This window comes from Rattus rattus, chromosome 2, assembly GCF_011064425.1.
Source record: "Rattus rattus isolate New Zealand chromosome 2, Rrattus_CSIRO_v1, whole genome shotgun sequence".
Classification (NCBI taxonomy): Eukaryota; Metazoa; Chordata; class Mammalia; order Rodentia; family Muridae; genus Rattus; species Rattus rattus.
Window position 1 is genome coordinate 10,847,877 of NC_046155.1, and position 72,089 is coordinate 10,919,965.

The 72,089-nt window shown below is 38.8% G+C and overlaps 2 protein-coding genes and 1 pseudogene across 2 annotated transcripts in view; 2 read left to right on the plus strand and 1 right to left on the minus strand.

Moving 5' to 3' along the window:
* Window positions 1-9,346: 9,346 nt before the first annotated feature.
* Window positions 9,347-28,810, plus strand: LOC116893646 (membrane-spanning 4-domains subfamily A member 4A-like). Its single transcript, XM_032895364.1, has 7 exons — window positions 9,347-9,541; window positions 16,882-17,040; window positions 19,504-19,632; window positions 22,356-22,412; window positions 24,200-24,358; window positions 26,096-26,197; window positions 28,470-28,810. Exons 2-7 carry the CDS (start codon window positions 16,897-16,899, stop codon window positions 28,587-28,589), a joined length of 711 nt encoding a protein of 236 aa, XP_032751255.1. The 5' UTR covers window positions 9,347-9,541; window positions 16,882-16,896; the 3' UTR covers window positions 28,590-28,810.
* A 3,890-nt stretch (window positions 28,811-32,700) lies between these two features.
* Window positions 32,701-32,993, minus strand: LOC116893647 (annotated as a pseudogene).
* A 28,397-nt stretch (window positions 32,994-61,390) lies between these two features.
* LOC116893648 (membrane-spanning 4-domains subfamily A member 4D-like) overlaps window positions 61,391-72,089 on the plus strand; it is an 11,393-nt gene continuing 694 nt past the window's right edge. The window contains exons 1-5 of the mRNA XM_032895365.1: window positions 61,391-61,525; window positions 63,300-63,419; window positions 66,858-66,914; window positions 68,226-68,351; window positions 70,141-70,242. Of these exons, the coding sequence (XP_032751256.1) occupies window positions 61,391-61,525; window positions 63,300-63,419; window positions 66,858-66,914; window positions 68,226-68,351; window positions 70,141-70,242 (540 nt within the window). The remainder of the gene's footprint in view (window positions 61,526-63,299; window positions 63,420-66,857; window positions 66,915-68,225; window positions 68,352-70,140; window positions 70,243-72,089) is intronic.

Consider the following 72,089-nt stretch of genomic DNA (forward strand, 5'->3'; position numbering starts at 1 on the left):
AAATGCTGGCGAGGATGCGGAGAAAGAGGAACACTCCTCCATTGTTGGTGGGGTTGCAGACAGGTACAACCATTCTGGAAATCAGGCTGGAGGTTTCTCAGAAAATTGGACATTGAACTGCCTGAGGATCCAGCTATACCTCTCTTGGGCATATACCCAAAAGATGCCCCAACATATAAAAAATTTGCTCCACTCGCAGCCTTATTTATAATAAGAAGCTGGAAAGAACCCAGATGCCCTTCAACAGAGGAATGGATTGGTACATTACACAATGGAATATTTCAGCTATCAAAAACAACGACTTTATGAAATTCGTAGGCAAATGGTTGGAACTGGAAAATATCATCCTGAGTGAGGTAATCCAATCACAGAAAGACATACATGGTATGCACTCATTGATAAGTGGCTATTAGCCCAAATGCTTGAATTACCCTAGATGCCTAGAACAAATGAAACTCAAGACGGATGATCAAAATGTGAAGGCTTCACCCTTTTTTAAAAGGGGAATAAGCCCTTTGGCAGGGAAGAGAGGCAAAGATTAAAACAGAGACTGAAGGAACACCCATCAGAGCCTGGCCCACATGTGGCCCATACATATAGAGCCACCCAATTAGACAAGATGGATTGCAGACCGACAGGAGCCGGATTAGATCGATTGAGAGACACAGCCAGAATACAGCAAATACAGAGGCTAATGCCCAGCAAACCACTGAACTGAGAACGGGAATTTTAATGAAGGAATCAGAGAATGAACTGGAAGAGCTTTTTTGAGACTCCATATTACAACTTTTAAGTCAAAGACTATACATGGACTGACCCTGGACTCCCTGACCCTCATAGGTAGCAATGAATATCCTAGTAAGAGCACCAGTGGAAGGGAAGCCCTGGGTCCTTTGAACTAGACTGTCGGGGGAGGCGGCAATTGGGGAGGGGAACACCCATAAGGAAGGGGGGGGGGATGTTTCAAATGTACATAAGAAATATTCAAGTTAATAAAAAAAAAAAAAAAAGAAAGCCTTGCATCAGTTATTATTAGTCTCATAACAGACACCAGCACTTACTTCTAACCTCAAGAGCAGAGGTCAACATTGTCATTTCGGATTTTCTAGTAAAGTTATATGGTTCTTTAGTGTTTCTGAAAGGACTTAACAGGAATCACACCATTTAAAGCCTTATTCTTTTTGGTGTTTCTAATTATTTTTACAGCAATAAAATTGCCAACTCAACTACTTTTTGTCAAGTTTCATTAACTTGAAAAAATTTTGTATTCACACTTTTTTTATATTATACTGACCCAAGATTCAACTGTATGAGGTACCAAGTTCCAGATATCAGTTCTAGGCCTTTTCTCTTTCCTTTATCAATTAGTAGCAAGCATTTGGGACCGCATCCTCCACTCTTCATAATCCTCTGTCATGAATATATTTCCAGGGTCTACTGCTCATGTTAAGTGCTCTGGAATTCTGTATTGCTGTCTCTTGGTACGAACTGATCTGTTATAACCATGGTGGACTCAGTAGGGATCTTTACTTGACGATGTGTTTTAGTTTTTGTTGCACTGTAATCAATTCTACAAACAAAGGCTGAAAGAACGCATTTCAAAAGTCTGTTTCCAGAGGTCATGGCTCTGATCTTAGCTTAGTTGTCTTGGCTTAGGATCTTACAAGGATATACCCATGGAGTTGGTACCATGGAGTTGTAGCCTCACTGGCTGCTTCAGATCCTCTTCCATGGGCACACTGTAAGATCCATTTCCTTTCTTATGTAGAAATTGTAACACTTTTCTTTGACATCAGGGAACAAAGGTATCAAATTCTTTTAGGATCCTTTCATTTGTTCTTGCTAATACAAAGTCACTGAACAGTGGCCCGCTCATAGAGGTGGTACCCTCACTCCATCCAGAGGTCCCACCCACTCTTATTTCACATCAGAATGAATAAAGAACAAATGTTTTTCATCAGTTCTGTCCCAAAGGACAGCCTCTTTGAGTCCAGCCTCTTTGAGTCCAGCCCAGGGAGGAGTTCACTTCCTAGAAGTCCACAGAAAGTGCTCACCCAGATTCCTATTTGCCATAACTGTTTCTGGCTATTTAACAAATGTGAGTGATCAAAGTCCTCTATCCATTTATGCATACTAATCTGTCCCTGAGACATCTAGCAGTTTCTTATGGCTGTTAGAAACAAAGAATATTATACACAGAGTTAAAGAACTGGAAATGGGAAAAGAGAAGAGACCAAACGGTATTTCGTTCCAAGAACTGCTTGTCCTAGCATGAGGAAGTGATTGTTCTTTATTCTTGTTTTTCTCAGAACCAGGGAAACACATGCCTCTGTGTAAAAAAAAAATGATAAGAGTATTCAGCACCAACTCACACCAATTTGTATTTCCTTGTTTCTTTAGGGTTCTCAGGCAATACCACCTCCTATACCCTAGCTGACCTGTCCCTTAGAGGAGGCTGATGAAATGGTTGTAATAATATTCTTTCTTCATTTCATGTTTGTTGGGACAATGCAAACAACACCACTTCCTAAAAACACACACAGCAGTTTTCTGTGATTACATGGACAAGATTCATGTGAGTCTATTGGAAGTTGATGGCTTCTAGGGAGGGGGAGTCAGTTTTCTTTGGGGTTAAGGACTTTGAGAGGCTATTTATTCATGGTCCAGTAGATTGTTCTATACCCATGTACTTACAGGCAATATGAGGTGAACTCAGTAGGTTTAAAAAGGGAAGAGTGTAAGAAGTTTGGAGGGAAGTGTGATGGGAGTGTTAGGGAAGAATTGGAGGAGTGGGAAAGGGGTGGTGCATTTGGTCACAATACATGTGTGTTAAGAAATTCCCAAACAACAGAAAATTTGAAACTGAAAGTTATTAAGCAGGGTGAAATATTGCTAAGGCTCAGAAAATGATTCCGTGAACTCTGATGTCTTGACATTTTGAACTGAAGAAACAGTCTTGGAATTTGAGTCTCTACCCTGTTTCTTCTGCACCTAAGTCATGTCTGAGATTTTTAGCCTTCCTTAGAAGCACAAAAAGTTCTCTTCCAGTATAGACATTGTGAAATCTTACTCGTCAACAAAAATGAATTGAAAAATCAAGCAATCACATCTGGAGACAAATGGACATTTGTTTTGGGAACTGTCTTTTCTTTAATCCCAACTCTCCTGAACAGTACTACAAACCTCAAAGTTACTACTACCTCTGGGTTCTCTCACATTGTGATGGGTATATAAATTTCTTTTCTTTTTCAATGTATGTATGTATGTATGTATGTATGTATGTATGTATGTATGTATGTATATATTTATTTAATACCACAACCATGGTTTCCACTTTTTTCTCTTCTCCCAGCCCATCTTCCCTAACCCCCATCTTCACTACTGTCCCATCCACTCCTCCATTTCTCTTCAGAAAAGGGGATGCCTCCCATGGATATCAACCAGCTTTGGCATATCCTGTTGCAGCAAGACTAGGCACATCTTCTCCTATTAAGGATAGAAAAGGCAGCTGAGTAGGAGGAATGGGTCCCTAAGGGAGGCAACAGACTCAAAGACAGCACCTACTCTCACATGAAGACCAAGCTACACAAATTATAACGTATGTGCAGTTCAGTCCCATGCAGGCTCTCTGGTTAACAGTTCAGTCTCTGTGGAACCCTGTGGACACACGCTAGTTAATTTTATGCATTTTCTTATAATGTCCTTGGCCCTTCTGGCTCCTACGATCCTTTTTCCTCCTCTTCTTCAGGATTCCTCAAGATCTGCCTCATGTTTGGCTGAGGGTCTCTGCACTTGTTTCCATCAGTTTCTGGGTGAAGCTTCACTGGTGACAACTATGCTAGGTTTCTGCCTGCAAATGTAGCAGAATAGCATTAGCAGTCTCAGGGTGGGCTCCCTCTTATGGTATGGGTCTCAAGCTGAAACAGTCCTCGTTTGCTTTTCCTTGATGGCTAAGGATTTTGAATATTTCTTGAAGTGCTTCTTGGCCACTAGAGATTCCTCTGTTGAGGATTCTCTGTTTAGATCTGTACCCTACTTTTAAAATGGATTATTTCTTAATCTCAACAGGTCATTGGGTAATCACTTCTCCAGTGGCATTCCTATGCTTATGAGTAAATTTCTGCTTTTTTTCCCCCTTGTACAACAAAATGAAACAAAATTGTGTAAATTCAAATTTTTCACCCATAATTTTCTTCTTTTACTAAAATTCCTCAATTCAAAACTTGACCACAATCGTATATATTTAATGTAATCCCTGAGAAGTTGTTTTGTTTTGTTTTAATTTAAGACGAGATAGTCCTATCTAGACCATATTGGCCTTGAACTCATAATTTTTCTCACTCTACACCTGACAATGCTGGGATTTTAGGCATGAAGTGCTATATCCTTAAGGTTTTTTTTTCTTGGTTGTATGTTGTTCAGGGATGTTATACAATAGTAACAAAGAAAAGATATGAAGAAGAATACATGTTAAAATGACTCTATTATTGAAATGACAAACAGGTGAAACATCACAGGTATTAGAAGCTAAGGCTCTGTGTTTTATAGGAAAGAACAAAAGGTAACTGTGTCTTTAGAGCATGAGATGTCTTCTAATTTATTTTTTCAGCCTGAGATGTAGACAAATAGTTGTGTTTATTTTGTGATAATTGAGTTACACATGTTTTCATCCAACTGCAATATTAGCACTAAAACTCTGTCTCGAGCTTTGAGTTTGCTCAAAGGGGGAACCCAAACCGATGTGAAAATGCCATTCTAAATGGTTTTCCACATTCTTATGACAATGGATTATATAGTAAATATATTGAGGATTTTTTCCTTTTTTCCTGCTTTTCTTTTTTTTTATTGGATTTTTTTATTTACATTTCAAATGTTATCCCCTTTTCACTACCCAACCACTCACCCCTTCCCACCTCCCCACCCTGACATTCCACTATACTGGGAGGCCCAGCCTTAGCAGAACCGAGGGCTTTTCCTACCTTTGGTGCCCAACAAGGCCATCCTCTGCTACATATGCAGCTGGAGCCATGGGTCTGTCCGTGTGTATTCTTTGGATGGTGGTTCAGTCCCTGGGAGCTCTGGTTGTTGGCATTGTTGTTCTTATGGGGTTGCAAGCCCCTTCAGCTCCTTCAATTCTTTCTCTAATTCCTCTAATGGGGACCCCATTCTCAGTTCAATACATGAAGATTTTTAAAAGCATTGATCATGTCTATCATGTCTACCATGAGCATAGGAATACATTGAAATTTAGCTTTTACTCTTAGTTAAAACAGAGACAAATAAGGTATCATTTGATGCAGAACTGAAAGGATCTAAAGTTGAACATTACACATTTGTTTCTAACTTTGAAAACTTCAAGGACTCCAGATGCACCCACTCATGCCCAGCTGGTTTTGAAGTCTTTAGAATTGTGCTTTACTATAAGTCAGTTGAAGACCGCTATGTTTAAAGTTTACCAAAACTTTACCCATCTCTAAATCCTAAAATAAACTAATTTCTTCCTTTGAATAGATACCTCTTAGGTGTTCAGATATTTTCTGTTGTTGTGTAGCAAGACAAAAGACTAGCTAGAAAAAAAAAATATATATATATATCAAATGGTAGCAGGATGGTAGCTATCAATTTATCAATTTCAACAGACCACATACTTCACACAAATTTACCCCTCCCCACACACACAACAACTGAAACATTTGTAAAGACTTTAGGAAAATGGTAGAAAAGAAGTTCTTAGAATTCATCCTTCTTACAAAAATACCAAAAAATATATAAACAAATATATTTTTGAGGAAACAACTGAAAGAGAATGTAGAGATATAGTACAAAAATGTTGTACATCATACAAAGCATCCAGGTGGCTATATTTTTGGGTTGGGGCTGGGGAGTGCCAATGAAACTAGGACCTTCATGATCTTTGTTGTTCTGCCTTCCCAGGAACTGGATCTCTCAGTGAATATACACAGCCTTATCTCTTAGTAGTTATTACAGCATTTCCCACCCTGGAAATGGAGTCTCAATGAACAAAATAGCCATCTTTTCCTCCCAGTACCTGAATAGTCATGGTGCCCTGTTTACTTGGGTAATAGCGCCATTGTTGAACCAAGCAGTTGCACCTCTAAGAGCCTTCTCTTCCTGGAGAACTGACTGAGATGTATTCACTGCTCTAGTTACAGGCCCGAAAAATGGAATCCCTGATCTGGTTGGAGACAAAACATCAGAGTAGCATAGGTCAATTCCCTAGCTAAGGGACTGTTTTTCAGAAAAGTATAATTTTGTCTACTCTTCTGTCTTTATTCCGGTTGCTGATCAGAGCCTAAATGCACTTTCCCTGGTGCTCTATACTTCCTTATTCTCTCTGCAAATCCTTCAGCTGAACTTTTGCCACGCAGCTATTCATTTTCCATGTGGTTGTTGATCTCAATGAATAACTCAAAGGACATGACTTGGTTTTCTCTCTTCCTCTTTTCTATCTCATTTCTTCAGGCAGCTGCTGAGATTTACAGCTTGATTGTTTTGTAATGCTTCTTTTTAAATGCTAGTAAAATTGTTCTCAAGCTTTCTTCTCAGACTGTTCTTAAAAATCTCTCATTGTTTTCCCTTATAACATCAAATTCAAACAGCTAGCACTCCTTGCCGTGTATTATTTGAATCTGGGCTACAGTGGTCCTCTGCTCCCCAGGTAATAAGCAGACATTATCACTGAATCCCCCCATTTTCTTGAACAGAGCCATAACTGTGTCATATCTCTCTTAAAAATGGAATTCTTGTGTACCTAGTTTCACAGGTCTTGGATCCCTGCCTTGTCCAACATAGCAGGACCAAGAGTTACCATATTGTTATTGAGCCCTGATGGCTCCAGGATCAAAATTGCATTGCATCCTGATGCTCTGAGCCCAAACTTCTTCTTCTCCATGGTCACATGAGTACTTTGTCCCTGCATTCAGAGCTTTAATCATGACTCAATGTTTTTCTGAGCTTCCAGGATGCTCCGAGTCACAAATCCCGACTTTGTGTGTGGCGGTTCGTCATCATGATACAGAGAATGAACATATACCCCAGCTTCAGGTGAAGACTGACTTTCCTGGAATAAAGGGGGAATGTTCTAAAGAGACACATGTCCTTTCCCCTTGGCTATCAGACCTTTCAAATGGTGATTCCCAAGTGATTGAAAGTTCTCATAAATTTTGGGCTAAACAGAAGAGCAAAGTCCTGGTGCCAACGGAAGAGGAATATGTCTCATGGAAAGAGTTTCTTGCAGTTCTGACAGTTTGTCAGGCCACCTTTCAGGAGAGAGTGGAGCCAAAACAATGATAAATCAGTGCTGGGTTAAACTGCACCTGTACCAGGACTGCTGAGATATGCATTTGTGTTCCCTTTTATTTAAACTTAAACCTCACGTGTAGACTCTCACAAAGCACTTGGGGGTCTGGGAGCTCATTGGATCTCTTTGTTTTCTCAATGTAGCCACATGGAATAAATCTCCTTTCTCAATTCTTTGATATTAATTTTATCTTTGGCCCATTGAGAATGAATGGTAGAGTCAAACTCATTAAGGCCACAAAGACTCTAACCCTAATGACTCGAGAACTAAATAGTTTTACAAGCTACAAAGCCCAAGGTCCCAGATCTACTCCAAAAATACATGCATTGTATGTATGTACTGCTGTGTCAGATCCAGCCCTTGTAAGGGTCATTTCAGCTAATTCTCACCAGTATGGGGAAAACGAGAATAAAATAACCTCAAACCACTGCTACTAAGAAAATCTTTCTCCTCCATCCCCCAACCTTACTAATAACTTCTACAGCTTCAACCACCAAGGCACCTTCGGTCATTGATGAGATTCATTACAACTGAAGAAGCTACATAGAACCTGTACCCCAGCATTCCCTGGAACAAAAGCACCACCACATCCCCCTCCAGTCCATCTGCTGTTGAAAGTTTTGCTTGGTTAAAATCGCTCTGTAAAAGTTTTAAAGAAATGACTACTGAATCAGTACAAAAGATCTCTATCCTTCCTCCACTCTCTTACATCTGGTTATCTCATTCAAGTCTCCTTTTGGATGTCATCACCTTCAGAAAGTCGTCTTCTCTATAATTTCAAGGCTGGGTTTACTAGGGTCCGATGATGACCGACTCAGTTTGTTATATGTTACCTGGCAGAGCACTGGATAGTCAGGATTTTAGCATGTTTATTTGTGTGTTGGCTTGTCTGAATTTTCCAGAAGCAGATAAACTGCTGAGCAGCAGAGTCTATTTGTATTTTTCTATACCATTTTATCTATGGCATATTGCTTGATATATGGAAATTTTTCTCTAAGAAATTATTGAATGACTAAAAATTGCTAACCACTTTCCTTTCCTATTTGTTGTGGTTTGGATGTATCTATCCTTTGAGAATTCATAAGTTGTAGTTGTAACCTTTAGTGGGGAAATGTGAGGTAGGCGGAAGCTTTAAGATGTGTTGTCTAGAGATGAGACAAGACATCTTCATCTTTTCACCTTCCCACGTGATCTCAACCTCTTAGCCAGTTTCCCACCATTTCCCTATCTTTCATGTTGTGTTGAGCCCAGAGATCACTAAGACCAGCAAGTGCCAAGGCTATACTTTTGAGACCCTAAAATTGTGAATGAAATCAGGGTATTTTAATATGTAAATTATACAACACCAGATATATGGTTTTATAGTAATAAAAACAAACTAATATTTATGTTAAACTGAGGATTATTTTATTTTATCAATGAACAATCTTATATTCTGGAAGATGACAAGATCGTGTAGTAAATCTTTACAATAGAATTTCTCTTTAATGTGTCTTTGGCTTTGAAAGGGGTTATTTACTTAAACATTGCAAAGCACTATCCTTTTGTAACCAATGTGCTGCCCCTTGATGGACCTTTGTTGTAAACCCCAAATGGTAGAATTTCACAAAAACCACACATGAAAAGCATGCATATATAGTTTTCTAGAAACGGTAACAGGAAAATGTATAAAATAGTTACAAACAGGCATTTGTAAGTTTTTGCTGTTTTGAGAGAGGTTCTTTTTATGTAACTCAAGCCAGCTACAAGTTACAATTCTCTTGCCTCAGAATCCTGGATAACGGGTAATGGGGTTCCAGGAATAAGTCACCAATCTTGCCTGAAATGGAGTTTTCATGGGGGTTTAAGGGCCACGATAATGACTTTGGTCTGTTAAATATGGACTTATACACTGGTATGGTCAGTAAAACCTGAACTGCTGCTTTTTGTAGGAAAGGTCGTGCCAGCCGCTGCTTTTCCAGTGGCTTTCAAAGAAGCCACATGCCCACAACCAGGACGCAGAGTCAGTGCATACTTCAGCTAATTCAAAAGGGAACTAGATGTGTTTCTCAAGGTCCTCAGCAGTGTTATTTAGGATTTAGAAAACATACTGGACTTAATTAAGCTTTAGTGACACGGGAGCTGTGGTTAAGTCACTGCATCTGAACAAAGAACCTGAGGTACATTCCTGGAGTCAGTTCCTCATCTGACACATAACAGGCTCTCCAGCTGAGAAGAAAGGTAGGTGTTGACTTGTCTTTCCTAGGCTTTTGTGATGATGTTTTTTCATCCCTTGTTCTAGGACACCTGGAGGTATAAGTCACCAGTCTAGATGAAGGGTGGGACGAGCTCATATGTACTTTGAGGCCTTTGGGGGAGCAGTCTCTGCTGCAATCCTGGGAGGCAAGAAAAAAATAATAAAGGCCTAGGAAGAACCAAAAGTGGCTTGTGAATACGATTTCAGCTATTTTTGTTATTCAAAATGGAAGCCAGTACCTTCACCTTTGATCATTTCTGAATGTTTTTTCTTCCTCTATATTTGTTCTCAACTAATACTGTTATTTTTATAACTCATTAGTTAAGAAATTATCTGCCACATGCAGAATGTGGTGGGGTGATATATGTCAAGGTCGAGACACCAGACTAATGTACTCAGTCTGATCCAGAGAAAGATTGTGGCCTGACCCCAGTACCTACCAATCTTTGATACCATTCATGGGACTCTGAAGGCATAAACCTGAGCTCTTTTTTTTAGGAAATATATTAATGGAAGAGGCTTGAAGATTCTTACTGTGGCCATTGTGTAAAGGGCAGAGAGAACTGTGTGAGTGTTTCTTCAGATGAGGTAGAATGTACATAGAAGAGGGAAATCACTAGAAACTTCTATGTTAAGAAAGAGCTTGAACTACAAAGCACACTTATGGGATCTTAGTCCAGGATTTTCCCATCCCAGGTCATTATTTTTTTCATGTTAGCACCATCATCTTGTAAAAATTTATCAGGGTGGCTTCCACTTTATTTTATTACAGTTCTGGGAGAGATTGGTCCTATAGACCATCTCCGTTATGATTCCCTCTAGACCATTGTGATCCATGAGGTAGATGGTCATACAAAAGCAAGGAAACATATCTGGTGGTAGTGCTGATCAACTGGGAATTTGGTGCAACTAGAAGGCCTGGGGCTACCTGGTTTTTTTCATTTTTGTACTGGGAATAAAAAAATAAAGACACCATACTTGCCAATATTCTCCTAAATACCATAGATAATGTAAACCCATGGCAGATCTTTTCAGATCCTTTCATGGCAGTCTGGAGAACTACCCCTCATACCCATGTAATAATATTCTTTGGCTTATATGAAAGTTGGAACACTGAGATCTAGACCATAAATACATGTTTTCAAGCTTTTTATTTGCCCTGTGTCAAAAAGTATATTTCTGTAGTATGAATGTAGGGAAAAGCTGCATGAATTTACTTCCAGAGTTCCTTAGAAATTAGTTACATCAGACTCAAATATCCAGAACATAACTCAGTCTCTGCTGATAAAAAGACTGTTGTAGAAAAGCTTTCAGTCTAACTAGAAAAGAGGCCACACATACAGAAGATCCTCAGTATTGTTTTGCAGTATCCTTCCCAAGTTCGTTGCCAGCTACTTGAAAAGTTGGGTCGTTAGAGAAGAAACAAAGACTGATTTTGAAGCCTAGCAGCCCAAAGATGTTACACACTATTATCAATGAGGCCATCTTATGGGTTGTTTACCTAGGTGTATACAGAGGATCTTGTTTAGGAATATAAAATATGTGGGTGACAGAGTAGTTACCATTCCATGGAAGTTACAAACTTGGGATACTTTTTCTTACTAACAGGGCTGCTGTTGCCTGAAGCTGTCAGATGTGCTGAGCATTGGAAATAAAAAGAAAATATACTGATGGGTAAATGTTATGATCATGCTGTTGTAGTTTTCCTGACTAATGGATCCTATAATTAATCAATCATTAAGATACAAACAGTGTTTCTCATCAAAAAACTAGGGAGGTAGTAAAAGGTAACATTTCCCTTTCCAAAAACAAACAAAACAAAAACCAAATAGACAAAACCCCTAGAGAAGCATAGGACTGGCAATATTCACTGGAGAGCTGCTCTTAGCAGGACTCCACACAGAGGTCCTATGTACTAGCTCTTAGAAGATTAATACTGTACTGTCCAATTGCTTGGCTTCAAATACAGTGATTTCCAAAAGTCAACCTGAGGCAAGTGGGGCTAGAGTGTTAACATACTGTATGTGAATGAGTGTGCAAGCATGTATGAATGGTGGTGTTGTGTGAAGATGAATGTGTGTGTATGTGTATGTGGAGACCATCAGAAAACCTTGGGTGTCATTTCTCACATACATAGAATTATGGATAGTATCTTTTGGTACAGCATTTCTCTCTGGCCTGGAAATTTCTAAGTAGGGTAGGCTAGTGGGTTGTCAAGCCCTGGCGATCCACACACTTCTGCCTTCCCATAATAGAGATGACAAACTTGTGCCACTGGGTTGACCTTTGACTTTTTATGTGAGTTCTTCTGCTTGCAATGCCAGCACTTTAGGCCTTTCTGGGGCGTTTTCTCCCTAGACCTATTTAGGTTTTAGTTAGACAAAGTCTTCATTTTCTTAGTCTTCTGAATGTATGCCTGGAAAAATAAGGACAAAAATAATTACAGTAAACAAATAAACCAAAGTACTCCTTAAATCAGACTGAAAGAAACATCTGTTAATTCCACAACATCTTCGTCCTCTATTGCTTGTGAGGGAAAACACAAAGACTTCTCCAACACTTCCGTACCATTGTTGGTTGAGTAACTCATGTGTGGTGGGGAGTTGTGTGTGAAGGAAGGCAGAACACATGTGATACTATCAGTGCCCAAGAAGAAATGAGAGTGGAATTTTTGTTGTGGTAGCAGAGCAGAAAGGGATGTGGTTGAAATTTTCTGCAATGTAGCTGAATGTGTCTAGAACTCCAGAACAGGAATAAAATTGTTGATGTATGAAAACTGAAGGGGTTGGGGATTTAGCTCAGTGGTAGAGCACTTGCCTAGCAAGCGAAAGGCCCTGGGTTTGGTCCCCAGCTCCGAAAAAAAAAAACCAAACAAAAACAAACAAACAAACAAAAAAAACAAAAAAAAACCCAAAAAACTGAAATATATCCAATATATTTGATACTCCAAAACTAAAAGGAGGCAAAATTCAAAATAATGTTATAAATATAGATTGGGGTTGAAATATGAGTTTCTCTTAATAAGAAATTAAAACTGTTTTATATTTTTAAATGACCACCATGGATATTAAGCAGGGTAAGATTAAATATACAAGGATCAGATGGACACAAGAGGATGATTAAAGGTTGTCAGATACAATGAGGAATTTCTTTGATAAAGCAGAAGAAGTATAGATTTGAAAATGAAGATTGGACATGGAGTGCAGATAAGAACAATTATTGATTTTTAAAGAAATCAGCTTTCTAATATTGTCAGTGAGTTAATTGTTGGGTGTTCTGTGAAGGAAAGTCATGTAGCTGCCACAGCACTCTGCGGGTTCTTGTTATGACTTTCACTCTACATTGGGGGATACTTTAAATACCATGATTTCTAAATTCTATCTGAGGTGAATGCAGTTAGGACACTTATTTAGTGTATGTAGGCACATTTGTGTACACGTGTATGAATGATTGTGTATATGGGGGTGAATGTGTGAGCCTCATTATGACTTAAATTAATGCCACAGAAGTAAAATTTTCACAAGTAAAAATGAAGTAGTTGTATTTTAGATTTAAGATTATCCTAACCTTTGCAAATTTAGACTTGATATTCTGCTCAGGGTATGATGAAGTCTATCCATGGGTTGAAATATACCTATTTAATAGTATATAAAATGTGCCCCACTTCACAACCCTGCTCTCCCAACAACCTCCACAAGATATAGACACAAATGCAAGGATATAAGAACTTAAAATTAAGGAACTGTGAGTCCACAAAAGGCATACATCAATTCTTGAATAACAGACTCTACAGAAATGGAAATATATGAATTTCCTGACAATGAATTTATATTATATTATAATCCTGAGGAATTCAGTAAAATAAAAGAGAACACAGTTGGACAAGTTAATGCAATAAGAAAATATACAATATTAATAAGAATTTTGACAAAGATTCATAGCACAAAAAGAATCAAAGTTTGAAGAAGAATAGAATAAAATACAATACTTTTAACAGCAGAGTTCATCAAGCAGAAATTTAAAAATCTGACAATTTAATTATGCTTATACCTAAGCCAACCAAGAAAGAAAACTTCAGACCAATTTCCTTAATGAATATTGATGCAAAAATACTCAATAAAATTCTCAGAAACAGAATCCAAGAACATATCAAAATGAACATCCATCAAGATCAAGTAGACTTCATCCCAGGGATGCAGAGATGCTTCAATACATGGAAATCCACCAATGTAATCTGCTATATAAACAAACTCAATAAAAAACACATGATCATCCCATTAGATTCAAGAAAGCATTTGACAAAATTCAACACCCCTTCATGTTAAAAGTCATGGGAAGATCAGGAATTCAAGGCCCATACCTAAACATAGTAAAAGCAATATACAGCAAACCAGTAGCCAACATCAAACTAAATAGAGAGAAACTTGAAGCAATCCCAATAAAATCAGGGACTAGACAAGGCTGCCCACTCTCTCCCTACCCATTCAATATAGTACTCCAAGTTCTAGCAAGAATAATTAGACAACAAAAGGAGGTCAAAGGGATACAAATTGGAAGGGAAGAAGTCAAAATATCACTATTTGCAGATGATATGATTGTATACTTAACTGACCCCAAAAATTTCACTAGAGAACACCTAAACCTGATAAACAACTTCAGCAAAGAGGCTGGACATAAAATTTACTCAAACAAATCAGTAACCTTCCTCTACTCAAAGGATAAACAGACTGAGAAAGAAATTAGGGAAATGACATCTTTCATGATAGTCACAAATAACATAAAATACCTCAGTGTGACTCTAACCAAGCAAGTGATAGATCTGTATAACAAGAACTTCAAGTCTCTGAAGAAAGAAGTTGAAGATCTCATAAGATAGAAAGACCACATAGTAAAATGGCCATTTTGCCAAAAGCAATTTAGAGATTCAATGTAGTCCCCATTAAAATTTCAACTTAATTCTTCATAGAGTTAGAAAGAGCAATTTGCAAATTCATTGAAATAACAAAAAAAAACAACAACAAAAAAACCAGGATAATGAAAACTATGCTCAACAATAAAAGAAATGGGGGAATCGCCATCCCTGACATCAAGCTGCATTACAGAGCAATAGTGATAAAAATTGCATGGTATTGGTACACAGACAGGCAGGTAGATCAGTGGAATAGAATTGAAGACCCAGAAATGAACCCACATATTCACTTGATCTTTGACAAAGGAGCTAAAACCATCCAGTGGAAAAAAAGACAGCATTTTCAACAAATGGTTCTGGTTCAACTGAAGGTCAGCATGTAGAAGAATGCAAATTGATCCATTCTTAACATCTGGTACAAAACTCAAGCCCAAGTGGATCAAGGACCTCCACAAGAAACCAGATACACTCAAACTAATAAAAGAGAAAGTGGGGAAGACCCTCGAATACATGCACAGGGGGAAATTTCCTGAACAGAACACCAATGGCTTATGCTCTAAGATCAAGAATCGACAAATGGAGCCTCATAAAGTTGCAAAGCATCTATAAGGCAAAGGACACTGTCAATAGGACAAAATGGAAAGAAACAGATTGGGAATTTTTTTTAACCAATCCTTTGTCCAATAGAAGGCTAATATCCAATATATATAAAGAATTCAAGAAGTTAGATTCCAGAGAATCAAATAACCCTATTAAAAACTTGGGTGTAGAGCTAAACAAAGAATTCTCAACTGAGGAATATCAAATGGCTGAGAGGCACCTAAAGAAATGTTCAACATCCTTAGTCATCAAGGAAATACAAATCAAAACAACCCTGAGATTCCACCTCACACAAGTCAGAATGGTTAAGATCAAAAACTCAGGTGACAACAGATGCTGGTGAGGATGTGGAGAAAAAGAAACACTCCTTCATTACTGGTGAGACTGCAAACTGGTACAACCACTGTGGAAATCAGGCTGGTGGTTCCTCAGAAAATTGGACATAGTGCTACCTGAAAACCAAGCAATACCATTCCTGGGCATATACCCAAAAGATGCTCCAACATATAACAAGGACACACGTTCATTCACATGCCTTATTTGTCATAGACAGAAGCTAGAAAGAACCCAGGTGTCCTTCAACAGAGGGATGGGTACAGAAAATGTGGTACCTTTACACAATGGAGTACTATTCAGCTATTAAAAACAATGATTTCATGAAATTTTTAGGCAAATGGGTGGAACCACATCCCAAGTGACATAACCCAATAACAAAAGAACACAGATGATATGTACTCACTGATAAGTGGATTTTAGCACAAAAGCTTGGAATAAACAAGACACAATTTACAGACTATATGAAGCTCATGAATGCTTCAGTCCTTCTTAGAAGGGAGAACAAAATACTCATGGGAGGAAATTCAGGGACAAAGAGTAGAGCAGAAACGGAAGGAAAGACCTTCCAGAAACTACCACACATGGGGATCCATCCCACATGCAGTAACTAATCCCAGTCACTATTGGGGATGCCAAGAAGTGCATGCTGATAGGAGACTGATGTAGCAGTCTCCTGAGAAGCTCTATAAAATTCTGACAAATACAGAGGTGGATACTCAAAGCCAACTATTGGATTGAGAAAAAGGTCCCCAATGGAGAAGTTAGAGAAAGAACTAAAGGGGCTAAAGGGGTTTGCAACCCCATAGGAAGAACAGCAATATCAACTAACCAGACACCTCAGAGCTCCCAGGGACTAAACCACCAACCAAAGAGTACACATGGGGTAACCAATGGCTTCAGTCACATATGTAAACGAGGATAGCCTTGTCAGGTGGAGAGGCCCTTGGTCCTGTGAAGGCTTGATGCCCCAGTGTAGGAGAATGCCAGGGCAGGGTAGGTGGGGGGGTAGGTGGAGAAGCATCCTCATAGAAGCAGGAGGAGGAGGATGTGATAGAAGAAGAAGATGAAGAAGAAGAAGAAGAAGGAGGAGAAGGAGAAAGAGAAGGAGAAGGAGAAGGAGAAGGAGAAGGAGAAGGAGAAGGAGAAGGAGAAGAATCATTTATGATTTGGGACTAAGTTTACAGAAAATACTAAATGGAGATATGCAGGTATAAAGTAAATAATGATAATTATAAGAAATATGAATGTAAACAATTCACAGGTAGAGGTAAGTATATAGTCAAACTTGGAATACACAAGTGTTGTTTAATAAGACATCATTAACTAGAATGATGACATGAGATCTCCTTCATTTATTAGGTTCCAGCATATGTAACACATTGCTTCTCTTGACAATTTGTATTTTTATATTATATTGTACTTAGCCTCCCCAGTCTCTATTTCTAGGAATTCACCCTAAATTATATGTTTTTTTTCTAGTTTGTTTCTGCCACCATGATAACCATACAAGGAACAGGACAGACTGCTTTGGAAGCTGGTTATGGGGCACAGCAGAATGGACAACCTTTATATGTGGATTCACATTCATGGAAGAGAATGACAGAGAAGTTCTTGAAGGGAGAACCCAAAATCCTTGGGGTATGTTGGTTCTGAGAGAACAACCATGCTACAAAGTCACAGATGACCAGTGTAGTCTGTGTCCAGCTAGCCTCATTATACAACTGATGGTCTTGGTGTCATTGGTGTTTGATTTGTAGATTGCTTCTGAAAAAATAATACATTCTATTAACTTATATTCATTCTCATTGTAAATCTGGCTAAAATTCAGCAAGCAATATCCATGACATACCCTGAATGTTATGCAAAAAAACATTTTGGAAACATAGGCAAGGGCAAAAAATTATATCTACCATTAGCCACTTGGACACACTCAGTGAGTGATCTACTTCCTCCAAAGAATCCTCCCCTGCAAATTTCCAGGACTTTCCATAATAGCACCCTTACCTAGGAAATGAGAGGTTCAACAATGAGTCTGTGTGAAACACTTCATATTCAATCCATGATTCCAGAACTAATATCTCCTTTGATCTTTCTCAATCAGGGTTTCTATTACTGCAACAAAGCACCATGACCAAAAAGCAAGTTGGGAGTTAAGAGTTTACATGTCTGCCTAGTAACCCATCATTGATGCAAGACAGGATAAGAACTCAAACAGAGCAGGAATCTACAGGCAGGAACTGATGCTGAGGCCAAGGAGGGGTGCTGCTTACTGGTTTGCTTAACATGGCTTGCTCAGCCTGCTTTTTTTCTAGAAGCTAGAACCAAAATTCCGGGGATGGAACTACTCGCAATAGTCTGGGCCTTTCCTCATTGGTCACTAATTTAAAAACTGTTTTACAGGCTTGCCTATAGCTTGACTTTATAGAGGCATTTTGTCAGTTAGGGTTTCTGCCTCTCAGATGACTAACGTCTGTGTCAAGTTGACATAAATCTAGCCAGCACACTTGCCTTTTATGGTTTCCACTACCTCATTGCCACTTTAGGGACTAAGTTTCCTATGGCTGAACTTCTATGCAGCAATCCGAATTCTAGTATTTTACAAAACTGATGCCTGATTTGTGGGAATATGTCATCTTGAATATTTCAAATAGCAGTGATAAGTGTTCCTGTGACCTCACAACTTTTATGTACCCTGTTCTGGCTTGGAATTCATGATGTAGAAGCACATTGCCGAGTGCCAAGTTTTAGAGAACTGTAACATAAATTACTGGAATTATAAATTCTATTAAATTAGTTTATGATGGTGAGAAGTTTTCACAACTTTCCATTTTTTTGTATCTATCTAGTGTAGTTAGACTATTTGTTATATAATACTTGAATCCTGATACTCAAAACACAGATTTATTTGTGTGTGTGCATGAGTGTGTGAGTGTGTGTGTGTGCATGAGTATGTGAGTGTGAGCGTGTATGTGTGTGTGTGTGTGTGTGTGTGTGTGTGTGTGTGTATGTTGTGCTGCTAATGGGATTCAGATGAGAGCATCAGATTCTCAGAGTTACTGGTAGATATGAGCCTTCAGATATGGGTACTGGGAACAGGACTCTGGGCTTCTGCAAGAGCAGTATGTACACTTAACTGCTGAGCCATGTCTCCACTTGTAGATTCTCCCATTTCCCAGTATACTTTATTTACACTTCTTATTCTTCAGATCCCAGATTCCAAGACAACGCTCTATTTACTCTCCCTTTTCTTCACTCCATTTCCTCTATTTCTTCTTTTTTTTTCTCCATCTTTATTAACTTGAGTATTTCTTATTTACATTTTGATTGTTATTCCCTTTCCCAGTTTCCTGGCCAACATCCCCCTAACCCCTCCCCCTCCCATTCCATATGGGTGGTCCCCTCCCCATCCTCCCCCCATTACCGTCCTCCCCACAACAATCAAGTTCACTGGGAGTTTAGTCTTAGCAGGACCCAGGGCTTCCCCTTCCACTGGTGCTCTTACTAGGATATTCATTGCTACCTATGAGGTTGGAGCCCTAGGTCAGTCCATGTATAGTCTTTAGGTAGTGGCTTAGTCCCTGGAAGCTCTGGTTGCTTGGCATTGTTGTTCATATGGGGTCTTGAGCCCCTTTAAGCTCTTCCAGTCCTTTCTAAGTTCCTTCAATGGGGGTCCCATTCTCAGTTCAGTGGTTTCCTTCAAGTTATGTAGAGTATGTATTTACTTCTAGGTCATTCTTGTCTGAACACTTGACTAAGGAGGGCAGCTGTAGAAGTAGCATCTTGAATATCAGAAAATCTATCTTCGGGAATATTCCTTCTACCTGTAAAATTATTAGCATAGTGATACACTTTCTCTAGGGCAATTTTGATAAATTATTATATCCACAGCTATATGGACAACAACAACAACAACAACAGCAGCAGCAGCAGCAGCAGCAGCAGCAACAACAACAAATCCCAAAGCAAGAGAAGATTATACAGAACTTCATCTTAATGTATTAAAGATGGAGAATGAGAGTTCATTTGTGGCCATATAAGTGATGACATGGCACACATATTTTGGTAAATGATCTGTTCTTATTTCTTTACTGTCACCTCTAGATTGTGCAGATTGTGATTGCCATCATGAACCTCAGCATAGGACTCATGATGATAGGTGCCACTGTGTCATCCGGTGAAATACTCCCTATTTCGGTGTACATAGGATACCCAATTTGGGGGTCCATAATGGTGAGTTGCATATCTTATGATACAATTGGGTCTAGCATAACATTATTAAGATTTTTAATCAGTCAATTAATCTATCTATTAATTTATTTGGGATAGGCAATAGAATATTTGCATATAGTACATTGTGCTTTTATCTTCCCCCTTGTAAATATTGCTTTTATTTCTTCAGAGGAAGGCATGAGACGCAAATAGTACACAAGCTATATGAATACATAGCTTGGGCTGAGCTCAGAGCACTTCTCTGTTCTAGCTATCCCTAAGCCTAGGCTTGAAGTTTCTAGCCTCTGTACAATCTAATCTTCTGCAAGCCCTGATCTTGAAGGCTTCAGCTTCCAGCCTCCATCTGCTAACCTAGGCCTAAAATGTTTTCAGCCTTTGTGACTTACTGCTGAATAAACTCACTCTTTCTAGTTCTTTTTTGAACATTGGCTAGATGGTTCAGCTTAGCTGTTCCGGCTATAAACTCCTCTCCAAGCTGACTGATTCAAACTGGTTTCTCTCCACTTCTCACTGAATTGCTCTGCTTGAAAAATTGCTTTTAAACTCCACAAACTGAACTTCATGAACTCAACTGCACTCAACTGAACTGCATTGAAATATACAGTATTTCCAAACTCTACTTACTGTCTCCAAAGCTCTACTGTATTCTTAACTGTACTCTGCCCCACTGTATTTTTTGTGTATTCCTGTACTGTACTCCACTGTACCGTCTGTCCAATTCTCTGTGATTCTCTTGAGTAGCCTCTCTCTCTCTTGAATGTTGGGCATATCCTCATTCTGTCTCTTCAAATCTATCCCTGATTCATCAATTTATCTGTTCCTCAGTTATATGTAAAAACAACTTTTATTTTCCTATTGTAATTGTTGTCTGGGAGGCTTACTGCCTGTTTATTACCATAGGCCTAGTCCTGGAAACTTCTAGCCTCCATACAATCTAATCCAAGTCTAGAAATTCAGCCTTTGAGATTTATGCTGAATAAACTCACCCTTTCTAGTTCTTTCTGAACTAGTTCAACTCAGCTGTTCTGGCCCAAACTCCTCTCCCACCTGACTTAGTCAGTCTGGCTTTTCTCTTGGTATCAACAACAGGCTCTTACTATCTAATTTTGGTGTATATCCAGGAACTATGACAGTAGGCTGCATTGTTTTTGGAAGCTTCTGTGGGCTCCCTGGTCAATATCCAATGGAGTCCTCTGTCAACTATTTCTACAACTTTGAGAAAAAAATCTTTTTTTTTCTCCATCTTTATTAAATTGGGTATTTCTTATTTTCATTTCAATTATTAGCTTTCCCCGTTTCCAGGCAAACATCCCCCTAGCCCCTGCCCCTCCCCTTCTATATGGTTGGTCTCCTCTCCATCTAGTTTGAAGTGTCGGTTTTATGTGTTGGTATTATAAATTATATAAATATCTAAATAATTGTTATTTTAACCATTTCATTCAAACATCTTTCCCAAATAATTATGTTGCTTGATAAATCATCTAAAGTATCCACTATCACATTTTTGTTTATTTTCATTTAATACTTAGCATACAAAAACTATCTTAGAAACATATACAGGAGACCTGTGAAAGTACGTGAGTTGAAATGTGCTGACATTAGTCATTTCAGGTAAAGCAAAACACCTTCCTAGCTGAAGGAACTCAATGAATCCCCAAATATACTTGTCATCATCCCCCAAGTTTTCCCTCTGCCATTGTGTGTATACCAGTTAGTAATTTTTTTTATTTTTTTTTAAGCTCAAGGACAATTTTATCAGGTTAGAAGTCAAACCCCAGGAAAGGCCCTTTGAGGATTTCAGTAGTTGCTGAGAGGAGAATGGAGGAGGAAATAAGAATCCTTATTACCTGAGTTAACTTGGCATAGATGGATGTGTAGTACAAGCAGCCATCAACGTGGTGGGAAAGATGTTTCAGAGAAAAAGCAAGGAAGCTCCTTGGCTTTGGCCAGCATGCACAATGGAGACAAAGAGGAAGGAAACACAGAAGTTAAGTCTTTTCTAAGCAAGGACTTGGAAAAGTGGGCAGACCTAGTTGAACTACATGGTGGCCTCTTAGGAACTGCACCTGGAGGGCCAGAATTCTGGGAAGGAAAAGCACAGGATGTTATCAAAAGGATAATTACTTCTCCTATCTCTTTAGCATGGTTTAAAATAAGTCCAAATTCCTGAGGAGTTTTCCTTTGGATAGGTGTCTGACCAGGCCAAGGGATTATAGAAGCTATTTTATAATAACATTAAATCTCTTTTTACTGTTTAAATTAATCCTTAAATCTTGCTGCCACATAAATAGTAACTCACACTTAAAAATTTAAAAATTTATATCTAAGGGCTCTCAGTCTTGCTAGTATTACTGGTGTGTGTGTGTGTGTGTGTGTGTGTGTGTGTGTGTGTGTGTGTGTGTGTGTATTTAAAATGATTGGAACAAAGAGCTTCAGTGGGAGAAGGAGAATGATAAAGAGTCATGGAGTGGGAAGGTAAAATGACCTTCATTCAATATATATATATGCATGAAATTGTCAAGGAATTGAAAATAGCAATGAATTGTAGCAGAGAGTTGTCTGGTAGAATTCCATTTTCTAGGAAAGCAGAAAAACTTCTGTTCTGTGGTTCTTTTAGGATAGTCTATTTCACCTACATATCAAAGTTAGGGGCATGTTTCCATATGTTATCATTTCCAACGTATATATAATGTTTTAACCTGCATTTTCCTTCTTATTTCTAGTTTATTATTTCAGGATCATTTTCAATTGTAGCAGGAAGAAGAACTACAAAAGGTTTGGTGAGTTTTTTTTATGCTATTTTGATATCAAAAGAGGAGGACTTATAATCAAAGTATCTGTTCTGCCAGGATGTGAAAAAAACAATGTTTCTTAGCATCTAAGAAACAAAGGATGACTTTGCCTTTCATTTAGAAGAATCTTTCAGTTAAAACTTTTAGCCAAAAAAGTGGTTAAGTCCTGACATAAGGTTGGACATTATGTCACAGCGATTTTCAGAGAGAATCTTGGTACAGATGTGGGAGAATTCAGAAGAAAAATCAAGAATGGTGAATCAAATCTACGTTGACGTTTACTGTTCATGCCTATGACCATGATACTAAACATTTGATTGACATAACATTTATTGACTGATCGATCAGAGTATGTATTCTAACTGTATCCAGATTCTGAATATTCAATAAAAGAAGTTCACAGTGAGTTATTTCTCAGGAAGACACAAACTTAACATATAACATGCCAGGATATCAATCACAGTCACAAAGTCAAGAAAAAAGCCCCAAAGCAATATTTCCATAAACTTGACAGTAGTTAGGACCACATTTGCATTCTCCTAACTCAAAAGAGAAACACCAAACTCCAGAGTGCAGTTAGCACACCATTTCTGAGTCTTTGCCCCTAGCTTGTTCCCCACCTGTGACTTTTTGTCTGTATCTATCACACCACATCCTCTCCAAACCCCTCACACTTCGTTGCGAAGTTTTGCTTCTGATAAAAAACGGATGTACTTTCAATATTAGAAGAGAATTGAAGAAATGAATAAACAGCAGAGAAGGCAATGTGCAAAATGTGGAGGGCCACAAGAGGCCAAGACATTTATCCAAGCAGAAGAGGTCAGGAAATCTTATAGCAGAGACTGGTAAGAGACCGACACACAGAGATCTGCAGCAGATATATAATAGACAGCCAAGAAAGATAGCTCAGAGGTAAAGGGAATTGGCATGACAACCTGAGTTGAAGTCTCAGGACACATAGATGACTAGCTGAGCTGTGCAGCTTCAGCAATAAAAAGTGGACATCCCACCTTCAACATGGTGGGAGCAGAGAGCTAACTCCAACAAACCTTTGAGCTCTACAGGCACACAATCCACAATTAAATAAATAAACTTACTTTTAAAGTATAGTCATTTTGAAATCCCCTCTAGAAGAAGTTTGGATTATGCTTCATGTAGGCTTGTTTTTAAATTCACAACAAACGATAATCAACAAAAGATAAGTAGGCAAATCAATACAGCTCAGCATCATCAGCAAAGACCAGCATCGACAAAGACCAACAAAGAATGACGAGACAAACCAATACCACATAGCATTGTCCACTGTCTATTGGGTTATATTTATACCCTTTTCAAACATTGTGTATTCTCTCAAGCATCTGCTCTAACCAAACATCATATGTCCCCCTCCCCTTTTAGACAGCTTTCAGAAAAACATCACGTGTCTGTTCTTAACAAAACATCTTCCCCTGTGTATGCTTCACCAAAAACATCCTCTCATATGACAGTTTAAAAAAAAAAACACGAGACACAAATGAATTTAAAAAGACCCAAAATTTTTACTTCGGCTTCATGTGTCTGTAGGGATAATCTGAAAGATTTAATTAAAGAAATGACATTCACATTTTTATTTTAAAGAGAGATTTAAATCGGAAATAATGGTAGAGACAAATTAAGAAACCTTTGAACTAATCAAAATAATGAGCATGAAATATGAGGAAAGGACTGAAGGGTTTAAACTGATATGTAGAGATAGCCTTGTGGATATTGGATTAACCAATCTCATTCCTTTCTAGGTTCGAAGCAGCCTAGGCTTGAACATTACCAGCTCCGTGTTTGCCTTCGCAGGGATGATAATCAACTCACTGAGTCCAAGCATTTATTCTTTCCATGTATATTTCTGTACATATAGAAGTACATCAGAAGGCTGTCGCATGACCTTGTCCATTTTAATGGTGCGTAGTTTCTGTTTTCCTGGAGTTGTGGTTGAAGCACACTGGGCAAACCAGGAGTAATACTCCTCAATTCTAGAATCATCTTGAGAAGTGAGAAACCATCATGAAATAGATTAATCTTTTATCTAGGAATGAGAGTCACATATCACTCACACTCACACTCTCATGTACAATGAGACCAAAAGAGAGAAATCAGGTAAATATAGGGCATTAACATCCTCCTTCCTTATGCAGAATATGCTGCATTGTCTTTATTTTACTTTAAGTTAATATCTTGAACCCTATTTCTTTACACCAAAACAATTGCCTAAGGGACATTGATAACTAATTATCTCCTACAGCATTTAAAATGTCTTTATAGGAAGCAATTCAATCTCTAGCCACTCAACTAAATTGAGATACAAATGTTTAGTGGATGGAAAAGTTTTCCATGGCTACTAAGAAACTGGCAAAGATATGTTCTGGAATTGCTTGCCTATAACTCAACTATTCTGTGTATTTGTTCTAAAAATCTAGCTTGCTATTTCTGAAGGTTTGTTACCTTGTAGACATCCAGGGTGCAATGATAGATAGAGCACAGCTCTGGGATTGACAGCTGTGTAGGATGACTTTCAGGGCCTGTGAACTCACACAATACTTCATGTTTAAAATAGCCCTGGTTTGCTGTAATCTCGGCAGATGTTTCCTTCATTCACCTCAACCAGTCACTTTCTTGTTAAGGTCATAAAGTCTTCTGAATTGTGAGTCAGTTTTTGTGTCTGTGCTGCTTCATTTTATGCCAGAGGACCTCCAAAAGGAAGGGCCTCATTGAGCTTGAAATGCCAAGTATATTCCTGCCTGGGTACCCATAACAATATTCTACAATCTTGAAACACACACTCTTTTGTTGTATGTTTTGTTTGTGTGTGGCATGTTCTCTTGAGTGTCTGTGTCAATACACACATGCCTATGGGTATGTTTGTGTCTGTCTCTCGTGTGTGTGTGTGTGTGTGTGTGTGTGTGTGTGTGTGTGTGTGTGTGTCTGTGTCTGTGTCTGTGTCTGTGTCTGTGTGTCTGTGTGTAGGCCAATGTCTTTCTTGATTGTTCTCTACTTTGAGGTAGGATCTTTCATTTTAACCCACAACTCTCATGATTCAGCTTGTCTTACCAGTCTCCTTGTTCCAAGGATCACCCGTCTGCATCTGGGGATTGTATGCATGCCATCATGCCTACCTGACATTCATGCGGGTGCTACAGATCTGACCTCTGGTCCTAGTGCTTACACAGAAAGCCTTTTATCCGCTAAACCATCTCTCAAGTCTTTGAGATATGTAATTCACACAGGATCTCGAGGATAGTCCTGGGAGAGTTAAAAAGCAGCTGAAGAAACTTTCATCCTCTTGGGAGAAAAGGATACATTATAAAGTGTGTGTGATTATAAACAAAGAGGTCAGATAAAGCGGGTTCTTTGTAAGAAAGAGCAGGTAGAGATCTTACTGGGTAAAACGACTGAACTGTACCACATGAAATTAGAAAGAATAAGCTACAAGTGACCTAGAAAGGTCAGTTTCATAGGGCTTAAACTAATAAATGTGCTTCCAGGAGTGACAGAATATGAGCCACTAAGAAAGCCAAGAACTGGCTAAGGACAAGGCTGTGCCAGGAGCCACTGAAAGGGTGTAGAAATAAAAGGGTGCAGAAATGTTTAGGACACGTGATTCCCACTCCTCACATGCCTGTGTTATGAATTGTTGACAGGGTCTGGATATCGTGGTAGTCATTTTAAGTGTGCTGGAATTCTGCATAGGAATATCCCTCTCTGCCTATGGATGCAGGGTGATGTGTTGTAACCCTGGTGGGGTAAGTTCTCACTTTAATGTGAATATGTCTCTTCATGTTTTCTGTCACTCTGTAATAAATCACACAAACAAAGAAGCTTTCTTTGAAACTAATCACCTCTCAGTTCCAATGGGTGAAGTATGGGCGCAGCTTATTGTTTACCTGAGTTTTCTTTTCAGGGAGTCACAAGATTATGTCTATGCAGTTGGGTAGTCTGTGGGATCCTCTGGAGCTTCAAATTCTCTTGTATAGTTATGTAGCAAAATTCATATCCTCTGTATAATAGAAATTATGACAGTGTACTTCTTTGAAGATACCAAAGGAACCAATGTCTTGAGCACTTTTAGTTTCACACAACTTGAGAAGGTTCATCTAGAATAATGCCATTGTTAATTGATTCAAAGTCAACTGATCTATGGCCTACTCATAGGAATAATATTCAATTCTATTCACAGGTCTCATTCATGCTCAAGGGGGAGGATCACGAGAAGGTCACTTAGTGCCATGCAGTATTTTTGTTTTTATTATAATCAAAATAGTACAGTTTCCCATCCTATTTCTTGCAGGTGATGTCCCCTTAGAGTCCAGACCAGAGAACAGTTCACATCTTAGAAGTCCATAAAGGGTGCCAAATTTACCCTACTTTTTTTTTTTTTTAATCATAGCAGCCTTCCCTGGCTACTGAAGAAACATTGGGGATAAGACTGTCACTGGCTACCCACCTGGATATTGTCTTACCCTAAGACATTTAGCAGATCTTTCTGGCTGTGGATGAAAAAGATGATCTCACAGAGTGGGGAATGGGAGAAGAGACAGAGAAGTAGACAAGAACAAGAGTATGACAATTGTGGTTTTAGTATTGAGGATGCTAGAATGAGTTACAGGCTAGCAAAACCTCAATAGTCTTCATTGTCCACAAGCCCAGGAATGGACAGGACTGATAGCCAGTAATTAACTAATAACAAAATGATGAGATCTATATCCTTTTATCCCTTTCTGGGTGCTTCCAGGAAACAACACATTTGTATGCCCACAGACTCAATCTGAAGAACATTGGACCAGATCACAACAAAGATTATAAGGGGTTTGCGATTTAAGCCCTAAAGTTTTCAGTTTCTTAGATATTTTTGAAGTTTTTGTGATTTCCTTGAGTGATGAAACATTTTGGGATAGGATAATTCCTTCACACCCTTCAGACTTTAGTCTTTTAGTCTTTACTGAAAGGATATGTATTGTCTCTGGACACCCCAGGACCAAACTCTCAGCATAAAACGAGATTTACTTGTCCCAGAGAAACAAAAAGCAATGAATAATAGACAAAGACAGGCTATAGAGACAAGAGAGAAGGGGAAGGGAACCATGGAGTGAGGTAAGGAGTATTTGTCTTGAGGGGAGGAAGCAAAGGACTGCCTCTGGAGACAGATGTGGCCCATAGGAAAATGGCTGTTTATAAAGGTAAAGAAGGAAACCCCGTGTTAGGATGAGGTGTTTAATTTAATTGGGCATGTAAATTGGGTGAGCCAAAGGGGGCGTTTGATTGCTGGGCTTCAATATTTTAATAGCTGGACATTAGTAGTCAGTCTCAGGAGGAGGAAGTGACCAAATAAGGGAATGGCCTATGGGGCTCAGTTTAGGAATGTAATCGAACAGTTTTAACATGACAGAGAGAGTGGGGGAGGAGGGCAAGGCCTGCCAGAGCCATGTTTGTATGCTCCAGCTGGCTGAGTTCCTTCACTTATATGGAAGTCTGTGCTTCTTATGAACTCTATAATAGTAGTAAAGCTGATCTCCCCAGTCTCTCTGAGTCTAGACATATAGTAACATGTAACAATGAAAGTCTCCTATTCTCTGGAATCTTCAACCATTCCTAACAAACTCCATGTTACATGGCTTTGTAGAACACGGATGAGACTTCTCCATGCTCTCAGTGTGCTTCCTGCCACTCTTAGTCAGTCTGGTCATCATAGTGCTCTATATATGGCACCAAGTCATGATTTGTGTATGTTGCTGCCATATCATTTTAAGCAAACTCACTGGTAATCTCATTCATACCTTAGATTGTTATACTCTAAGACTCAACAACAGCCAGAAGCTTCTAAAGGGCAAAATTGTCCGACTCATTGTGTGTCCTAGGTATAGCCTGATCAAGGGTGCCTGAGAAACACCTATGCTTGGTGTAAGATTCATATCTGTAGTGGCAGAGTGAACATTGGTAATGGTGATGATATGTGGATAAGAGAAGGAATCCTTTAGGATCTATGAATGATGCAACAACATCTGATTAACTTTACAGGTCGTGATAATTATGCCATCAAAGCCTCCCATGCCAGAAACAGCATATCCTGTATCACTTCAAAGTGGTTTGGGGCCACCAGAACACCAACAGAAAAATGTTCCAGGAAAAATTCACTGATTATTTTTCAAGAACCACACATGGAAAAGCACAAGAATCCAACTCTGATGTCCGTGCATGTAGGCATGAGTGTATGCTTGCTTGTGCTTGTGCACATGTGCAGTGTGTGTGTGTGATTCAAATGACATTCTCATGTTTCACCAGGAAGTTGGCAGATCATTCCACTTGCTGTCTCTATAAGACTATCAGAATGTAATAAATAAACCATCAATTTACTGGGTAAATAACACTTGAACATGCTTTATTCATCCTTAGGAAAGACTGTAAGTCAGAGTGAGGAGGGACAGAAAGACCGGAGAAAGGGGACATGGAACAGGTTGGGGAGACTGTTGTAAATAAGCAAAGACGATTTTAAAGTAAACAGATGACATGGTTTAAATCACAAGATATTTTTCACACAGACTAAACCTACACATTTCTGCTGCATTGTCCATTTGTCCAAATTTAGTTTTTTTAATAACAAATTTTGGAGATGTATCTTTTCCTTCAAGAAGTACAGAAATATGAATTTTGCTTGTCCTTTTTGTCACACTTCTTTTGTATGCAAAAAAAAAAAAAAAAAAAAAAAAAAGCACAGAATAGCAAAGTCAGTGTTTGCCTCTGTCCACGTAGGTGTATTTCAGTACATGTAGATAAGATTCAACCTGTTTTTATTTCCTTTCTCACCTTTTTAATCAGAATGATAACCAATTAAACTGGTGTCCTGTATGTCCATATAAGACTATGTATTTTTATTAGATATGTATTAAGTGTGGGGGTTTTTTGGTTGCAGAGCAAAATTAAGTTAGAAGCATTGCATCCATGTGCTAACTCAGTTCACCTGTAATGTTAGAGAAAATAATCTAAGTTAGAAGGTTGGGAAGTATAGCAAAAATAGTAAAGAATGGGGGGTTTCTGGCATATCACACCATGAGCTTTCTTCTTGAGAACCTCATCTCTCTCATTTGTACATCTGAAAACCACAAAAATATACAGCAAAATCCCTCTGTGCCTCATGCGTGTCTTCGGGGAGTGACTAAGAATCTATCTGAGCTCACTGACCTGTAGTCATACTTGATTGTACACAGATAAAACAGCCAAAGCTCTGACTATAACAGATTGTCTCTTAAAAGTTTATTTATGCATTCTAAAAATTAGCATTCAAAGTAGAGGACTTTATTGTGGCACTTTCATATGTATTCTTGTTTATTTCTTTCTCTCCAGTTTTTTCCCCTGTTCCCCACCCCCCCCCACCTAGCCCTCTTCTCCCCCCAGCAATAGCTCACATTCTGATTTCATATCACATGTATTCTGTCACCCTCTCTCCATCTTTGGTGGATGGTGATTAATAGGAAGATTCACAATTGGTCAAAGTGCTGAAAAGAAGAATGTCTCTGGGGCGTTCAGCCATAAATGGACTACCTAGATCACACTCCCTCCCATCAAGGCTCAGAAAAGACTGTGAAAGTAGTAGAAGGAGACTAAGGGGCCAGAAGTCTGGGAGACTGAGGCAAAAGAGAGGCTTCTAGACATGGCATGGCTGTTGTAGTCATGAGCGCACAGAAACTATGATTTCCTGCCAAAGACCTGCATGGATCCAAAAGGGGCACACAAGACACCACCCACAAAAAAGCTCTTGACAGCCACTGATGACTTCCAAGAAAGGGAGAATTAGTTTTCCCCAGGGATGAGCTCCTAATTGATTAGCCAATACTAAGTGTCAGCCCTGAAAGCATATAAGGCAAACAGCACTAAATGGACTTGATACATTGTGTTTATATATTCATGGTATATTATTAGGAAAATGATAATCAAAGGAAAGACTGTAAGTCAGAAAGAGTGAGGAGAGGCAGAAAGATTGGAGAGAGGGGACATGGGACAGGTTGGGGAGAGAAAAGGGAAGAGGAAAAATAAGGTAATTATATTAAACATATGAAGGAGTAAAGAGTATACTTGGATGTAGAAAATCAAATCAGGAATAAAAAGTATCATGCACAAAGAGTGTGCTGGTGAAAATCGAACACATGTATAACATTACTCTCCGTTGGGTTCAAGAAGACTTAAAACTACATTAGTACCTCACTTGAACTGCCAGATCTAAGTGAGTAACCCTCACTATGGACTCAACAAAATCATATATGTATTTAAATAAATATATACATTATATAGGTATGTGTGTGTATAATGCATGTGTGTGTACAAAAATTAAAAAAGAAGGGGTCATAATTTGAGAAGGTATGAAAGGGACATGAGAGGACTTGGAGTGGAGACAGGAGGGCTGAAAATAATTAGGCCCTGTCTATCTACCGCAGGTGGACTCTTCAAGTGCCCTCTCTCCAATGTTGGGCATTTTGCTTAAGGTACTGAGAGTCTCTCGCCTCTTGGGTCTCTGGAACTTTCTAGAGGATCCTCCTATCTCCCCCCAACAGGCTGCTTATCTCCATTCATTCTCTTGGCCCTCTGAGCTTCTCACCTGCCTCCCTCACCCCCAAGAAATACAAAAGATTTTGGTTTTGTAACACACCAGTGAGTCTTTGTGACCACTAATGGAAGATTTGGGTAGAGATACTCACATACTGAAATACAATCTTTTATTTTTATGTTAGAGCCCGAGAGGCTGACTGAGAGTTGGGAAGTTGGTCCCTGCAGCCTTCCTATCACAGGCAGTGTCTGTGTAGCTCTCTGTCCTTGTCAATCCATATGGAAGAGGAGGCAAGGAGTCCCCGGGCAGTATTTCCTCATGTTCCTCATACATTGCAGACTTCGTTACTATCCGGAATCTCTACCTCGGTTGTGTGTTTTGCTAGACAATGATCCGAAGACTGTTTTGCAGCTGAGGTTGCTTCTCTTTACCTTATGGAAAGAGAAGTCTTTACGTTATGGAAAGTACCCATCCTGTTTTAGGCAGACAGAGGTTCACATAAGAAAGCAGCAAAGCTTTATTGTTAACCTCAGGAAACCTGTTTGACATACCACAGCATAATGCCAAGGGTGTTGTCTCTGTAAAACCTTTATCTCATATCTTAACCCTTTCTGTACCTTTCTCATCTTCAGATTGTTGCCTGCCTTGAATCTTTGTCCAATAAAGGAGAGGCATATTTGTATTCATTAAGTAGTAGTTAATTGACTTTATGCCAATAAATAATTTTTTTACTCTTCCACAACTGAGATTTTTACTGGTCGAGTAGCAGGGTACACAGACATTCCAATTCTTTTTTTCTTTTTCCTTTTTCTTTTTCGGAGCTGGGGACCGAACCCAGGGCCTTGCACTTGCTAGGCAAGCGCTCTATTGCTGAGCTAAAACCCCATTCCAATTCTTATTACAGGTACCCAAATTCTGAAGAGCTATATATTGTGTTCATGTACCCAAATTCTGAAGAGTCCCACTGTGTTTATGTATACCAATGTATACCATTGTTTTTCTTTGGACTTATTCCAGCCTCAAACTTGGCAAGTGTCCTTAAGACCTCTCATAACAACCAAATGCTCATAATGCTCAGTTTTACAATTTTATGCCACACACAGAACGTACTCAAAATCTCCATCTTTCACAGTGCATTATCACAACTGTTAGGAAAATGGACCGCCATGACCACAGACATCGCAGTTCTGACAGGGCGAGGACCAAAGACTGGCTTTCTTACAAAATGGTTCTACTAGAAATGCGGGACCAGATATAACTGAAAATATTTCAGATATAAATGCACAACTGAGACCCCAAATTGCCATTTAGTATGGTTTGCACCGTAGAATATAAAACCAGCCCCCTCTAGGGAATGTTATGGTGACCCCAGCGACAGTTATGGCCTCTCCTGCTCTTTTCAGTTGTTCAAAAAATAAACAACCAGCAAATGATTTAACCTCTTTCCCCCACCCCCACCCCCCTCCGGAGCTGAGGACTGAACCCAGGGCATTGAGCTTGCTAGGCAAGCGCTCTACCACTGAGCTAAATCCCCAACCCCATGATTTAACCTCTTAACAAAAACTATTTACACTTAAAAAATGGGATGAGGTGGGATTCCCTCACCTTTTAAAAATGTTTCTAGAGCTACTAAAAAACTCGCATTTACAAAATAGTTGATAAAAATATACAAGAAGGGAGGCAGGGACCACTGACAGACATGATGGATGCTTAGTTGGACATGGCTTCTTTCTTTTCTTCAGAGGCTTGCCTCTGGCTTTCTGTCTCTCCATTTTCTGCAGGCAGATCTGTAGTTTGCCGGTCAGCCACTTGAGCCTGTTTGCCCTTCGCTTCCCTTTTCCCTTTTATCTGCACTTTTTTGTCTGATGCTTTATCCTTTCCTGTGGCCTATTTTTTGGCTTCGAGTCCACCTTGGCAGGGGCAGGCTTGGCCGACAGCCTCGAGGAGCGGACCTTGGACTCCGCCTTTGCCACTCCATCCGTGCTAACCTTCCTCTTGGGCATCATGGCCACACAGGATGGGAAGCATGCGACACTGGATCTGTCACAGAGATGCATTGCCTAGCCACCACCACAGGAACTGCTGCGTCCAGTCCCTTAATTTTTTCAAATAAAACAGTAACACCAAGTCACTGTCTCGTTTTCTTTTAAAGTGATCACAGTATGCATAACTAAATAACAACAAAAACTTTAAAAAAGGTTTGTCCCATGTCTATGCAAACAGATTATATCTAAGAACAGGAATCTGCATGCAATATTTATGCACAGAACTTCTATTTCATGAAACATTCTTTCCTTACTGAGAACAAAAGGACAAAGGCATCATCCCAGAATTTAAACTTTTGTTCACAATTCAAAAAGAAGGAAACTTATCTTGCCTCTGAAGTGGAAGCAACTGGGATAGGAGCCACCACCCATTATTTCTTCTTTAGTGTATTCTATTACCACATATAATTATGTGGTACATATTACTCTATATCCACATATAATTAGTACAAATTTCCATAGGAAGTTATGTTGCAGACTTCCTGGAACTAACAACAGTCTAAGCTAGATTAAAATTTCCCTTAGTATTCTGAAAATTAAAAACACTTAAAAAATATTTTCTGTGTGACAAGAACTTCAAGTCTCTGAGGAAAGAAATTGAGTGTTTTCTTTATTTTTTTTAAAATTATTTTATTCATTTACATCTCAAATGTTGACTCCCTCTTGATTCCCCTCCTACAGTTCTTCACCCCATTCTCCTACACTGAGAGGGTGATCCCTGCCTCCCTGGGCATCCTCCTTCCCTGGGGGCATCAAGTCTTTACAGGATTAGGCACATCCTCCCCCACTGAGGCCTATTGACACCCATAAACATGTGTGTATGTATTTATGTGTGTATGTATGTGTGTGTTTACCTATACTATTTTCTTTCTCCCTAATAAGTCTCCATACACAATCAATTGAGATCCATCCATCTTCATTCTGAGAAAGCAATATATTTGGCACAGTGGATATGTGAGTGTGGGTTTCTAAAAAACTATTTATCTAAATATTATACCGAAAGAACCCCGGAGCGGGGAGACCCTCACTCAAGTCTCGGGATGATGCGACCCCCCAAGAACTCACACAAGACCATCCTTGCTGTAATCACATGAGGTTTATCGATAGGAACCAGTGTACTGGGGTCAAGACTCATATCCCATGCAGGGGCAGTGGAGTTCGACCACCAGTAGCTAAGAGAAGGGGAATTTAAAGGAAGAAACCACAACCCAAGGGGGTAGGGAGGGTGTCATTGGAAAATGTCGAGAATACCAGTGAAAAATCACAAGGAGGAGCTTCCTGTTTCTCAAGATTGTTCTCTAAGATTTTAATCTAACTTTATGGTCAGCTAGTTCCTGGGAGAGAGTTGTCAAACTGGCCGATGCAATTACCCATTCTATAGTCCTAGAAGAAGCTTCCTGGAACATACAATCCCAAGGCCTAACCATTTTATTCTTCTTCTACTCTTTGTCTAGGGGGGAGGCAACCTTAAAACTTCTACCTTTCAATACTTTGTATCAGACCTTAGCATCAGTAATTCAAACTGAGTATTACTTTAGAATCTATCTTGGTTTTGACACGCTTATTCTGAATTAAGGGCCTATAATATACTGTATAAATATATACGTGTGTGTGTGTGTTTGTAAATAGTAGACAGACAGTAGGAATATAATTTAATACACTTTTACAAAATAATCATAATTTGTGTTTTTAAATAGAAAAATACATCTTAAAAGTAATCAGTGCGTTATCAAAAAGAGACAGCATCTGGTTTTTAATGTCATAAATGTATTTTGTCTGACTTCAAACTACATGTAAATCAAATTATACAACCTGCACTCATGTTTTTATGTTTAATCTACCTTATGCTACCTTTGTGAGATTGTTCTTATTATGTTTTGCTTACATATATTACTATTTAGTCTAAAATAATGATTTGAAGACATTATATTATAACTACGTGAATGTTAAAGTAATAGCATTTAAATCTTAACAAGGGGCATTGACTCAAATCTCAGGATATAAAATAGACTGAGGGAACTAAAAAAAGTTAGCCTAAGCAGTTCTCGTTTTTTATTCACGTCATACCCTGCTCACTGCCCTCCTTCAGGTTACCCCTTCCCACAATAATTCCTCTCATCACCCACTTGTCTGAGCAGGTGGAATTCCCCTTGCTGCCCGCCCCCTGCAAGGTAAGCACTTCCTCTGTCACTGAGGCCAGACAAGGAAGCCCCGCTAGAAAAATATATCCCACATACAGGCAACAGCTTTTGGGATAGCTGCTCCAGTTGTTTGAGACCCACATGACAACTAAGTTGCCCATTTGCTATATATGCATGGGGAACCTAGATCCAGCCCATGAATGTTCTTTGGTTGGTGGTTCAGTCTCTGAGAGCCCCAAAGTCCCAGGTTTGTTGACTGTTGGTCTTCCTGTAGAATTCCTATCCCCTTTAGGGCCAGAATCCTTCTCCCTATTCTTTGATAAGAGTCCCCGTACTCAATCCACTGTTTGGCTGTGGGTGTCTGCATCTGTCTGCGTCAGCTACTGGGTGTAGCCTTTCAGAGACAGCCATGCTAGACTCCTGTCTGCAAACATAACTGAGCATCATTAATAGTGTTAGGGATTGGTGCTTACCCATGGGATGGGTCTCAATTTAGGCCAGTTACTGGTTGGCTGTTCTGTCAGTTTCTGCTCTGGAGCCAAATTTTGTTTCAGTATCAGAAGTTCATACCAATGAAAACCATAAATCTATCTATATCAAAATAAATTCTGTACCAAGGAAAGAAATTATAACTTCTACTTTGCATCAATTGTAAGAATTTCTGTCAATGAAGATTATGACTACACAATCAATTCCACCTATGTCTTCCCTGTATGGATTGTGCAGGGTGCACTGATTAGTTAGGGATGAAATTCTGCTCTTTATTTGTGCAAGTGAAAAGCGGCTGTTTTTTAATGAGTTAATTTTATTAATAACCAATTATAATAGGTCCTCAATCATGTCCTGGGAAGGATGGCACAAAGAATCTTTACCTGTCCTGCTTGATTCTTTTTAATTTTTCTAGTTCTTCAGGGAGGCCTCCCCTGTCATATCTGACCCATATGACCCTGGAAGGGGTCCAGAGCCTCTTCCCCTTTCCCGTGAACAGAAATGCCAGTAAGTGGAAAAACTTTTAGCTTGACCTCTCTCCCAGAGGAATAATAACGTAATATAATAATATAACTACAAAACTCAAAATCACACCCATTTTGATAATGGAAATAATTCAAAGCAAATAAAGCAAACAAACATGTTGTATGAGCCTATGTCCAGACTCTCTCTTTATTTAAGTCTCAAGGCCTAAATTCTCACTGTCTGAGACATGCTAGACACATACATTATCCCCTGGTTTTGGTCTAATTTTTAAAGATCAAATGCATCAATATTTTAATATCCATAATTAAATTCCATTCAGCTTACTGTATAAGCCTATTCTCAGGCTTCTTCTTGTGGGTCATGCCAGGAATCCTGAACCCAGAATTCCTGTGGAGCCCACATTCAAAGAATTTGAGTAATCCTGCAAGGCTTCTTTAAATCTTTCCTAAAGCATTTTTTTCCATTCAATCTCCCTTATCACTCATTGGAAGCTGCAGCCTTCTCTCTGCCTTCCTTGAGTGCGCAGCAGGGGGTTCCAGCATCTGTAAACTGAGGCTCCCCTGAGTTTCTTTGTTTAAAGTCCGCCCCTCCCCCCCTCCCCCACTGAAGCCACCATTTGACTCACTCCTTTCTCTGAGAAACCAATTTCCCCCTCTGTCTAGACTGTATCACTATGAGTGTGTGATCAATCCGAGAATTCCTAAAATGATAGTGGATTCTCGCCTTCCTCGTGGACACCATCTGTTGCATGTAGTTTTAAACAAAGATAGATGACCCTTGGCCAGAAGGCTGAAGACAGATGCTCCAAGGTTTTGAGAAATGAGGGATGAGGAAGGTGAGGGTTTTGCCGCTGCCAGTTTTTGCAGCTTCGGGAAGATCCCTGCCTTCCAGAAGTGACCGTATACTTTCATGCTGGATCTCTGTCATGAGCTTGAAGCTCATTTCCTCTATGGCCTTCAGGGTATGTTCTCATTGATGATACAAGGAAGCAAATGAAGTGTCCTCAAAAGCACATGTCAGTCCTAGGGGAAGGCTGGGCACCTCGCTGTCATTTGGCTTCTTCAGACGATCTTCTGGTCACTCACAGGCCTCAGTGCTTTCTTCAACGTTTGCTTTGTTAATATCACACCCAGCCTCATTTGCCGTTTCCCCCCTTTTCTTCTTCTTTTAAATGTTTGGTTCTGAATCAGGAGACAGCATGGCTGATGATTCTCTGTTGGTTAAAGTGGTACGTTTTGGGGGGTGACTTTTTAACTTTGCATTTTCCACTGGCTCCTCAGGCATGTTTCCACTTTGTGCTGCTGCTGAGCTAGCTCACAGTCACAGAGTGCTTCAGGGCCTTTTTAGACTTTCCACCGTTGTGGTTGTGACAGGCACATGTCTCATGCTTCTGGCAGCTTCAGGTTCCACCGCCACAACTTGGCATTCCAAGTGAAAGATCCCCGAAGGGAGACCCTTACTCAAGTCTCGGGAAGTCGAGGACCCCAGACACAGAGAGACCATTTTGGATGTAATATGCAAAGGCGAGGTTAATTACAGAGATATATTACGGAGATCTCCAGGCCGACACGTATCCCACGCAGGAGACAGAGGTGTCGACCCCGAGAGGCTGGGAGAAAGGGTATTTAAAGTGAGAAACCACAACCCAAGAGGGCAGGGGTGGTATCATTGGAAAATCACAAGAAGCTTCCTGTCTCTCAAGATTGCTTAACTTTGTGTTCCCTTTAGTTCCTTGGAGAAGCTTCCTGCTTCTCAAGGTTGTTCTCTAAGATTTCAATCTAACTTTATGGTCAGCTAGTTCCTGGAAGAAGCTTCCTCTTATCTTTATTAGGTCGGGATCACCTATCTAAGGGTGATCTTAAACCCTTTTATCTGGATCCTGGGAGAGCAGGCTCAAGAAATGTGACTCTTTACTTACTTACAGGTAGAGGGCAGGGTCTGGAATTTGAGGTATTTAGGGCTTCTTAGGGGTGGGACAGCATTCCTAAACTTCTGACTTTTTGGCTGTATTTTTTATTCTTTCATTTCTATGAATAATTTTGTTCCCCCTTTTAAGAAGGACTGAAGCATCTTCACTTTGGTTATCCTTCTTCTTGAACTTCTTGTGGTCTGTGGATTGTATCATGGGTAACTCAAACTTTTGGGCTAATATCCACTTATCATTGAGTACATACCATGTGTGGTTTTTTTTATAACTGAGTTATCTCATCAGGATGATATTTTTCTAGTTCCGTCAATTTGCCTATGAATTTCATGAAGTCATTGTTTTTGATAGCTGAGTAGTACTCCATTGTGTAGATTAACCACATTTTCTGTATCCATTCCTCTGTTGAAGGGCATCTGGGTTCTTTCCAGCTTCTGCTTATTATAAATAAGGCTGCTATGAACATAGTGGAGCATGTGTGTTTGTTATATGTTGGAACATCTTTTGGGTATATGCCCAGGAGAGGTATAGCTGGGTCCTTAGGTAGTTCAATGTCCAATTTTCTGAGGAACCTCCAGACTGATTTCCAGAGTGGTTGTACCAGCTTGCAATTCCACTAATGGAGGAGTGTTCCTCTTTCTCCACATCCTCACCAGCATCTGCGGTCTCCTGAGTTTTTGATCATAGCCATTCTGACTGGTGTGAGGTGAAATCTTGGGGTTGTTTTGATTCGCATTTCCATGATGACTAAGGATGTTGAACATTTATTTAGGTACTTCTCAGCCATTTGATATCCCTCAGTTGAGAATTGTTTGTTTAGCTCTGTACCCCATTTTTAATAGGACTATTTGACTCTCTGGAGCTTAACTTCTTGAGTTCATTGTATATATTAGCTAATAGCCCTCTATCTGTTGTAGGATTGGTAAAGATCTTTTCCCAATTTGTTGGTTGCTGTTTTGTTCTAGTGGCAGTGTCCTTTGCCTTACAGAAAGTTCGAGTTTTATGAGGTCCCATTTGTCAAATCTTGATCTTAGAGCATAAGCCATTCGTGTTTTATTCAGGAAAATTTTCCCAGTGCCCATGTGTTCGCAGCTCTTTCCTACTTTTTCTTCTATTAGTTTGAGTGCATCTGGTTTTATGTAGAGGTCTTTGATCCACTTGGACTTAAGCTTTGTACAGGGCTTTAAGAATGGATCTATCTGCATTCTTTCTGCTCACCTCCAGTTGAACCAGCACCATTTCTTGAAAATGATACCTTTTTTTCCGACTGAACGGTTTTAGCTCTTTTGTTAAAGACCAAGTGACCCTAGTGTGTGGGTTCACTTCTGGGCCTTCAATTCTATTCCACTGATCTACCTGCCTGTCTGTGTACCAATAACATACAGTTTTTATCACTATTGCTCTGTAATACTACTTGAGGTCAGGGATAGTGATTCTCGCAGAAGTTCTTTTATTGTTGAGGATAAACATTATCCTGTTTTTTTTTTTGTTTTGTTTTGTTTTTTTTTGTTATTTCAAATGAATTTGCAAATTGTTATTTCCATGTCTATGAAGAATTGAGTTAGAATTTTGATGGGGATTGCATTGAATCTATAGATTGCTTTTGGCAAATTGGCTATTTTTACTGTATTAATCCTGCCAATCCATGAGCATGGGATATTCTTCCATCTTCTGAGTTGTTCTTCAATTTCTTTCTTCAGAGACTTAAAGTTCTTGTCATACAGACCTTTCACTTGCTTGGTTAGAGTCACAGCGAGGTATTTTATATTATTTGTGACTATTGTGAAGGGTGTCATTTTCCTAATTTCTTTCTCAGTCTATCTATCCTTTGAGTAGAGGAAGGCTACTGATTTGTTTGAGTTGATTTTATGTCCAGCCTCTTTGCTGAAGTTGTTTATCAGGCTTGGTAGATTTCTGGTGGAACTTTTGGGGCCACTTAAGTATACTATCATATCATCTGCAAATAGTGATACTTTTTCTTTCTTTCCAATTTGTATCCCTTTGACCTCCTTTTGTTGTCTGATTGCTCTGGTCAGCACTTTAAGAACTATATTGAATAAGTAGGGAGAGAATGGCAGCCTTGTCTAGTCCCTGATTTTAGTGGGATTTCTTCAAGTTTTTCTCCATTTGGCTTGATGTTGGCTACTGGTTTGCTGTATATTGCCTTTACTATGTTTAGGTTATGGGCTTGAATTTCTGATCTTTTTAAGATATTTAACATGAAGGGGTGTTGAATTTAGTCAAATGATTTCTTGAATCTATGAGATGATCATGTGGTTTTTTTCTTTGAGTTTGTTTATATAGTGGATCACATTGATGGATTCAGTATATTAAACCATCCGTGCATCCCTGGGATGAAGCCTACTATATCATGATGGATGATTGTTTTGATGTGCTCTTGGATTTGGTTTGTGGGAATTTTATTGAATATTTTTATGTTGATATTCATAAGGGAAATTTGTCTGACGTTCTCTCTCTTTGATGAGTCTTTGGTTTAAGTATAAGCGTAATTGTGGGTTCATAGAAGGAATTGGGTAATGCTCCTTCTTCTGTTTCTATTTTCTGGAATAGTTTGGACAGTTTTGGTATTAGGTCTTCTATGAAAGTCTGATAGAATTCTACTCTAAACCTATTTGGTCCTTGGCCTTTTTCTTTTTTTTTTCTTTTTTTTTTTCTTTTTTTTTTGTTCGGAGACTTTTAATAACTGTTTCTATTTCTTTAGGCATTATGGGACTGTTAATTTTGGTAACTCGTATCTGTCTAGAAAGTTGTCCCATTTCATTCAGATTTTCCAGTTTTGTTGAATATAGGCTTCTGTAGTAGGATCTGATGATATTTTGAATTTCCTCAGAGTCTGTTGTTATGTCTTTCATTTAATTTCTGATTTTGTTAATTTGGACACACTCTCTGTGCCCTCTGGTTAGTCTGGCTAAGGGTTTGTCTATCTTGTTGATCTTCTCAAAGAACCATCTCCTCATTTTGTTGATTCTTTGTATAGTTCTATTTGTTTCTATTTGGTTGGTTTTGCCCCTGAGATTGACTATTTCCTGATGTCTACTCCTCTTGGGTGTATTTGCTCCTTTTGTTCTAGAGCTTTCAGGTGTGATGTTAGTATATGCTTTCTCTAATTTCTTTTTCGAGTCACTCAGAGGTATTAGTTTTCTTCTTAGCACTACTTTCTTTGTATACCATAAGTTTGGTTATGTTGGTTGGTTGGTTTTCATTAAATTATATAAAGTCTTTAATTTCTTTATTTTTTCCTTGACCAAGTTATTGAGTAGAGCACTATTCACCTTCCATGTGTATGTGGGCTTTCTGTTGTTTTTGTTGTTATTGCAGATCAGCCTTTGTGCATGGTGATCTGATAGGATGCATGGGATTATTTCAATTTTCTTGTATCTGTTGAGGCCTGTTTTGTAACCAATTATATGGTCAATTTTGGATAAGGTACCATAAGGTGCTGAGAAGATGGTATACATATATATTTAGTATTAAAGATTTTATAAATATCTGTTGAATCCATTTGACTCCTAACTACTGTTAGTTTCTTTATGTCTCTGTTTAGTTTCTGTTTCCATGGTCTGTTCATTGATGAGACTGGGTTTTTGAATTCCACTATTACTGTGTTTGGTGCAATGTAATCTTTGAGGTTTAGTAAAGTTTCTTTTGTTTTTTACATTAAATATTTTACTTTCTTATGTGTTTATTTATTTTTACACTCCAGATTTTATTCTCCTCCTGGTACACCCTCCCCCCACATTCTACATCCCATACTTCCCCCAACCCCCATATCTACACAAGGATGTCCCACCCTACCCACCCCTCTAGACCTCTAAACTTCCTGGGGCCTCCAGTTTCTTGACAGTTAGGTGTATCTTCTCTGACTCAACCCAGACCCAAGAGGCCTCTGTGGTATATGTGTTGGAAGCCTTACCTCACATGAAGCCTCATTGGTGATCCAGTGTCTGAGAGATCTCAGGGGCCCAGGTTAATTGAGGCTGCTGGTCTTCCTACAGGGTTGCCCTCCTCCTCAGCTTCCTCCAGCTTTTCCCTAATTCAAACACAGGGGTCCACAGCTTCTGTTCAGTGGTTGGGTGCATATATCTGTATCTGACTCTTTCAGCTGCTTCTTGGGTCTTTTGGAGGGCAGTTATGATAAGTACCTTTTTATGAATGCCCCATAGCCTCAGTAATGGCATCAGGTCACAGAGCCTCCCCTTGAGTTGGATCTCACTTTAGGCCTATTGCTGGACCTTTTTTTCCTCAGGCTCTTCTCCATTTCCATTTCTGCATTTCTTTCAGACAGGAAAAATTATTGGTTAGATTTTGACTGTGGGAGAGCAATCCCACCCCTCACTTGATGCCCCGTTTTTCCTCTTGAGGTTGATTCAATTAAGTTCCCTCTTCCCAGATATATGCACCCAACCACTGAACAGGGCATTTCATCTAGGGTCCCATTCTTTGAGTCCTGAGGGTCTCTCACTTCCCAGGTCTGTGGTGCATTCTAGAGGGTCCTCCCAACCTCCTTCCTTCTGAGGTTGCCTGTTTCCATTCTTTCTGCTGGCCTTCAGGGCTCAGTCCTTTTTCCCCACCCAATACCAGATCATGTTCCCCTCTCCTCCCACCACTACCCATTTTCACTCTCCTGTCCCTCCCTCTTTCTTCCTTTCTTCTCCCTCCTAAGTGGGACTGAGGTGTCCTCACTCCAGCCCTTCATCTTGTTGAATTTTTGAGTTCTGTGAGCTGTAGCTTGGATATTCTGTACTTTTTTATTTTTGGCTAATATCCACTAAATAGTGAGAACATACAGTACATGTTCTTTTGGGTCTGAGTTACCTCACTCAGGATGATATTTTCTAGTTTCATCCATTTGCCTGCAAAACACAGGTTGTCCTCATTCTTAATAGCTAATTAGTATTCCATTGTGCAAATGAACCACATTTTCCATTCTTCTGTCATGGGATGTCTGTGTTGTTTCCAACTTCTGGCTATCACAAATAAGGCTGCTTTGAACATAGTGGAGCATGTGTCCCTGTGGCATGGTGGGGCATCTTTTGGGTATATTCCCAAGAATGGTATTGCTGGTTCTCTAGGTAGATCTATTTCCAATTTTCTGAGGAACCTCCAAATTGATTTCCAGAGTGGTCGTACCAGTTTGTAATCCCACCAGCAATGGAGGTGTGTTCCTCTTTCTCCACATCCTCGCCAACATGTGTTGTCACCTGAGGTTTTGATCTTAACCATTCTGACTGGTGTAAGGTGGAATCTTAGGGTCATTTTGATTTGCATTTCTCTGATCACTAAGGACTTTGAACATTTCTTTAGGTGCTTATCAGCCATTCGAGATTCCTCTGTTGTGAATTTTCAGGTTAATTCCCCTTTTTTGATTGGGTTGTTTGGTATTTTAGTGGCTAGCTTCTTGAGTTCTTTATATGTTTTGGATATTAGCCCTCTACTGGATGTGGGGTTACTGAAGATATTTTTTCCCCAATCTATAGCTTTGTCTTAAGGACTTTACCTTTACCTTACAGAAACTTTTCTTTCCATGAGGTCCCATTTATCAATTCTTGATATTAGAACATGAGCTATTGGAGTTTTGTTTAGGAAATTTGGACCTGTACTATTGAGTTCAAGGCTCTTTTCCACTCTGTCTTCTATTAGATTGAGTGTATCTAGTTTTGAGGTCTTTGATCCGCGTGACTTGAGGTTTGTGCAAGGTGACAAATATAGGTCTATTTTCATTTTCTTGTCAAGTGAGTGTAAGTGTACAGTTTTATTTTTGGGTCTTCAGTTCTATTACATTAATCTTTGTACCAATACCATGCAGTTTTTATCACTATTGTTCTGTAGGAGAGTTTGAGGTCCAGGATGGTGATTTACTCAGTGGTTCTTTTATTGTTAAGAATTGTTTTTTGAGTCCAGAGTGCTCACCATTACACCACAGGAGCTTGATATAGCTGTCTCCTGAGAGGCTCTGCCAGAATATGACAAATACAGAGGTGGATGTGAAAGATCCCACGCAGAGAGACCCTTACTCAAGTCTTGGGAAATCTCGGACCCCAGACACAGAGAGACCATTTTGGATGTAATAAGCAAAGGCGAGGTTTATTACAGAGACCTATTACAGAGATCTCCGGGCCGACACATATCCCACGCAGGAGACAGAGGTGTCGACCCCGAAACTCAAAAGTCAGAGGTTTATATAGAGAAAGCTAGGGGGTTTTGGCGCAGTTACACACAATTGGCTCATTCAAACATAGCAGTGAGAACAAAGCAGAAAGAGCACCTGCTAGAAGTCAGGGGCTTATCAGGGGCCGGAGGACACCTAGTTGAGATATGGCCCTGAGTGAGCTGGGGTGAGATGTCTTCTTGCCAGATGTCCCATGAATCAGTCCCATTAATTCGGGCTGGTTCCTGCATTCCTTTTCCTTATCTTTATGACTTGCTAGTCCTGCCTGGACAGTGTTTCCTGTGCTCTTTTATCTTTATGGCCTGTCTAGTCCTGCAGGGAAGCTTTTTGGGGTTTTTCTTTTTAATTTTGTACTCTTTAATTTTGTATCTCCAAACCTAGAATTCGTATAAAGAAGTCAACCATTGAACCAAGCAGGGTCTCTAATCATAAGAAAAACAATACAATCTAATCAGAACTCCTAGGTACTAAACTACCATCCAAAGAGTACACATGGACAGAATCATGGCTCCAGCTACATATGTAGCTGAGGGTGGCCTTGTTGGGCACCAATGGGAGGGGAAGCCCTTGGTCCTGCCAAGGCTGGACCTCCCTGTGTAAAGGAATGTCAGGGTAGGGAGGTGGGAAGGGGTGGGTGGATGGGCTGGAGAACACCCTCATAGAAGAAGGGGAAGAAGGGATAGGATAGGGTGTTTATGGATAGGAAACAGGGAAAGGGGATAACATTTAAAATGTAAATAAAAAATAGCCAATTATAAAAAAATAATTGTTTTTGCTTTTTTTTTTGCCTTTCCAGATGAATTGGAGAATTGTTCTTTCCATATCTTTGAATTGTGTTGGGATTTTGGTGGGGATTTTTTTTTTTTTTTTTTGTCACTGAGGTACATTTCTTGTATGCAGCAAAATACTGAGTACTGTTTCCATATCTAATCTGTTAGTCTATGTCTCTTTATTGGGGAATTGAGTTTATTGATGTTGAGAAATATTAAGGAACAGTGATTGTTGCTTCCTGTTATTTTTGTTCTTAAAGGTGGAATTATGTTTGTGTGACTATCTTCTTTTGGGTTTGTTGAAATAAGATTAATTTCTTGTTTTTTGAAGGGTTTAGTTTCCCTCCTTGTGTTGGAGATTTCCATCTATTATCCTATGTAGGGTTGAACTTATGGAAAGATATTGTTTTAAATTTGGTTTTGTTGTGGGTGGTGTCTCCATCTACCATAATTGAGAGTTTTGCTGGGTATAGCAGCCTGGGCTGTGTGTTCTCTTAGAGTCTGTATGACATCTGCTAAGGAACTTCTGGCTTTTAGAGTCTCTGTTGAGAAGTCTGGTGTAATTCTTATCAGTCTGCTTTCATATGCTATTTGACCTTTTTCCCTTACTGTTTTTAATATTCTTTGATTTGTTCATTTGGTGTTTTGATTAATATGTGATGGGAAGAATTTCTTTTCTGGTTCAAGCTATTTGGGGTTCTGTAGGCTTCTTGTATGTTTATGGGCATCTCTTTAGGTTGGGGAAGTTTTCTTCTATAATTTTGTTGAAGATATTTCTTGGCCCTTTGAGTAGGGAATCTTTATTCCCTCTATGCCTTTACTCTTAGGTTTTGTCTTTTCATTGTGTACTAGATTTTCTGGATGTTTTGAGTTAGAAACTTTTTTGCATTTTGCATTCTCTTTTACTGCTGTGTCAATGTTTTCTATGGTATCTTCTACTACTGAGATTTTCTCTTCTGTCCCTTTTATTCTGTTGGTGATGCTTGCATGTATGACTCCTGATCTCTTTCCTAGGTTTTCTATCTCCAGGGTTGTCTTCCTTTGTGATTTCTTTGTTGTTTCTATCTCAATTTTTAGATCCTGATCATTTTGTTCAAATATTTCACCTGTTTGGTTGTTTTTTTCTTATATTTCTTTAAGGGATTTATGTATTTCTTCTTTAAGGGCTTCAACCTGTTTTCCTTGTTCTCCTGTATTTCTTTAAGAGTTATTTATGTCCTTTGTAAAGTCTTCTATCATCATCATGAGATGCGGTTTTAAATCAGAATCTTCTTTCCGTGTATGTTTGGGCTTGCTGTGGTGGGAGAACTTGGTTCTTATGTTACCAGGTAGCCTTATTTTCTGTTGCTTATGTTCTTGTGCTTGCCTCTAACCATCTGATTTTATCTGGTGTTTTCTGGTCTTGCTGTGTCTGACTGTAGCTTTTCCTTTCTATGAGCCTGTGAGCCTGTGAACCTGTGAGCCTGTCATCTTAAGTTTATCAGCCCTCCTTGGAGACCAGCACTCGCAGGGTGGGATTTGGGTATGGAACTGTGGCATAGGGTGTTCTCTGGGGTGCAGATGATAACTGGAAGGATCCTGTCCCAGGCTGCTCCACAGTTACTATTGTCTGTGGACTCTGGGCGAATCCTACTTGTGCCAGGTATTGGAGCAATAGTGGTGGTATCACCTGTGATATTAGGTGTGTCAGCACTCCTGTGAGACCAGCTCTCTCTGGGCAAGATTTGGATATGGAGAGCTGTGGCACAGGATTAGCTCCAGAGCACAGATGGGAACTGGTGTCAATATACTTTTATCACTATTGCTCTGTAGTACAGCTTGATGTAGTATAGCAATCAGGGATGGTGATTGCTTCTAAAGTTTTATTGTTCAAGAGTCCTTTGACAAAAATCTAACACCCCTTCCTGTTAAAAGTATTAGAGAGATCATAGGTACAAGGGACATTCCTAAACACAATCAAAGCAATACTCAGCAAGCCAATAGCCAACATCTAACTAAATAAAGAAAAACTTAAAGCAATTCCACTAAAATCAGGGATATGATAAGACTTCCCACTCTCTCCATATCTATTCAATATAGTACTTGAATTTCTAGCCAGAGCAATAAGACAACTAAAGAAAATAAAAGAGATATAAATTGGAAAAGAAGAAGGCAAAGTATTGCTATTTGTGGATGATATGATAATATACTTAAGTCACCCCAAAAATTCTACTGCAGAACCCCTATAGCTGATATACACTTTTACCAAAGTGACTGGATACAAAATTAAGTCAAAGAGTATCCCACATTTATACAAATGATAAACAGGCTGAGAAAAGAAATTAGGAAACAACACCTTTTAAGAATAATATAAAATATCTTAGTGTAACTCTAACCAAGCAAGTGAAAGATCTGTATGACAAGAACTTCAAGTCTCTGAAGAAAGAAACTAAGGAAGACATCAGAAGATGGAAAGAGCTCCCATGTTCATGGATAGGTAGGATTAAAATACTGAATGTGGCCATTTCATCAAAAGCAATCTACTGATTTAATGCAATCCCCATCAAAATTCCAACAGTTTTTTACATAGACCTTGAAAGAGAAATTCTCATTAAACCACTGAACTGAGAACGGGACCACCGTGGAAAGAATCAGAGAAAGGACTGAAAGAGCTTGAAGGGGCTTGAGACCCCATATGAACAACAATGCCAACCAACCAGAGCTTCCAGGGACTAAGCCCCTACCCAAAGACTATACATGGACTGACCCTGGGCTCCAACCTCATAGGTGGCAGTGAATAGCCTAGTAAGAGCACCAGTGGAAGCCCTTGGTCCTACCAAGACTGAATCCCCAGTGAATGTGATTGTTGGGGGGAGGGCGGTAATGGGAGGAGGATGGAGAGGGAAATACCCATAGAAAAGGAGAGGGGGAGGGGTTAGGGGGATGTTGGCCAGGAAACTGGGAAAGGGAATAACAATCAAAATGTAAATAAGAAATACCCAAGATAAGAAAGAAAAAAGGAAAAGAAAACAAAACAAAACAAAAACAAAAACAAAAACAAAAACCAAAAACCAAAAAAAACCCAAAAACCCAAGATAGCAAAAACAATCCTGAGTAATGTAACATGAAATCTTTTTTTTTTTTTTTTTTAATTTTTTTTTTATTAACTTGAATATTTCTTATATACATTTCGAAAAGTGTTATTCCTTTAATTGTTTCCGGGCAAACATCCCTCCCCCTCCCCTTCCAATGGGACCCTCCCCCATTTTTTCCCCCCAACAGTCTAGTTCATTTCTTAGAAGGACCCCTTTTTTGTTTTACTAGGATTTCATTTTTTTGAGGTCAGAGTTTTTGTTTTTTTAGTTTTTTAGATTTTGAGAAGCTCTGGTTGCTTGGCATTGTTGTACATATGGGGTCTCAGCCCCTTAGACCAGTTCTTTTAGGATTCCTTCAACGGGGCTCAGTCTGGTGGTTTTTGGCATTAGATCTGTATTTTTTGTTTGTTTCTCAGGAGCGATACATCCTGTCGGTCTGCACTTTTGATTTCATCCAAATTGGGTCTGATGTATATGGGCCACATTGGGCAGGCTCTGAATGGTGTCCCTTCATTTTTTCTTAATGTTGCTTTTTGATTTACATTTTTAATTGCTGGGAACAATGGAAAGATATTTCTTTAGCCTTTTTTGTTTTTTTTTTTTTTTTTTTTGAGAACTCATTTAGTCTCATAGACTCATATTAGGTCTCAGGCTTATTGGTTTAATAGATCATTTTTTGTTTGTTTCTGTGATATCATATATATATTATGATTTAAATTTTCTGTCAGATGTATAGTTGGCAATGTTCTTTTTTTTTAATGTTGTTGTCTTTTAATAAAATAAAGAAACTTTTACAACTACATAGATGCATATATCTCTCCACTGTTATTTTATGGAAATATAAAACTACATGATATATTTAATTTATGCACACATAAATATACAGTCTTGTATTAATGTGTTATATACAATATATCTACAGCTGTTTTCAAATGTAATATAAAATGCCATTTATTTCCTCTGGCTATCATCTTTATTATAAATAAATGAAAGGAAAGATATATTTTCATATTTAAGTAGTCAGTTACTATGGCACATGTCTCCATTCACTACAGATGATCCACTTTGCATTTCCTTTTCTTCAGTATATAAAGCATTTTTGTGGGTTTCATACAGGCATGGCTTTTTGAAAATTTATCTGTTGTTTCCCCATTGAGATAGGCTTTATGTAGTACAGATTGTCTTAAACTAATTATAGTGTCAACAACTACCATGACATTCAGATATGTCTGACTCAACATCTAGAAACATGGTTGGCAATGTTCTTGCCCATTATATGAGCTTCCTACTCATCTGGTTGACTGTTTCCTTACCTATGCAGAAGCTTTCTAGCTTTATGAAGATCTGTATGTCAGTTGCTAGTCTTAAATCTTGGAAATATGGAGACCTATTCAGAAAGTCCTTTCTTACACCTATATTATCTAGGTTACTGACTTCTTTCCCTAGAAGTTTCAGTGTTTTAGATTCCAAGTTTAGCTCTTTGATCCATTTGCAGTTAGTTTCTGTGTAACGTGATATGGCTCTATTTTCATTCTGCATTATTCCAGTTTATATTTTTGTCATCTTTGTCAAATATTAATTGGCTAAAATTATGTGTATTCATATTTGAGTCTTTGCTTTTATTCCATTGGTCTACACATCTGTTTTTGTGCCAGTTCCATTCAGTTTCTATTGCCATGATTCTGTAATATTCTTAAGATCTAAAATGGTAATCTTACAGCATTGTTCTTTTTGTTCTGGATTGTTTTGCCTATCTGGGTTCTTTTGTAGTTCTACATAGATTTTAGAATAGTTTTCCATTTCCGTGAAGAATGACTTAGGGGTTTAGATTGAGATTGCTTTGAATCTATAAATATATTTTGGTTAAATGATCATTTTCACAAAGTTATTCAACCAATCCATCAGTAAGGGCTGTTTTTACATTTTCTATTATCTTTCTTCAGAACTTTAAAGTTTTCATCTCATAGGTTCTTCTCTTCTTTGGTTAGGTCTTTCCTGAATATTTTACTTTCTTTGAGGATTTTGTGAATGGGAATGTATTAATGATCTCCTTCTATGTATGTTTGCTGTGTAGAAAAGCTACTGACTTGTGCACAATGGTTCCATATCTTGCTATGTTCCTGAGTTTGTTTTTCATTTTGAGAAGCTTTCTGTTGGAATTTTTGGGGTCTCTAATATATGGTATCATGTCATCTGAGAATAGCAATAGTTTGTTGTCTTCTTTACCTGTATGTACCCATTTCAATTTCCTCCTCTTGCTTTATTGTTCAAACTAGTATTCAAAACACAGTATTGAAAAGGAGTAAGAATAGAGTTCCTCTCTCTTGACTTCAGTGGGATTTCTTCAAGCTTTTCTTCATTTACAATGATGTTGGTTATGAGTTTCTAATATATAGCTTTTATTATATTGAGGTGTATTCCTCTAGCCCTACATTCTGTAGAAATGTTATCAGGAAAGCCTGTTGAACTTTCTCAAAGGGCCTTTTCACATCTCTGGATATGATCATATCACCCTTTTCCTTTAAGTTCATTTACATGATTTATTATATTAGCCAACTTGTCAAGATTGAGCCATTCCATGTGTTATGTATATAGCTAATGTGGTCATGATAGATAATCTTTTTATATTATGTTTGTATTCTTTTTGTCAGTATTCTAGTGAGCATTTTTAGATCTATGTTCATCAGAAAAAAAATGACATGTAGTTTTCAATTCTCTCTCTGTCTCTGTCTCTCTGTCTCTGTCTCTGTCTCTGTCTCTGTCTCTCTCTCTCTGTGTGCATGTCTGCCTGCTTGTCTGTCTGTCTGTCTGTCTGTCTGTCTGTCTGTCTTTACCTGGTTTTGGAATTAGAGTGACATTGGCTTCATAGAGGGGATGGGTTGGAATGCTCCTTCTGTTTTGGCAAAGACCAGCTTTGGCATCTAGGGTAAACCGGGTGGGACATAGAGTAAGCAGTTGGTCATTCAGCAGATATTTCTCTGCAGGAACAAAGCCTGATTATCTGGGGCTGGTGGAAGACTTCCTGGGGCTGCAAGAAAGATTCTGATCCAGAGAAACATTCTGGGGCCACCAAGAAAAAAATGGGAAAGAATCAAACACAGACACAGACACAGACACAGACACAGACACACACACACACACACACACACACACACACACACACACACACACACACACACGGTGAATGAAGCATACCTCAACAAGCTCCAACAACGTCACCCATTACATACATACAAACATACATACATACATACATACATACATACATACATACAAACATACATACATACATTTGGTGGATGGAGCAAAGTTACAGCCAACTTCACATATATGCATATAATCATATACATATACACATTTTTGGGGTGGGGCCAAGCTCCAACAACTTTCTTTTTCTCCCACATCTTATATATCCCAGCAAAACCTTTCAAACTCTATAAAATTTACAATATGATTACATTCTATTTTTCTTTCAGTAAACAATTACAGTGAATATACATAGGAAAAAACCACGTTTCCTAATACCCTCACTTTCAAATGTTCTACATATCATGGGTGAAAAACAAATTATGCCCAAGGACCCACATTCATTTGCATCTAAGTAACTTGTTTTATATTAACAGAGTATAAATAGACGCAGTAATTATGGTAATTTTCTCAGTCAGTTTTTCTTACTACAGGGTTGCAAAGTGCATTTACAAGGGAAGAATCAACTATTTTATTATTTATCTTAAAAAGTAATCCTATAAAAATGTAAAAGAATCATAAATCTAAACTATATGAAAACAGTAATTTCTACTTTGAATCTTCAGAGTAAACATCCACTCATGTATGATGGCTGAGATGGGTGGGGAGGAAATGACAGAAGCAAAAGTTTCTGCCTCTTAGTCAGTGGGGGTAAGTCCGGGCACAATCGACTTATCTGACATCTACAAAGGTGGATCAGCGTCCTGTGAAAACACACAAGCAAAGCTTCTCCTGGGATAAATCATCTGACATCAGATCCTTTCCATTGTCTGGTTAGTAGATCTTTTTATTTTATTAGAGGTGAGGAGTAAATTTTATTTAAAACAAGTTTTTAACGAAAAGACTTATGTTTTCTTCTGTAATATTTTATGATTAATAACATATAAAGCATCGTTTAAAATATGACGAGATGAATATTCATAATCCTTATTTTTAACTTAAATATTTGCATCTTTAAAGTTTGATGTGCTTTCTCTACCATGGCCTGTCCTTGGTGATTATAGGAAATGCCAATGGAGTGTGAGATATGAAATCCAAACACCATTTTTACAAAACCTTACAGATATAAACAGAAGCATTATCTGTGGTTTTTTTTTCCTAAGCTATTGGCATTCCTAAGGTACAAATGTTGTACCTCATCTTTGAAAACTTCTCCAGATCTAAAGAAGCACAGATAAAATGGGAATAATTATAAGTCACAGGGGCACCAGACTAGCAGACCACTAAGACAGCTTCACTTATTGCTAACACTATCATGGCTGAAGAAGCTGCACAATTCTGGCAAAGTCACATCACTGCATTGTGCACAACCCATGGCTCTGTCCGTGATTATGTTTCACAAATCAAATTGTGGATGAGATTACTACTTGCTTAGATGTGCAGGTTTCCCTCCATCATCTCACTCCCCTCCACTGTGATGTCTTTTGCTCACCTCATCAGCTCTCCTTCCAGATGCTCCCATCTCCATTAAGCTCCTGTCCATTCCATGTTTGTCTTCACTGGTGACCTCTGAGCTCTCAGGAGGCTCTGACTTACCAGACAGAGAACAGATGACCCAAGATTCTGATGGCGAGCTTCCTTATTAACTCACTGAATCTCCTAGGATTTCCCTAAATTTGTTCCTAGTTTCTGAGTTTATCAAGCTTCTAGGGGAGGACAGATAATGAATAATTTTTCATCATCTTATCTATGACCTATATTATGATTCATTAATGTAAACTTCACGTAAGAAACGTTTATTGAGTAATGCAAATGAAGTTTGATCCCCAAGGAATCATGTGATAGAGGCATTGATACCAATATAAAAATGCTGAAGTGACAGTACTCCTAGGACAGCAGTTCTCAACCTGTCAAGGGAGATTCCCTTAGGCATCGAATGACCTTCTCACAGGAGTCAGCTAAAACTATTTGAAAATACAGTTATTTACATCATGACTTACAACAATAGCAAAATTGCATTTATGAAAAAGAAAGAAATAAACTTTATGTTTGGGGGTGTTCAGCACAATGTAAGGACCTCTATAAAGTTTTGTGGCATTAGGAAGGTTGAGAATCATGACTCTAAGCAGGGGGTTAGGTCATGAAAGCCTTGCTCTTAGAAGGGATTCACGTAGTGTTATGTGACCCTGGTTAGTTCATATAAGGATGAATTGTGAAATCAAGATCATCTGGGGCCTTGTCCATGCAACAGTAACCTCTCTCATTTCCAGTATTACCTGTGTTATGGTGTGACTTAGCTGGATAACCTTAACCAGAGCTGTCAATTTCTATGGTCATGCTTTTTGTTGTACCACCCAATAATGGGTTAAATAAATGTCCCTTCTTCATAATCACACAACATCAAATATTTTATGAAAATAATGTGAAGGTGATTTTGATTTTCTGTGGGGAAATCTTAGGTTCAGTAGACTAATGAGATCATGCAGAAATGACTGTGGTTAAGTTTGTCTTAGAGAATAAGCTTTTTCTATGAAACTGGATGCTTCTTAGACCCAGAAAAGCACTGTATTCATTGATGCTGTGTAGTAATTATGAATTCAGGACAAGTCTCTGACAGTAGTTTCCTGTGCTCACAATACATTCAAAATCTCCATACACAGTTCTCTAGAAAAACACGTCTCTGGGAACACACATGTAACTACAATGTGTGATTTTTGTTAACAGGTTGGGAAAGGCCATCTAAATGACATATAGTCTAAATATATTAATCTTTAATCTTGTACATTTTTATATTTTTTATGTCTACTCTGGTTTTAAGTTTTGCTTTTTATTAATACTTAATAAACAAAATTGATCATACAACATTTTAAAGTATATAGTATTTTGTTATATTCCTTTTATGGAGTTTTACAAAAAGGAAATTTCCAAACATACTTTTGCAGTAAGTGATATTATTTTCTTGTGGAATAAAAACTCTGTTAATGGGAGCCACTCCTTTTGAATATGTTTTACAAAAATATGCATGCCTTGGTGGAGAAATCGAAAGTCAGTTAATGGTTTGCATAAAAAAGTAGGAAGTGGTTATGTGTTTTCAGAGATTTGTAACACAGAGCTCTGAACAAAGAGTCTGGGGGGCCTTCCCAGAGCTTGAGCCTCTTCAGACACAAACGACAGACATTGTGGAAGTAGGTAGGCTCTGGATTTGGCTTCTTAGGCTTCAACATGATGACTTTTACTTTACTGGATGAATATAAGACATCTAGGTGAAAATGAGAAAAATGAGATCAGCTTTCATACATACATTAGTTTTTTGACCTGGGGTTGAGTGCACATTTAACTGTACCTTGGGAGGCAGTTTTTGGGGCATAGAATAAGGACAGGGAAAAGATAAAGGCGTGTTAAAGTGGCAGCAACAGTTTCTCCTCTAGGGTTTATGACCTCAGCAGTCACAGCTAGGTGGCTAAGTTTATTGTACCATGCATGGATTTTCCCCTATTGTGTCTTTAAGGCCATTTAGACATCTCTGGACTACCCTCAAGATAATAAGTGCTACTGTTGTACCCTTGAGAATATCTTGTGTGTTTACCCTTTGATGAAAACTATAGACAATTCCTAGCTTCTCCAGCAAGGAGCTCCCTGATGGGTTATCTAGTCCTATGTACTCACTCCTAGACACATTTACATACAAGCAACATTAAATGGACCCAAAATTATGTGTGTGTATAAAATAACATGCATATTTAGCAATATTCATATTTAATAATTTAATAATTAAAGGGAAAGTGGTCATGAATATGAAAGGAAGTAGGAGATCATGGGAAAAGTTGGAGAAAAGATAGGGTGGGATGGAAGTGATGTAAACACAGTATCCAAATATAATATTCTCAAAAGTGAAATAAATAATCCTATTTTTTTAAAATTAAGTAAAAGAAAAGATAAAGGCTTTAACAAGGCCTCGATTAACCAAATGGATTTAACAGATATTTATAGAACATTCCATCCTATAACAAAAGGATATACATTCTTCTCAGCACTTCATGGTACTTTCTCCAAAATTGACCATATAATTGGTCAAAAAACAGGCCTCAATAGATGCAGAAAGATAGAAATAATTCCATGCGTCCTATCAGACCACCACAGGCTAAAGCACATCTTCAATAACATAAGGAAAGAACTCTCACATATACGTGGAAGTTGAACAATGCTCTACTCAATGATAACCTGGTCAAGGAAGAAATAAAGAAAGAAATTAAAGACTTCTGAGAATTTAATGATAATGAAGGTACAACATACCCAAACTTATGGGACACAATGAAAGCTGTGCTAAGAGGAAAACTCATAGCTCTGAGTGCCTGCAGAAAGAAACAGGAGAGAGCATATATCAGCAGCTTGACAGCACACCTAAAAGCTCTAGAACAAAAAGAAGCAAATACACCCAGGAGGAGTAGAAGGCAGGAAATAAACTCAGAGCTAAAATCAACCAAGCAGAAACAAAAAGGACCATAAAAAGAATCAACAGAACCAAAAGCTGGTTCTTTGAGAAAATCAACAAGATGGATAAACCCTTAGCCAGACTAACCAGAGGTCACAGAGAGCGCTTCAAAATTAACAAAGTCAGAATGAAAAGGGAGACATAATAACAGAATCAGAGGAAATTCAAAAATCATCAGATCCTACTACCAAAGCCTATATTCAACAAAACTGGAAAATCTGGAGGGAATGGACAATTTTCTAGACAGATACCAGGTACCAAAGTTAAAGCAAGAACAAATAAACCATCTAAACAACCCAGCAACTCCTCAAGAAATAGAAGCAGTTATTAAAAGTCTCCCAACCAAAAAGAGCCCAGGTCCTGACACAAAAATACTCAATAAAAATCTTGCAAACCTAATCCAAGAACACATCAAAATGATCATCCATCATGATCAAGTAGGCTTCATTCCAGGGATGCAGGGATGGTTTAATATATGAAAATCCATCAATGTAATCCACTATATAAACAAACTCAAAGATAAGAACCACATGATCGTTTCATTAGATGCTGAGAAAGCATGTGATGAAATTCTACACCCCTTCATAATAAAAGTCCTGGAAAGATCAGGAATTCAAGGCCCATCTCTAAACATAGTAAAAGCAATATACAGCAAACTAGTAGCTAACATCAAACTAATGGAGAGAAACTAATTGAAGCAATCCCACTGAAATCAGAGACTAGACAAGGGTGCCCACTCTCTCCCTACTTATTCAATATAGTACTTGATATCTTAGCCAGAGCAGTGAGACAGCAAAAGGAGGTCAAAGGGATACAAATTGGAAGGGAAGAAATCAAAATATCACTATTTGCAGATGATATAGTAGTGTATTTAAGTGACCCCAAAAGTTCCACCTGAGAACTACTTAACCTGATAAACAACTTCAGCAAAGTGTCCGGGTATAAAATTAGCTCAAACAAGTCAGTAGCCTTCCTCTACTCAAAGGATAAACAGGCTGAGAAAGAAATTAAGTAAGTGACACCCTTCATAATAATCCCAAATAATATAAAATATCTTGGTGTGACTTTATCCAAGCAAGTGAAAGATCTGTATGACAAGAATTTCAAGTCTCTGAAGAAAGAAATCGAAGATCTCAGAAGATGGAAAGATCTCCCATGCTCATGGATTGGTAGGATTAATATAGTAAATATGGTCATTTTGCCAAAAGTGATCTACAGATTCAATGCAATCCCCATCAAAATTCCTACTCAATTCTTTATAGAGATAAAAAGAGCAATTTGCAAATACATTTGTAATAACAAAAATCCCAGGATAGTGAAAACTATACTCAACAATAAAAGAACTTCTGGGGTAATCACCATCTCTGATTTCAAGCAGTATTACAGAGCAATAGTCATAGAAACTGTATGGTATTGTTACAGAGACAGGCAGGTAGATCAGTGGAATAGAATTGAGGACCCAGAAATGAACCCACACATATATTGTCACTTGATTTTTGACAAAACAAAGGAGCTAAAACCATTCAATGGAAGAATGATAACATTTTCAACAAATGGTGCTGGTTCAACTGGAAGTCAGCATGTAGAAGAATGCAAATCGATCCATTCTTATAACCATGTATAAAGCTTAAGTCCAAGTGGATCAAGAACCTCCACATCAAACCAGATACACTCAAAGTAATAGAAGAAAAAGTGGGGAAGGGTCTTGAACACATGAGCACTGGGGAAAATTTCTTGAACGAAACACCAATGGCTCATACTCTAAGATCAAGAATTGACAAATGGTACCTCATAAAACTGCAAAGGTTTTGTAAAGCAAAAGATGCTGTCATTAGGACAAAATGGCAACCAACTGATTGGGAAAAGATCTCTACCAATCCTCCATCTGATAGAGGGCTAATATCCAAATTATACAAAGAACTGCAGAGAGCCAAATAGCCCTATTAAAATGGGGTAGAGAGCTAAACAAAACAATCTTAGCTGAGGATTATCGAATGGCTGAGAAGCACCTAAAGAAATGTTCAACATCTTTGGTCATCAGGGAAATGCAAATCAAAACAACCCTGAGATTTCACCTCACACCAGTGAGAATGGCTAAGATCAAAAACCCAGGTGACAGCAGATGCTGGTGAGGATGTTGAGAAAAAAGAACACTCCTCCATTGTTGGTGGGATTGCAGGCTGGTACAACCATTCTGGAAATCAGTCTGGAGGTTCCTCAGAAAAATGGACATTCCACTATCTGAGGACCCAGCTATACCTGTCTTGGGCATATACCCAAAGATGCTCCAACATATAACAAAGACACGTGCTCCACTATGTTCATAGCAGCCTTATTTATAATAGCCAGAAGCTGGAAAGAGCCCAGATGCCCTTCAACAGAGGAATGTATTACAGAAAATGTGGTACATCTACACAATGGAATATTACTCAGCTATCAAAAACAATGACTTTATGAAATTCATAGGCAAATGGAGGGAACTGGAAAATATCATCCTGAGTGAGGTAACCCAATCACAGAAAAATACACTTGGTATGCCCTCATTGATAAATGGATATTAGCCAAAGAGCTCGAATTACCCCAGATCCAATCCACAGACCACAGGAAGCTCAAGAAGAAGGATGACCATAAAGCGGATATTCCTACTCCTTCTTAAACGGGTTAAAAAATACTAATAGGAGGGGATATGGAAGCAAAGTTTAGAGCAGTGACTCAAGGAATTGCCATTCAGAGCCTGACCTAGATAAGATTGATGGATTGATGAAGGTAGAAAATGCATGCTAAAAGGGACCGGATATAGATCTCTCCTGAACGATACATCCAGAACATGTCCAGTACAGAGGTCAATGCTATCAGCAAACCACCGAACTGAGAATAGGACCCCCTTGGGGGGAATCAGAGGAAGTATTGAAAGAGTTGAAGGAGCTTGCAACCCCATAAAAACAACAATGCCATCCAACCAGAGCTTCCAGGGACTAAACCACTACTGAAAGACTATACATGGACTGACCCAGGTCTCCAAATGCATCTGTAGCAGAGAATAGCCTTGTTGGGGCACCAGGGGAAAGGGAAGCCCTTGGTCCTGCCAATGTTGTACCCCCAGTGCAGGGGAACATGGGGGGGCAATAAGGTGAATGTATAGGGGGAATACTAGTATTGGGGAGGGGAGGGAATGGGGGCTTATGGACAGAAAACCGGGAAGGGGAATAACATTTGAAATGTAAGTAAAGAAATATATCTAATAAAAAATAAAAAAATTAATTTTTAATAAGAAAAATAACACCCCTCCTACATCACTAAGCCATCCTAGTTAGCAGCTGTGGCCAATCTGAGCAGGCCCATATCTCACACCTGGAATTAAAAAAAAATTTAAAAACTTAAAATAAAAGAAGGCCTCAATTGAGCACTCTATAAGGTTGTTATAATTTTTCTATACTCAGGGTATCAAAAACCAGAAGGTAATATTTAAATTATTGAGTGGTCATTTCACATACTCTTAATAACCTTCCATGATATTTATCTGTCACCTACATATTATTTTGATAATCCATGAGTTAAGCCAACATCTGCTCCATGCAGAGTTTGGTGGAAATACAGATGATGAAGGCTCAGCACCCAGCCTAATATTAGTCTGCACTTGAGCGGAAGCTTCTGATACAGATGTTCATCAATGGAAGACACCGAGAAGACTCTTAGCAGTGTGCAGGTCAGAAAGAAGATTGGTAGCAACTGTGCCCAGTGCACCCTTCACAGATGAAGTCAAAATGCTCCAACGAATGTTAATAACCAGGAATTCCCATGCTAATGAAAGCTAGGAGAAAACTCCAGATTATTCGACCTTTTATGTGCATAGGTGTTTTGTCTGCATGTATATCTGTATGCCACATGCATGTCTGGTGCTCAAAGAGACCAGAGAAAGTGTTTATACCCTAGAATTATAGTTATAGATGGGTACAAGCTGCCATATAGGAGGGAGGAATTGAACCTGGGTCCTCTGGAAGAGCATCAAGTACTCTTAAACACTGAGCCATCTTCCCATCCCTCAGATTATTGGATCTTAGGCCCAGGCTTTTCTCTGCTCAGGTGTCATTTTTTTTATCACTGACAATTGCCACAAACTGTTGAAATTTAAGCTTATTTGTTTTTGTTTGTTTTTATTTTCAGTTTGACCAAAGAGAGACATACCATTTAGATTCCCTTCTTTATGCTTTCTCTTCAGTAAGTGTGACCCAAGAGGGGAATGAATAGGCAAGCGAGGATGTCAGCACAGCCCAGAGCTCTGAAGGTATTTCTGAGAGGCATGGCAGAGGTTCTTTATAACAAAAGGAAAGCTGTGCATTTGAGTGGACTAGACCTTCACCTTGGGTTCCCTTAAGAACACCTTTGCCTTCTGAAACATGAAATGGAAGTGTAGGCATTTTTTCTACTTTATTGGGTTCAAAAGTCTACCACCCTTCTCTGCCCCAATTCCTCCCCAATCCATTGCAGCCCCACAGGAGGAGAGAGGAGAGAAAGACTGGGAAAGGGAGTCTACGTCTTTTTAGGCTATTTCTTGCTGATTAGAGACATGAATCTCCTTAGAGCAAATCCAATCTCCTTCACCAGAATATCTCTAACCAGCAATCCAGCAATCCAGCAACCCAGCAACTCAGCAATCCAGCAATCCAGCAATCCAGCAACCCAGCAATACAGCAAAACAGCAATACAGCAACCCAGCAATCCAGCAATAGCAAAAGCAGCAAAGGCAATAGCAGGAGCTGGCAGTAGCAGGGACATGGTGGGGTGTGGTGGTGGTGGGAAGAGAAGCCACCACCAGCTTGCTCAGGGTTCCGGATTCTCACACTTATACTCTCTCATGAGTCCCCAGAATTCCAAACATTTGCAGTTGCCAAAAATCACGCCCCTCCTACAGCACTAGACCTTCCTAGTTAGCAGCCGTGGCCAATCTGAGCAGGTCCATACCTCACACCTGGGATTAAAGCAAAAACCAATTCAGATAACGTAACTACCTGGGTTATTAAAGAAACCACAATCCTCACCAAGAATTGCTTAAGTTGTCCCTTGCACTGCAGGTTGGTTGAGGAGTTCACAGACAGAGGGGAGTTGTATCTGCTGGAACCCAGAGACTCTTGTGAGGAGAATGCACAGGTGTGATGGGTTTCTTTGTTATGGGACCAGATGGTGAAGTGGGGTGCACCTCCTGAAGATGACGTCAACATGCACAAATGCTTCAACTAAGAATTTGAAAAGTGAAGTCCAAAGTATTTGTGAGTAAATAAAGAAAAAGCAGGAGCATTCAAAATAAAATTGGAAATAGAATTGGGCTCCTCTTACCAAGAGAAAATATTGTTTTCAATTAGAGCGATGATAATGATGATGGTGATGATGATGATGATGATGATGATGATGATGTTGACAACGATGACGATGATGACGATGATGACGACGACGACGATGATGATGACGATGACGACGACAATAACAACATAGGAGGATTTTGTTTGGAATTTACCCTTAAGTGGGATCCTGGCATTGCTTCAGTTCCAGAAATTCATCTGAAATTTCATTCTTATTTCAGTACTGTGTCTGCTGCCCTGGAAACCATGCAAGGACTGGCACAGAGCACCACAGTAGTGGTTCCTAGAGAAACTCAGCCCTCGGACCCATCTGTTATAAAATCACAAAGGTGGAAGGAGAACAAAGAGAAGTTCTTGAAGGGGGAACCCAAAGTCCTAGGGGTAAGACATCTTTGGATCTCAGGGGAGAGTGATTTTATAAATATATAAATTATTTAAATAAAAAAAAGACACCCATGCTCTCTTTCAGTAGCTTCATGGTACATCAGCACAACCTGGAGGTAATAGCATTTGATTTTCAAATGCATCTGTTAAAAATATCAATAAAATATTTTAAATTGAGAGCCGTTTTACCTTTACAGTAAAATTAAGGGGGAGATAGAGGTATACACACTCCCAGTGATGGGAACTCTGAGTTTAGTGCTTTGTGTTCTATTAGTTTATTGATATTTTTAATATTAATGCAAAATAAATAATAATATAATGTAGTAGTAAATCTTTTCAAATTATTCTATTTTTAAATGTTCATTTGTTTGTTTTTGTTTTGAGGGTAATTTTTTGTTTTGTTTTGTTTTTAGTCTTTTGAGACACTGTCTCTCTGTGTGGCCCTTGTTGTCCTGGAACACAGGCTGTAGACCAGGCTGGCCTTGAATATCACAGGGGTCTGCCTGCCTCTGCCTCCTAAGTGCTGGGATTAAAGGCCTGCACCTGTCCAGCTCAAATTATTCTGTCTCCTGACATTTGTGGCTACCTCTTTTCCGAGGTTTGGTGCATGGTATTTTTAAGGAACTCTCTGTTTCCTCTACGTTATTGAGTCAGATGGCCTCTTCTCTTGGGTTTCCCACATATCCTATCCCCTGAATGGTTCCTGGAAGTGTTAACCACATCTCTTCTCAGCTTGGCTAACAAGGAATTGATTTTATTTGTGTTTTAAGACAAATGACTTTTGGTTTTGTAAATTTTTGTACATTGATTCCCTGTTTCGAACCCTAGTGATTTTTACTCTAGTTTTATTTTTCCTTTGGATTAAGTTCTGACCTTGTTGGGTGGGTTCCCACAAATCAAAGCGTAGTGGAGAAACTCATTAAATATGTCCTTTTCCATTTTAAAAAAGTTAATTAAAATATAACACACTTTCCATTCTCTGTTTCATCCACCAAGCCTCCCAAGCTCTCTCCTTCCTTTCAAATTTTATGAGCAGTGACTTCTTTTTCTGTATTATTGTTACATATATACATACATACATGTGATAATAAATTCATAAGTTTTTTTCAATCTTTCCTTATAGTCCCATTCATCCTCCTCTACATTTCCTCCTCTTCTTTCCTCTCACTCATCTCCATACGTTGCTTTCATTTTCCGTGAGTCTTTTTTTATGGATGGGGGCAGTTATATGTAAATTCCTCCATCATTGGTTCACTGTATTCACATTCCTTCCTCAAACTCCAAGCTCCCAAAGAAGATCACATGCACTCTTCATATTTCCCTCATTCTGCATCTTGCTGATATAATTTCTTCCTAATTTTTGAGTCTTTCTTATGTGATCATGTGACAAAGGACAGCAACAGAGGTAGAGGTGCATCATGGGAATCATCAAAGCATCTCTGGAAAGAACTTCCCAAATTCTCACTAAGACTGAAATTACTGAAATGTGTGTGTGTGTGTGTGTGTGTGTGTGTGTGTGTGAGAGAGAGAGTGTGAGAGAGAGAGACAGAGAGAGAGAGAGAGAGAGAGAGAGAGACAGAGAGAGTGTGTCCAAGGGATGATTTATAAGTTAGTATCTCATCCTTATATGAAGACAATGGACAAAAGAATAATATTTAAAATTTATGCATGAATTATGAAAGGACTTGGTGGAGGTAACTTAGTGGCTTGATAGTACTCAGCATGGGCATCATTTTTTGTGGTGATGATGTTTTTTTATTTTTGTTTCTAGGTGGTACAAGTTATGATTGCTCTCATAAACCTCAGCTTAGGAATAATAGTAATGAAAACTAAGGGTTTTGGATCACTCATTTCAGTTGCCTTACAAGCCCCAATTTGGGGACCAGTAATGGTGAGTACACGCAGTCTTTTGTAACTGGAGGTAATATCACCCTATTGTGTCTACACTAACTTTGGGAGAGATCTTCCCTCAACTCTTTCAAGTAGTCTACATGTTTGAAAATAGCGTATTTAAACCTGATTCAGTATTTCCTTGTTCACATTGCAATTTCCACATGCCATTCATAAAGATAGGTGGACTGTTTATTTAATATGTCATTTAAGATATATTGTGACAGCATGTAGTCTTGTACTCCCACAAGAGTTACTTAAACATTGATACAACTGATTTCCTCAGACGTTCATGGTTAATCAATCCTAGGGTTGGTTAGAAAGAGCAGTATGACTTCCGACCTACCTGTTTTAATGCTCATAAAATTTTTATAAGTATTTCCTCAAACCAAGGATGACTGGCTTGCTGTTGTTAACCTGGAGAAATTGAGATCTGCTTTTCTAGCTAGCAAGGGATCACAAAATTCTGACATCATGAAAGAATGAATGAAATAGGGTGTTGCTGGCAAAGAAGACGGGACAAAGCTAAGCAGGTGATTAAGTCATCTGACTAACCAAATCTCAAAAAACGCTTAAGAGAATAGGAGAACTGTAGATACATTCAGTTTCATTTTTTATTATTAGCAATTCCATTCCTTTACATCTCAAATGATATTCCACTTTCCAGTTACCCTTCCACTAGCCCTCCAGTCCAAATCTGGCCTCCTCACTTCCACTTTGCCTGTATGTAAGTGTTTCTGCACACACATTCCACTGCTCCAGCATCTCCCTATGATGGGGCATTAAACCTCCATAGGACCAAGGGCCTCTCCTCCCATTGCTGGCAGGCAAGGCCATCCTCTGCTACATATGTAACTGGAGCCACGGATCCCTCCAGGTACACTCCTTGGTTGGTGGTCTAGTTTCTGGGAGCACTGGGTGGTCAGGCCAGCCTATAATAAAATAACTAATCAAAAATTTGAATGAGAATTTTCTAAGTTAAAAACTTTATAATAAAAGTAGAGAGAATTTTTTTTAGAGTTCAGAGTGTCAGTTAGGTATAAAAACCAAACATTTTCTTACCTATATGGTATGAACTTACAAGTAGAGAACAAAATGCATAACCTTGGTTATTTGTTATTTTATAACTTAGAGTCTTATTCAAGCATTGCAAGGCTTCTCTTTATTATGAACTGGAGAATGAGAAAATTTGGTCATTTGGTAGACCTGGTACTTTAATTTTTCCTTTTTATTTTACAACAGATGTTTAAGATTTGAAGAATCCCACAGACTGCCATATTTTTCAAATTTCATGGTACTTTATATATCAATAATAGTATCAATGGTATTAATAATGATGATGGTGATAATCCCACCAATAATACCACTAATATCTTACGTTGCACTGTAATCTGGGCCATTACTAAATTTTTTATGTAATGTTTCACCTCAATCAGGCACTACATGTTCTGAGAAATTGCCTTTTCTCTTCACTGTACAAATGAAAAATAAAATGAGACAAAAGAAGGTTAATTTTTTTAGTCCATGAACAAGAACTCAGAATCTCATTTATCTCTTCATTGTGGATGTCTGCTTCAATCCTTATTTCTTACCCAATACCATCTTGGAAACCAACTCCCATAGTTCATGATGGAAGATCCAATTCAAGGTTTCAGGCCTGCCTGCATGGGGTGAAATCAACTCCCCAGCCTCTCATCTATATCTTAATTTTAGTTTCAATGATGTGGTCCTAGTGAACACTCCATTAACTTTAAATCTGTTTTTTCTTTTTTTTGATCAAATTGCATTATATATATGCATGAAAATATCATAATGAAACCCATCACCTTATATAATTAATACATACTAATAAAATATTCAAAAAGAAATACCTATTCTTTTCTTATGACAAATCCAATAAATATTCCATTAGATCTTCTAAACTAAAATTTGGAAAGCAAATCTAGTCATCTGTATATTTAGCTGAATAGTCTAAAAAGGTCAGTTCAATAAATTGAAAGCAGTCATTTCAATTAATTGAAAATAATGACCAAATTGGCAGACTCAAATGAACTACATATTTTAGTAATCATCTAATATATAATTTAATTTGTTGATATTATTTTATTTACAGCTTTCAATCTGCATTTTCATCAAGGATAATTTCTTTTCTATTTTAGATGGGCTAATTTCTTTAGTTTGGTATCATGTTGGCAAAAATCTTGTTATAAGAAAGATATTTAGTTTGTGCTGCTCTTAAAACTTTTGATAACATGAAACTTAAATAGGGTTTTAAAAACCTTAATAAGAAGTATGTGAAAGGACCCGATGATTTTAAATCTTAAAAAGTTCTCAGTTTCTTTTCAAGTCTATAAAATATAATCTCAAAATGTCATAAATATTAAGTAGACATCTCCAGAGTAAGAAACTGCAGACAGCTTTGTCAGTGTAATTAGAAAGATGATCATTCCAGTCACAGATCTTTAAGTGGGGAAAGACAGCAAAGAGGGACCATGGCTTATTCCTCCCTACTGGAAGCATAGAGAGAACATTACTACAATTTTGAGACACTTTGATGGCTCCTGCCTGTAATCCTTTCACCCAGGAAGCATAAACAGGAAAGCCACTCCGAACACAAGCCTGGCCTGATTTATGTAGCAAGCTCTAGGTCAACCAGAACTACATAACAAGACCTTGCTCAAACATGCAAAATAAACAAATGAAATAATCTAATAAAAAACCCTGATGTTTCTTCCATTATCTTATTTTACTTTTCCTCTTTGCTCTTGTGAGTATGGGGAAGGTGGGTGACTTAGAAAACTGCTGCTTTCCCAGCAACCAACAGATTGGGAAAAGATCTTTACCAATACTACATCAGATAGAGGACTAATATCCAATATATAAAAGGGACTCAAGAAGTTAGACTCCAGAGAATCAAATAACCCTATTAAAAATGGGAACTCAGAGCTGAACAAAGAATTCTCAACTGAAGAATATCACATGACCAAGAAGCACCTAAAGAAATGTTCACCATCCATAGTCATCAGGGAAATACTAATCAAAACAACCCTGAAATTCCACCTCACACCAGTCAGAATGGCAATGATCAAAAAGTCAGGTGACAGCAGATGCTGTCGAGGATGTGAAAAAAGAGGAACACTCCTCCATTGTTGGTGGGATTACAAGCTGGTACAACTACTCTGGAAATCAGTATGGAGGTTCCTCAGAAAATTGGACATGGTACTACCTGAGGACCCAGCTACACCATCCCTGGGCATATACCCAAAAGATGCTCCAAAATACAACAAATTTAGTTTAAAAATTAAAAAAAAAACCTGTTGCTTTTCAGAAATTGGTCAGTTTTCTAGACTCAGTTACTTCAGAAGTAAGGGTCAGTATGCTACGATTTATAACAACTGTTTAAAAATTTTTTAACCTGGATATTTCCCCTCCTGACCAGTTCATTGTCTCCGGATCCCTGTCAATTGTAGCAGGAGTGAAAGCGACAAAGAGCCTGGTATGTATTTTGGTTTATTTAGCTATCAAAGGGGAGCAATTTCATCAACTATGCATTCTGCTAAGATGTAAAGGGGTTGACTCTATCTTCCTAAAGCCGTGGCTATGAGTTTAGAAGGACCTGACTTTCAAAAGTGTAGCTGAGCTACTGGTTCATAATAAGTCGCATCATGTTTGATAGATATCATATCAGGGCAGTTGGGCAGTTGCTGGGAGAAACCTGGTGCTGGTACAGTGAATTCAGGGAAGAAATGTCAGGTGGGGTTTACACAGATGTGCCATGAAGCTTCAGATACAGCGCATAATACTGATACCCAAATATTTGCAGTGGCATTAATAAGTGAAGTATTGATTGACATGTTAAAATGCCTTCTTCAGATGTATCCAAAATAAAAGGTTCAAAACAAATTTAGAGACCAGAGAGATGGTCAGAAGTTAAGAACACTTGCTGTTCTTACAGAGGACCCAGATTTTTTTCCATGCACCCACATGGTGTCTAACAGACATGCATAACTACAATTCCATGGGATCTCAAGCCCTCATCTGGCTTATGTGGGTACCAGGGCCATGTGCATGCTGAATGTACATATAGGCAGAAAAACCATTTGTAAACAAAAAATAATACATGGCTTAAAAAGACATTTACAATGATATGTCTATCATAAAGCTGGTAAGCGCAAAAGCCAAGAGTCCAACTATTATTTCATCCTGTAAAAGCTGCATTTGAATTTCACTTCCTGCAGCACGTAGACATCAACTTGTGTAGCATGATCAGGTGACCTTTTGAAACCCAGGCTAAATCCTGTCTGTCTCCTTAGCATCTTTCACCAACTTTGACCACTAACCTGTAGCTCATGTTCTAGATGCAGCAGACTTTCAGTTTGCTGAGTCGTTTTACTTCTCACAATAAAGTTTATTTAAATGAACCATGCGTACATGATTGTGGGGCTATGTCTACAGCATAGGAGGAAATATGCAAGAGGGACATGGCCATCAGCATCTGCACAAGGGCAGTTAGGCATTTGCAGCACAGTGTGGTGGTAAATGATGGACAAGCTCTCCAGATAACGTGTCAAAGACTTTGAAAATTTTGCTAGTAAATTTGGAGAGCATCTTGTGTCCTTGAGAATCATCTGGAGGATTTAGTCTTAGGAGTAACAGTTATTTTGCTTTTATTTTGGCAAGGGATAGGAAGTTAAGCTACTATAAGAGAAGACACAGTCTAGTTTTGGCAAGAAGATGATGAAATGGTGTATTTCAAATACTGATGGAGTTATACATCCACTGATAACTAATTCTCATTCCTTTCTAGGTCATCAGCAGTCTAAGTCTGAACACTATCAGCTCTGTGTTGGCTGCAGCTGCAAGCATAATGGGTGTTGTCAGTGTGGTTTTGAGTGCATATTCTTTCTTATATGGTAGTGATCCAATCGCCAGGGTAAGTATTGACTCTGCTGGTAGGATGCCATGGGGGAGGTAAGGGCTCACTGACTCTTGCAAAAGCAGCAGTTAACATTCTGATCATAAAATCAAATTTGGAGGTGGTACCTAAAGGGGTTCCCCTCCCCTAAGGAGAAGGGGAGGGGGGATGGGAAGAAGGTTTTGTAGAGCTGGGACTGGGAAAAGAGGAAGGGGGCTGTGATTGGGATGTAAAACTGAATAAAAAAGTTTATTGGGAAAAAAGAAAAGAGAATAGGAAAACAAATCAATTTGGGTTGCTGAAATAATAGTGAAGTAGGACAATATTTTAGAGATCAGGTGAAACCTCATTATTTCTCTTCTGTCTGTGACTAAGTACAAAGAAAATCACTGAAGTGGCTACTTCTCCACCATAGGGACCCATGTGTCATGTCTAGTCTTCAGTTAGTGCCCCAGAGAGATCCAAAATAAATCCAAGTTCCTAATGGTGGGAGGTGCCAATACTCTAGGGAGAAAAAGATTGTATAGCTTATAATCTTTGCAAAACAGGTTTAAAGGTGAAAGCTATTTATAAGAAAGACCAGATATATTGCATGCTACCTTGAATGCCAAGAATTAGCCACATGGAATTGCCAATGATCAGTCAAGCTATCAAGAAAAAGATAGTTCCTATATCTTATAATAGTGTATTATAAACACATATACATCTGCTACTTATGTTGAAATCTACCTTTGCTTTGTTGTGTCTTAATTGATGTTTTCAGTATGTGTGATTGGTATTGCTGGAGAATGGAGTCTTATTATGTAGCCCAAGTTACCCTTGGGTTAAAAACCACCCTCTCTTCTTAATGGTGGGATTATACTTGTGAGCCACAAGCCCTACCCTGCACTTGTTTATGTAAATTAAACTATATGTAATGTAAGATTGCTATCTCTCCTACTTTGCTGTCCTCCACTGATGCCTGTCACAAGGTCTGCACACAGAGACTAAGTGATCTGGTGACACACGAGCAAGGATGGAAACAACCAATGCAAATATTCTCATGGCCACTGAATCAGTATCTGTCATGTGCCAAGCTCCTGATCAATGGAGTAATGCACAGGAGGGGGACCATTTCTGATCACTGAAAATATTCAAACCTGCCAACTTTAGATCAAACCAGGTCAAGGCAGGAGAATTCACAACAAATGTGACACCATTGGTCTTCCATTTTGATCCTGTGGCTTGGGGAAGATCCGGACAAAGCCAAATGCTTTGTACGCTAAGGAGTGTGGTGCACAACCCTCCAGTGATTTACCACAGTTGTGACGATCACTACCAAAATAGTGCATAATCCAAATATATATTACATGATGACAGAAGTTCAAAATGAGTCTCACTGTATAAAGTCAACTGTTGGCAGGGCTGCTGTCTTTCTGTGAGTAGGGAAAACCAACATCCTCGGCTTTTGTGTTCCCGCCTTCTGTCCACATTTCTTGGCTCCTCATTCTGCCTTCTATTTTCTAGGCAGACATTGAAGCATTCCCAGGCTCTTAGACTAGGATTCTTCAGATCTTACTTCTATGAGTAAAGATGTCATAATAACTTGGACAGCCTGCCCAGGCCAGGATAGTCTTCCTATAAGTGAGAAAATTAGTGACAATCAGGAGACCAAGAACTTGTCTTAGTTTTGGGTTATATCAAAAGCTTCATTTCCAAACACCTGGACAGGCCCTTCCTTCTTTTGGCATAGTAGTTGGAGTAGGAGGACATATTTCAAACTTGTAATCTCTATTCCTCACATTCCTTGGTATGAATCTGTTTTTAGGGTTTGGATGTTTTGATGCTAATATTAAATATACTAGAATTCTGCATTGCTGTGTCCATCTCTGCATTTGGATGTAAAGCTTCCTGTTGTAACTCTAGTGAGGTGAGTATCAGTCTTTGTTGGGTGATGCTTAGTAGGTCTCTATTGCTCTGTAATCAGTCACACAAATCTATCATCCATCATGATCCAGTAGGCTTCATCCCAGGGATGAAGGGTTGGTTTAATATATGAAAATCCACCAATGTAATCCACTATATAAACAAACTCAAAGGTAAGAACCACATGATCATTAGGTACTGAGAAAGCATTTGACAAAATTCAACACCCCTTCATGATAAAAGTCCTGGAAATATCAGGAATTCAAGGCCCATATCTAAACACAGTAAAAGCAATATACAGCAAACCCGTAGCTAACATCAAACTAAATGAAGAGAAACTTGAAACAATTCCACTAAAATCAGGGATTAGACAAGGCTGCCCAGTGTCTCCCTACTTATTCAATATAGTACTCAAAGTCCAAGCCAGAGCAATCAGACAGTGAAAGGAGGTCAAAGGGATACAAATTGGAAGTGAAGAAATCAAAATATTCCTATTTGTAGATGATATGATAGTGTACTTAAGTGACCGCAAAAGTTCTATCAGAGAACTACTTAGCCTGATAAACAACTTCAGCAAAGTGACTGCATCTAAAATTAGCTCAAACAAATCAGTAGCCTTTCTCTACTCAAAGAATAAACAGGCTGAGAAGGAAATTAGGGAAATGACACCTTTCACAATAGTCCACAATAGCAGAGAATAGCCTCGTTGGGGCACCAGTGGAAGGGGAAGCCCTTGGTCCTGCCAAGGTTGGACTCCCAGTGCAGGGGAATGGGGGGGGCAGTAAGGGGTATGTATGGTGGGAATACCGGCATGAGTTATGGGGAGGGGATGGGGGTTTATGGACAGGAAAGTGGGAAAGGAAATAACATTTGAAATGTAAGTAAAGAAATATATCTAATTAAAAAAAAAAACAACTTTGTCATGTCCACTGCTCTGTCTTAAAAGGTTTTCTTGTGCAGAAAAGCTGAGGTTCCTTCTGGATTTCCTAGTTTCATTAATAACAGAGTTTAAAGCAAGACTAGGAAGGAAGGGCAAGGACACTTTTAGGAAAGTTTGAAAGAGGTAAACCAAAACAAACAGAACAAAACTGGACAGACAGCTGAAAATCCCTTCATTTTCCAGGCACAAGACAGAAAGACCTCAAAGACCAGAAAGTCTGGGAAAACATATTTAGAAGTGCCAAGCCACCCCTCTGTGTTCAGAGGTCATCCACTTCCAGATACTAGTGTTACACAGCTATGCATTGTACCAGGGACTCCTGTTAGAAATAGCAACAGTTTGTCAAGGAAATAAAAGCGTTCCTAAGAATGGAAGTGGATTGCTTAGGTGTAGAAAGAGCCTAAGAAGCATCCAGCCTCAGAATGAAGCACATTTTTAGGACCATTACAGACTCAGTCATTTTGTCTGTATGGGGGATTCACTGCCCCACAACCCCACTCAGTGTGCTGTCTTCCTTAGCTAAATCCCAGGTAAAGAAGAGCTTAGAGTCTTCTTTTGTGTACTGGTTTCTTTTACATTATATATGCCCTACTTGCATATGGTGTCTTTTAATCAAATACAGTTCTATTCCCTCTACTCCAACTCTTTTTTTCTAGTCCCTATTCTCCTGTCTAAATGGTGTTCCTCAGAAACTTTCATTTTTTTGCACACATGGCCACTGTCTCAACTCAAGGACTGCTGCAGATGCTCTTGAACAAGGATGAGGAAGAAAGTCTCATAGACATAAGAAAGTGACATATATAGGAGGAGAAAAAACTGTATTAGGGGAAAAATAACCAGGAAATAGACCCTGAATACGTTATGCCAGATAAGCTGCTTCAGAGCTCATATAGGAAGCTAGTGTAACACAG

Bases quoted from the DNA above. Each gene is read 5' to 3' on its own strand.
- LOC116893646 (XM_032895364.1), top strand. From the start codon at position 16,897: ATGATAACCATACAAGGAACAGGACAGACTGCTTTGGAAGCTGGTTAT. The intron at 19,633-22,355 runs GTGAGTTGCATA...TCTTATTTCTAG, and splicing joins CAATTTGGGGGTCCATAATG to TTTATTATTTCAGGATCATT. The intron at 26,198-28,469 runs GTAAGTTCTCAC...TTAACTTTACAG, and splicing joins TGTGTTGTAACCCTGGTGGG to GTCGTGATAATTATGCCATC.